General features: G+C 37.5%; 1 protein-coding gene across 1 annotated transcript; it reads left to right on the forward strand.

The window, feature by feature from the left end:
* Positions 1–23,196: 23,196 nt before the first annotated feature.
* ANKEF1 (ankyrin repeat and EF-hand domain containing 1) lies at positions 23,197–40,839 on the forward strand. The gene is made up of 9 exons (XM_060124224.1): positions 23,197–23,542; positions 28,672–28,871; positions 29,648–29,797; positions 30,815–30,938; positions 34,236–35,058; positions 36,945–37,171; positions 38,359–38,522; positions 39,706–39,843; positions 40,681–40,839. The coding sequence occupies exons 1-9, from the start codon at positions 23,197–23,199 to the stop codon at positions 40,837–40,839; spliced, it is 2,331 nt and encodes a 776-aa protein (XP_059980207.1).
* Positions 40,840–60,948: the final 20,109 nt, after the last annotated feature.

The following is a 60,948-nucleotide window of genomic DNA, read 5'->3' on the forward strand; positions in this document are numbered from 1 at the left end:
CCATGATCAAGTGGGGTTTATTCCAGGAATGCAAGGATTCTTCAATATACGCAAATCTATCAATGTGATAAACCATATTAACAAACTGAAGGAGAAAAACCATATGATCATCTCAATAGATGCAGAGAAAGCTTTTGACAAAATTCAACACCCATTTATGATAAAAACCCTGCAGAAAGTAGGCATAGAGGGAACTTTCCTCAACATAATAAAGGCCATATATGACAAGCCCACAGCAAACATCATCCTCAATGGTGAAAAACTGAAAGCATTTCCACTAAGATCAGGAACAAGACAAGGTTGCCCACTCTCACCACTCTTATTCAACATAGTTTTGGAAGTTTTAGCCACAGCAATCAGAGAAGAAAAGGAAATAAAAGGAATCCAAATCGGAAAAGAAGAAGTAAAGCTATCACTGTTTGCAGATGACATGATCCTATACATAGAGAACCCTAAAGATGCTACCAGAAAACTACTAGAGCTAATCAATGAATTTGGTAAAGTGGCAGGATACAAAATTAATGCACAGAAATCTCTGGCATTCCTATATACTAATGATGAAAAATCTGAAAGTGAAATCAAGAAAACACTCCCATTTACCATTGCAACAAAAAGAATAAAATATCTAGGAATAAACCTACCTAAGGAGACAAAAGATCTGTATGCAGAAAATTATAAGACACTGATGAAAGAAATTAAAGAGGATACAAATAGATGGAGAGATATACCATGTTCTTGGATTGGAAGAATCAACATTGTGAAAATGACTCTACTACCCAAAGCAATCTATAGATTCAATGCAATCCCTATCAAACTACCACTGGCATTTTTCACAGAACTAGAACAAAAAATTTCACAATTTGTATGGAAACACAAAAGACCCCGAATAGCCAAAGCAATCTTGAGAACGAAAGAAGGAACTGGAGGAATCAGGCTCCCAGACTTCAGACTATACTACAAAGCTACAGTTATCAAGACGGTATGGTACTGGCACAAAAACAGAAAGATAGATCAATGGAACAGGATAGAAAGCCCAGAGATAAACCCACGCACATATGGTCACCTTATCTTTGACAAAGGAGGCAGAAATGTACAGTGGAGAAAGGACAGCCTATTCAATAAGTGGTGCTGGGAAAACTGGACAGCTACATGTAAAAGTATGAGATTAGATCACTCCCTAACACCATACACAAAAATAAGCTCAAAATGGATTAAAGACCTAAATGTAAGGCCAGAAACTATCAAACTCTTAGAGGAAAACATAGGCAGAACACTCTATGACATAAATCACAGCAAGGTCCTTTTTGACCCACCTCCTAGAGAAATGGAAATAAAAACAAAAGTAAACAAATGGGACCTAATGAAACTTAAAAGCTTTTGCACAACAAAGGAAACCATAAAGAAGACCAAAAGACAACCCTCAGAATGGGAGAAAATATTTGCAAATGAAGCAACGGACAAAGGATTAATCTCCAAAATTTATAAGCAGCTCATGCAGCTTAATAACAAAAAAACAAACAACCCAATCCAAAAATGGGCAGAAGACCTAAATAGACATTTCTCCAAAGAAGATATACAGAGTGCCAACAAACACATGAAAGAATGCTCAACATCACTAATCATTAGAGAAATGCAAATCAAAACTACAATGAGATATCATCTCACACCAGTCAGAATGGCCATCATCAAAAAATCTAGAAACAATAAATGCTGGAGAGGGTGTGGAGAAAAGGGAACCCTCTTACACTGTTGGTGGGAATGTAAATTGATACAGCCACTGTGGAGAACAGTATGGAGGTTCCTTAAAAAACTACAAATAGAACTACCATATGACCCAGCAATCCCACTACTGGGCATATACCCTGAGAACACCATAATTCAAAAAGAGTCATGTACCAAAATGTTCATTGCAGCTCTATTTACAATAGCCCAGAGATGGAAACAACCTAAGTGTCCATCATCGGATGAATGGATAAAGAAGATGTGGCACATGTATACAATGGAATATTACTCAGCCATAAAAAGAGACGAAATTGAGCTATTTGTAATGAGGTGGATAGACCTAGAGTCTGTCATATAGAGTGAAGTAAGTCAGAAAGAGAGAGACAAATACCGTATGCTAACACATATATATGGAATTTAAAAAAAAATGTCATGAAAAACCTAGGGGTGAAACAGGAATAAAGACACAGACCTACTAGAGAATGGGCTTGAGGCTATGGGGAGGGGGAAGGGTAAACGGTGACAAAGCGATAAAGAGGCATGGACATATATACACTACCAAAAGTAAGGTAGTTAGCTAGTGGGAAGCAGCCGCATAGCACAGAGAGATCAGCTCGGTGCTTTGTGACCGCCTGGAGGGGTGGGATAGGCAGGGTGGGAGGGAGGGAGACGCAAGCGGGAAGAGATATGGGAATATATGTATATATATAACTGATTCATTTTGTTGTGAAGCTGAAACTAACATACCATTGTAAAGCAATTATACTCCAATAAAGATGTTAAAAAAAAAAAGTATCATACGCCATGATCAAGTGGGATTATTCCCAGGGATGCAAGGATTCTTCAATATACGCAAATCAATCAATGTGATTCACCATATTAACAAATTGAAGAAGAAAAACCATATGATCATCTTAATAGATTCAGGAAAAGCTTTTGACAAAATTCAACACCCATTTACGAAAAAAGTATCCAGAAAGTGGGCATAGCGGGAACCTACCTCAACATAATAAAGGCGTTATATGACAAACCCACAGCAAACATCATTTTCAATGGTGAAAAACTGAAAGTATTTCCTCTAAGATCAGGAACAATACAAGGATGTCCACTCTCGCCACTCTTACTCAACATAGTTTTGGAAGTCCTAGTCATGGAAATCAGAGAAGAAAAAGAAATAAAAGGGATACAAATTGGAAAAGAAGAAGTAAACTGTCACTGTTTGCAGATGACATTATACTGTACATAGAGAATCCTAAAGATGCCACTAGAAAACTACTAGAGCTAATCAATGAATTTGGTAAAGTTGCAGGATACAAAATTAATGCAAAGAAATCTCTTACATTCCTATACACTAATGATGAAAAATTTGAAAGAGAAATTAAGGAACCACTCCCATTTACCATTGCAACAAAAATAATAAAATACCTAGGAATAAACCTACCTAGGGAGACAAAAGACGTGTATGCAGAAAATTATAAGACACTGATGAAAGAAATTAAAAATGATGCAAACAGATGGAGAGATATATCATGTTCTTGGATTGGAAGAATCAATATTGTGATAATGACTGTAGTACCCAAAGCAATCTACAGATTCAATGCAATCCCTATTAAATTACCAATGGCATTTTTTACAGAACTAGAACAAAAAAATATTAAAATTTGTATGCAGATACAGAAGACCCTGAATACTTAAAGCACTCTTGAGGGTAAAAAACAGAGCTGGAGGAACCAGACTTCCTGACTCCAGACTATACTACGAAGCTACATTAATAAAGACAGTATGGTACTCACACAAAAACAGAACTATTGTTCAATGGAACAGGATAGAAAGCCCAGAGATAAACCCATGAACCTGTGGTCAACGGATATACAACGGAGAAAAGACAGTCTCTTCAATAAGTGGTGCTGGGAAAACTGGACAGCTACATGCAAAAGAATAAAAATAGAACACTCCCTAACACCATACACAAAAATAAACTCAAACTGGACTAGAGACCTAAATGTAAGACTGGACACTATAAAACTCTTAGAGGAAAACATAGGAAGAACACTCTTTGACATAAATCACAGCAAGATATTTTTTGATCCACCTCCTAGAGTAATGGAAATAAAAACAAAAATAAACAAATGGGACCTAATGAAACTTAAAAGCTTTTGCAAAGCAAAGGAAACTATGAACAAGACGAAAAGACAACCCTCAGAATGGGAGAAAATATTTACAAATGAATCAACGGACAAAGGATTAATCTCCAAAATATATAAACAGCTCATGCAGCTCAATATTTAACAAACAAACAACTCAATCCGAAAATAGACAGAAGACCTAAATAGACATTTCTTCAAAGAAGACATACAGTTGGCCAAGAAGCACATGAAAAGCTGCTCAACATCACTAATTATTAGAGAAATGCAAATCAAAACTACAATGAGGTGTCCCCTCACACCAGTTAGAGTGGACATTATCAGAAAATCTACAAACAACAAATGCTGGAGAGGGTGTGGAGAAAAGGGAATCCTCTTGCACTGTTGATGGGAATGTAAATTGATACAGCCACTATGAAGAATAGTATGGAGGTTCCTTAAAAAACTAAAAATAGAATTACCATATGATCCAGCAATCCCACTACTGGGCACATACCCAGAGAATACCATAATTCAAAAAGACACATGCACCCCAATGTTCATTGCAACACTATTTACAATAGCCAGGTCATGGAAGCAACCTAAATGCCCATCAACAGACGAATGGATAAAGAAGATATGGTACATATATACAATGGAATATTACTCAGCCATAAAACGGAATGAAATTTGGTCATTTGTAGAGACGTGGATGGATCTAGAGACTGTCATACAGAGTGAAGTAAGTCAGAAAGAGAAAAACAAATATTGTATATTAACTCATATATGTGGAACCTAGAAAAATTCTACAGAGGTACCTGTTTGCAGGGCAGAAATAGAGACACAGATGTAGAGAACAAACATAAGGACACCAAGGGGGGAAAGTGGTGGGGTGCTGGTGGTTGTGAGATGAATTGGGAGTTTGGGATTGACATGTATACACTAATATGTATAAAATAGATAACTAATAAGAACATGCGTAAAAAAAAATAAATTAAATAAAATTCAAAATAAAAGACCCAGCACAGACAAAATTAAAATAATAAAATAAATAAATATTTTAAAAAAGTAGAAAAGTGAAGCTCTCTATTATAATTTCTAATAGTAATCTACATAAAACATTACCTGTCCAATCCCTTTTCGTAAAGTAATAGTTCTTAACCTTGGCTGTATATTGAAATCTCCTAATTAAAAAAAAAAAATCACTGATGCTTCAGTCTCACCCTTAGAGTTTCTGATGTAATTAGTCTGAGGTGCAGCCTGGCAGAGGATTTTAGAAACCTTCGTGGTGATTCTAATGTTCAGGCATGTTGGGAAGCAAAAAGGGTAATAGCTTTTCAACCAGGCTTTCCTGGTTTTGTTATTTTTGTTATTCCTTGGCACGTATGATGATAAATTACAAATTTACACTTCCCTTATGGTCTCATGTCAGTCTTGGGTCTATTTTCCCACAACTCCGTTTCTCTCCTTCCCCTGTTCTAAGCTGCGCATTTCAGAGGGCTGATACTCATAGACTCTTTCCTGGGCTCCTGTGACAGGTAAAACTTTTGCTAAAAGTTTTGTAGTTTTACCTCTTATATTTAGTTCTTTGATCCATTTTGAATTAACTTTATGTGTAAGATGTGAGGTAGAAGACATTCTTTTGTATATAGATATCCAGCTGTCCCAGTATCATTTATTGAAAAGACTATTCTGTCTCCCCTTGAATTGTCGTGGCAACCTTGTTAAAAATCATTTGACCATAAATGTATTGGTTTATTTCTGGACTTTCAGTTTTATTCTGTTTATCTATTTGTCTATCCTTATGCCAGTACCATACTCTTTCATTTACTGTAGCTTTGCAGTAAGTTTTGAAACAGTTCTCCAACTCTGTTCTTTTTCAGTATTATTTTGGCTGATCCATGTCCCTTGCATTTCCATATGCATTTACGGATGAGTAGTCAATTTCTGGGAAAAACGTGGCTGGGATTTTGATAAGGATCGTGTTGAACCTCTAAATCAGTTTGTGGAGTGCTGCTGTCTTAATGATGTTAAATCTTCCAATCCATGAACATGGGCTTTCTTATCATTTATTTAGGTTTTTAATTTCTGTTGACAATGCTTTGTACTTTTCAGTTACAAACCTTGCACTTTTTTGGTTAAATTTTTCCCAAATGTATTATTCTTTCTGATGCTATTATAGATTGAATTGTTAATTTCATTTTGTGGCCTTGCATTATAAAATCTGCCTTTTTCACAAGGTCTCCAGATGATTCTTACGTACTCTGACAGTTTGAGAAGTGCTACTCTATTCAATAAACTCAACCCAAATAATATTCCATACAACACTGCCAAATTCTGTCCCCCAAAGCTGCCAGCTCTCCAATAAGAAGTGACTTCAAGAGCATAGTTTACAGGAAACAGAGGCAGGTCCATAGATACTACTTAACTGAGTGAATTAAATCTTTTAAATAAGAGGAAGCAACTAGTTAATATAAATAGAGTTTTGTTTTAATTTCTATGCAATGAAAAACTCATATTAAATATCCATTTAATTTAGGAGGAAACTACAGTGTTGACTTTTCCCTGAATTACGTGAATTATTATATGTGATTATAATATAATTATGTGAAAGAATTATATTGATAATTATTAATTCTTCATTTCATTTCTATTGTATTTTTCATTCTTTTTTTCCAATAATAGCAACAATTACAACAGTTATACCTTATAGTGAATATGTTTACTACACCCTGTTCTGCCTTCTGGTTTTAGATATGAACACCAATTACCTCCATGACTTTCAATAACTCACTTTATCTTTCTAACTTGCAATTTCCTCAACTGAGTAATGTAGAAAATGGACTAGATTTCTCTAGCATCTCACTCTTTTAGCTCTACATTAGATAATTCTGAATTTCTCTCATGTCCAAATATACCATTTAATTTTATGAACAATGTATTACAGAATTAGTCACTTATGAATAGTATAAAGCATGATTCAGAATGAAGGTGCTGAGGTCTGACATTTTTATACATAAATACAGTTACAGATCAAATTCAACACAGCACTTATAGTCATAATATATTCTCTCTGCTTGCAATGTCCTTTTAGCAAACAATAGTTAATGAAACAAATTAAACAAAATGCAATTTAAAAAATAATACTGAGAGTCCTTTGAAGTTAGTTAAAAGGGTATTTATTTACATATGTCTTCCCCAAATTAACACTTTTCTGTATATTTACTAGTCATTTTCTTTTCCCCCAATTTCACACTAATAATTTTATAAAAATCAATGTGTAAATTACTGTATTAGCATGTAAAACTACTAACATGATGCTTTTCAAAGATGAAGTGAATATTCTGGTAAAAAGCCTTCAAACTGGAGGCATTTAATAATACTTATCTTTCCTTCCTATCAATTCAGGTTAGCTTTCTCTCTCAGTCCAAGTTACTAACAATTAACCATACAGCAAACATTTCAAGATTTTTGCTAACAATTCTTGCCTTTGAAAAATAAAATCTATTTTCAGAAAACTGTAAAGATGATTTCTTTCTCTGATATCATTCTATCATGGAAGAGATTCTATTGCTTGCTTTTCTCAATGTACCTATAGGATTGATGATATACCCATGACACATTAGTTATATGATAAATGAAGTTAGTTAACTGAATACATAAATAATAATAACAATAATAATAATACTTGTCTTCCTATGGTATCATTGACCTAGGAGTACTTAGCAATTTGACTGATGCCTTATGTCTTACTTCAGGTTTCCTAGAAACAGAGCATTAGCCAGGGATTCTCGTTCAAGTAATTTATTGAGGGAGTGCTCTCAGAGGACACTTGTAAGAGACTGAGGAAAGGAGAAGAGTGCCAGGGAAGGACGCAAAGCATGAGAATGCAGCTGAAATCTAGTCTCAGCCTGATCACAGGAGCAGCTCTGGAGTGTGAAGAGCACCACAGAGTTGTTCACGTCTACGCCCGTTTGATGGGTGAGTGGTGGATTATAACCTCCCAGGAATCTCCTGGTATATGGGATCCACTGGCTCAGGGCAGTCTCAGGAGAAGGGGCAGCTGTGAACTATTAGCAAGAGCAATCACAACATCTAGAACAGTGGCATATAACAAGTATGTGCTTGCTAATGACTTGTTAAATGAGTCAGTAAAATATCCCTTTCAGTAGAAATATCCCTTTCAGTAGAAATTATGTTTAAAATTGTTCAATTATTCAAAACTCCCTGGAAAAAAAGTGAATGAAGAATGAATTGCTGTGATGCCAATGAAAGTTAAATGAATTTGGGTTCAATATCCACCTCCGTTACCCATATTCATTCTTCTAATTGCCCAGGGCAAAATGAAGACCGAGATCTAAATCTTATTATTGTCTATCATCACCCTTTATCTGCTGTTTTGGTTTTGTATCATGGCTGGATCTCTTCTAAATGTGATTCAAACAAAGATGCAATTGACAGGAACTAGAACACAAATTCATATGGCCCCATTATATTACTCTATTGGATTCTTTCTGTATCGTAGATGCACAAGGACATTTCAAAGGGAATTCGAGAAAAAAAATGTTCACAGTTTAACACAATATGAATTTATTATTTGTGCTTTATTTCCTAAATAATCTTCCTAAATTGTCTCAAGGGCACTCTAAAATCATTAAACTATTGAGAATAGCAAGATAAAAAGCAGTAAGTTTTCTTTCCAAACTGTTTTATAAAAAGTCTTCCTTCACTGTTTTGAACATGAGTTATTTTAAGAACTTAGCACAGGAAAACAAAAATTCTCAATGCAGTAATCATTTTACTGCTTGGTCATATGAAAGGAAAACAACATCATGGATCTTCCTTGCAAAGCTGGGCAGGTAGAAAATATGAAAGTATGCAAAACCAATCAGACTGTGTCTCTGGAGAATTTCTCATCTCAAGTATAGTTAACAAACTCCCAGTTCGTGGTCATATCTAGATACAGCCTGTAACCCATGTATATGAGCCTGTGAATAGTGTAAAATAAACTCAAAATAAAATCTTCTTATAGTACAAGACATGGCAGTCATTAAATTAAGATACAGCAAGTGTTATGAAGCATGAAAATATGGTACGTGAATTCTATTTATTCAAAAGTCTTCACTGAGCTGAGGGTGTAACTAATTCAATTACTGATTTGAATATGTATTATATTTTAATTGTTGCAGCTGTGAAAAGAAGCATTGGCTAAGGATGCAATTAATAAAAATATCTAATCAGCTTGAAGTTAATCATTTAACTTTTTTATTTAATGAAGATCTAATTTCTAGAACAATTGTGCCTATATATCTTGGAGATACATACCTATACTCTGATCTATCTAGTGCACAAATTACTTTAGAATCATACTAGTTTACTTCAACTGCTTATCTAGGGAATGTTAAATAGGAGAGAAAGGTTTGGTTTTTTTCCATAAGTGAAATAAAGGTACAATTAACAGTAACTTCCTGATGTTTTGTCTAATCAACATAACAATGTAGATTTACTCTGCCTATACATGGAACTGTAGAAGAAAGTTGAGAAAGAATAACTATTAATAAATATAGGTCATACAATATTTATATGTTGAGACCAGCTATAATTTCTGGATGGATATTCAGACTATATTTACATTGCATAGAAGGATAGACATCAAGATTTATTTGATAAATGTGTCAAATATTGATGAAATTTGAATATCAAAAGGTTGCTGTCAGGATGCTATGTTAGCATGTTTTTGTCATCTCAAAATAGCTTAAAAATACAGAAAATTATTTTCTCACTTAGTTTGAAGTCAGAAGTAGGGCAAGTCCAAGTTAGTTCAAGTTTATTAAAGCTCCAAGTTTTTGGAATTTGCTCTGCTAGACTTAGCTAGTTGGCTTTTGTCCTAAAGCTTGCTCCCTCATGGCCAGAATATAGTTGCAGCATCTCCTAACAATGAAGCCTGAACACAAGGTGTAAACCAAACCACTACACATGGTAACCCTTTCCATAACCAATCATATTCTTGGCAAAGCCCTCATTCTTGCTTGGTGATGGATAAATTAAATGTTTTCTTATTCAATAATCTAGTCTAATCTGGAATTTTCTACCTAATCCTGTTATGATAGCAGTCATAAGTAGTCAGAAATCCAAGTATTATCAGTATTGGCACATTGTCCATCACTGGGGTGTGCTGATGGGAAGAAGAGAGGAAAGGGAGGAAAGAAAAGCTGCTTGGATAAGTGATGGTGACTGATGGTTCCCTGGTGGAAAAAACTGTCTTCCATTGGGATTATCAGCTGCTGGGCAGGTCGGGAGAATTTGACTTTTTAATAATTATTGATGTGATGGTTTCAACATAGCTGGTGGACATATTTTTCTAGACACACCCCTACTTTTTTGCCATATCTCAATTGTGTTTCTCTTCAGAGCCCACAATTTATGCACACTCCCTTTAGGAGGTGTGTCCCACTGTTCCATTGCTCTACCGCCAGGCTGGCTCACAACTGCTCCTCAGCTAACCTCAGAGATCTCTCCTTTGGAAATAGAGAAACTTGTGGGGTCTTACTTGCTGTCCTCTGAGAGCTTAGGGAATGAAGGGAGGGTGGATGATTTTGCTTACATTTTTATCCCACCATGTCCTGTTGGCTCAGATCCGTCAAGGATCCTCTTGCCTTTAGAAATGCCCAAATAAGAAGCAGGTATCATTCATATGGTTCGGCATACAACTTCAAAAGTTTTATGTTCAGGCCTCTGTCCACCCTGTCTGACCTGCTTGAATGTAGGAAATATTCAGGCACCAAACTCTGATTTGCCCAAACTCTGCCAACTTTAGTACATTTTTCTCTCCACTATCTCTTGTTTATACTTCCTGTGGCATTTTGGCGGGTGGGAGAGGAACACATCAAGCATGTTATGGCAAAGTCTCCATTAAGCCTGGCCATTGGTCACCTAGGCTGGGGGATGATCTTGACACAGGAAAAAGCCTGATATCTGCTGCCAGGGCTTCAGACATCTGAAGTTTTGACTGGAACTGAAGGATCCACTTTCTAGATGACTTACTCACAAGGCTGTTGGCTGGAGGCCTCAAGTCTTTGCCACATGGGCCTTGCCCCGGGACTGCCCGAGTATCCTTGTAACATAGCAGCTGACTTGCTCTAGAGTGAACATTCTGAAGAGGAGAGATTCAGAAACCACAATGTCTTTTATGACCTTATCTGATGTCACACGCTGTCACAGTCACTTTATTCTAGTCATTAGAAGTAAGACCAAATCCTGGATCCATGAAAGGGGAAGGGAAGTAAGCTCTACTATTTTGAAGGGAGGGTCAAAGAATGTGTGGACACTTTAAACCACCACAATGCTATTATTCTTTTCACTGAGGCACAAAAAAGAAATTTAACTTGACCAAGCTTACACGGTAAAGGTTCTGACTCCATTGTGTGTGTGTGGCGGGGCGTTGATTTTCCCACACCACCAAGCAGTTCTCAGAATCCAGCTGGGTGTCCTACAATTCAACTCAATTCTGACACTATCTACTCAAGTTAGCATCAGGGTAGAGGGCTCATTCCCAAAAGATTGCCCTCCACTTCAGATGCCAATAGCAAGTCCAGTTTGTCATCTGGCCTTCTAACCAACCTGCTATACATTGGAGGTTCCCATAATCCCTTCCTTGGGTTTGATTAATTTGCTAGAATGGCTCAAAAGACTCAGGAAAACTGTCTGCTCACTAGACTACTGGTTTATTACAAATGATATTAAAGGACATTTATCAATAGCCAGATGAAGAAATACATAGGGTTAAGTCCCAAGGTCCTGACAAAGGAGTTTTTGTTTTTGTGGAGTTTGGGGCCCTGCACAATGGCACATGGAAATTTTCTGGTTCAACTTGGAAGCTCTCTAAATCCCATCTTTTGGGGGTTTTACGGAGGCTTTATTACATAGTCATAATTGATTAACTAATTGGCCATTGGTGATTGATTCACCCTCCAACCCCTCTTCCCTCCCTGGAGGTAGGAGGTTGGGACTAGAATTTCCAACCTGCTAATCACAAGGTTGGTCCTCCTGGAAACCAGCAACCATCCTTAGGTGGGGTCCAAAAGTCACCTCATAAATATAACAAAAGACATCTTTGTTGCTCTCATCTCTTAGGAATTCCAAGAGTTTCAGGAGCTCTGTGCCAGAAATGGGGATGAAGACCAAAGATATTTCATACTATAAATCACAATATCACACATAGTTAGCAGCCAGGGGAGCTGAGACACAAGCTCAGATAATCTGACTCCAGTGCCCAAACTCATAACCACAACATGAAACTGGCCTTTCCATGAAAAAAAAGATTGATTTCTTAGGATTGTGTTATATGCATTGACATAGAATATTCATACTTCCAGTATAGTATAATAATTGTCTGGAATTAGAAATTCTAAATTATCTTGGCCAAACACAAGAGTTGCCATTGGGCTTGGAGGGATGTAAGATCCCTCCAAGAAGGTTGGAGGGATATAAGATCATGCCCAAGATGTCATCTAGGGGTGGAAAAGTAGAATGGGGAAGTGAAAGTGTTCTTTTTAGATTGGGGAAAACATTGGGAGAACAGAGCATCTGGAGATAGGTGGAGAAAAGTTATTTTTATAAAATAAAAAAAAAAAATAGATTATTAGTGCCTGAAAATGGAAGGTGATTATTAATGGGATAGAAAAGTTCATCAGATTTCCCAAGTTAGCAAGGAGGAATTTGAGCAAACCAGAAAAATAAAGAAAAAAGAGGTCATAGCAGAATAAACAAAATAAATTTATAATGAAAGTTTAAAAATAAGAGATTGAGGTATAGCAAACAAAAAGAAATGATTACTGGACCAGGAGGAAAGAAAGGTTATGAACACTACCTAAGAAAAGGAGAGACACTATTTAACAATAAAAGGCAAAAGTTAGGAATCACTTATGTCATAAATTTATATGCACAAACAGTATGGCAGCTAAATACATAAAGCAAAAATTACTAGAAATATAAGACAAACGATAAAAATACAATTATACAAGAAATTTAATATATTATAAAAATTAGACTGATACAGTAAATTTAAAAATAACCAAATTCATGATGTAGGGGTTCAGAATGAACCTCCCCTAAAATGTGTCACTTTTGCATGAGGATTATTTTGAGCTAAAAGGAATCAAGATCCTGAGGGTTTAAGAGAAACTACTACCCCTCTTTTAACCACCTAGAAGAATTTAAGCAGGGTATTTTTCCTAGGAAAGATTCATTACAGATACATTTTACCTAAGTGGCCCCATCTATATGGCAGGGCAAACGTCTAATTACCAAACATCTGCTCTTCTTCTTATCATCCTGTGAAACAACCTTCTGTCCTTAGAAGCCCCAGACCCCTATCCCATTCCTTACCTCTGGATGGTATATAGACCATTTTATGCTTCTGTTTCTGACCCTCTGATATATGTGGGGTCTCTGACCCTCTCATGTATGTGCGATTCCTCTATGTATTAAATTAAATTTGATATTCTCCTGTTAATCTATATCATGTCAATTTAATTCTTAGACCAGCTAGAAGAACTTAGAAAGTTAGAGGAAAGTTTTCTTTCCCTCCAACAATAGGATCTAAATAATATAACAGTAGCCTACAAATAATGAAAATATGCTGATGTCAAAGTAAAATGCACAACATAAGAGTTGTGAGTTTAAGTTTTACTCAGGGTCTTACTGAGGACTATAGCCTAGGAGACAGACACTCAGTCCTGAAGAAACTGCTCAGAAGAAGCAGGGGAAAAGCCAATTTATATATGATTTGTGACTAGGGAATACGTGCAGTCAAGCATACATCTTGGTGAAAGATTACTGCTAATCACAAAGAAAAGATATCTTGAGTTAATGATTTTAGTGCTTTTCTATGTATGGGAAGATGCAAGAATCTGAGTTCATCATAATTCTTCCTGAGATATACATTGAACTATCTAAGAGGACTGCTTGTCCAAAGCACAGAGTGACTCGTCCTGTTTTTCATCCTGAATTCCTCCCAGCGTGCACTGTTGGTGGGCAACTGTTAGTGGGTTACCACTTAACCCTTATAGAACTGAGGGGTAAGTAATACCCTTTGTTCTTCTTTTTTCACCCTGGATCAAGAGAATTTCTGAGGTGTTTATTTCAGATTCACTATCATTTCCTTACATGATCTTAGACTTTAACCCAGAGAAAAGTGCAGACTCTGATATATTTAAACACATTTATCCACAAACTGCTTGTATTCTAAAGGAAGACTTGCTCAACATTCCTTCAATTCAGGGATTGTTTTCTAACTGCTATGATATAAATGAGTCAATCTAAGTCCTTAATGGAAGCATTACCAGGCCAAAGTTGAGTCCATTTGTCTGCCTCACAGCAAGGCCAATCTACTGACACCAGATTGTGGTGAAGGAAAGTACAGTGTTTATTTGCAGGGTCCCAAGAAAGGAGAATGGGCAGTTCATGATCAAAAGATCCAAACTCCCCAGTAGCTTTCAGGGAAAGGTTTTTAAAGGCAACATTTGGGGTAAAGGTGGCAGTTCATGGACCTTCTTCTGATTGGTTGGTGGTGAGGTAACAGTGTGATGTTCAGGAACCTTAATCATCAACCTTCTGGTTCCAACCAGTCTGGGATCTACGTGCTTGTGGTCAGCATGAGGTCACCATTCTCCATCTGGGTGGGGGGGTGGTCTTTTCATTATGAAAAAATCCACAATGATTCAATGAATTTTATTTCCAATTAAATGTACCATCACCCTCTAGCATGCCATACAGGTTACTAATTCATTCATATTTCAATTAATTTCACACTTAATTTAATTAATATAGTTGCTGCTATGGAACAACTACTCTATGGCCTGCTTTTCAGGGCAGTAAATAAGAATTTAAGCACTCTGGTAGCTAATGCAATATGATTGGATTTTAATGACAGTTTTAATAAAGATGTGTGATGTAATTCAGTAGAATCACTTTTATTTACCAAGCATTTTGCAGAAAGCCTGAGACTGTGTAAGAAGTGCTAAATATATAATCCCTTTGCATAGTTGTAATTTAGAGATAAAATTTTATTTAATATGAGCTATAGATGGGAGCACAAGTTAGATTTTTGGTAGAGTATTTAGCCCATGCATCAGTCTGTCTCCTAGTTTGTACTGGGAATGTAGGTGTGTTACCAAACCAGGTCTCTTTGCTAGATGCACAGCAAGCCAAAGGCTGAGACATGGAGGTTTGTGACCGAGAAAGAGTTTATTCACAAGGCAGCCAAACGAGGAGACCGGAGAGCTAGTCTCAGATCCGTCTCCTCAAAGCCCAGGGGTTTGGGATATTTATGAGATAAGTAGGGTGGTCTTAGGCATAGGGAAAGGTGCTTGGAAGTAGAGAAAAAGGTGAGGTAATTGGTCTGGGTTACCTGTTTCTGTATATTCAAAATGAAGGCATTTGGCATGGTCAGAGGGTGGAGATTTCCCACCGTCTGATGTCAATAAGCCATCATCAGACACCTGCCCAGGGCCAGTTTTAGGGATCCTGACTAGCCCCAGCTCGCACTGGGCAAGATCCAAGCTCCAGTAAAACACCTGGGTGGTGTGAAACTGGGAAAGTATGCAATTAAAGAGAAAAAAAGAAAGAAAGTAACCACAGAGAGCTTAATTAAGCAAAGAGTTTTTAACAAGTTGTTCCCTTATCTGTTGTTTTGTAAGACAAGCTAAGGAATGTCTATTAGTTACCAGCTTCTGTTAACTCTGTGGGGTATGGGGGAGTAAATTTTGCCACCCCAAAATGTCTTTCTGTCATGCAGATTATTTTGAGCTGAAAACAATCAAGGCCCGAAAGAGTCAGGACATCTTTCTTTTGACCTCCCGCTTCGCTACCTGAAGAATTTCAATGAAGGGCCTGTTCTTGGAATAGAGCTATCACCAGGGAATATGGGCTGGGTGTAGCGAGGGAAACTCAACAAGGCCTAGAGATCAGAGTCCACTATGTGTCCACTCTCTTTGCATGGCCCAGTGTTTTGGTAAACATTTGTTTACCAAATATTTGCTTTTTCATCTCCATGTGAACTGCCTTCCTCCCCTGTGAAGTTCCAAGCCACTACCCCCAACACCTCTTTTGTCTTCAGCTGAAGATGGCATTTAAGGTGAGGGCTCCTGCCTTCTTGACAAGTTATTAAGTTCTCCTGGGTCTCTCTCCGGTATACATGTTATTAAATTTTGTTTGATTTTCTCCTGATAATTAGTCTCAGTCAATTTAATTTTTAGGCCAACCAGGAGAACCCAAAAGGGTGGAGGAAAATCTCTTCCTCCCCAACAGTAAAAACTCTATAAACTTTTCTGTCATGTCTCCATTAGCTTTATTTTAAGCAGTAGGACTATTAATGCCCTTTCCTCCCATTTTTTTCTTTATGTTGCCCAAGTTCTGACAACTCTACTGCCAAATGCTAAAGGCAAGAAATAAAGTTCAAGTTAAGAACTTTTCTGTTTTTAAGACCTCTCGTGAAACAGGGGAAAGGTTGTGTCTATTTACTAATCTGTGGGATTTATAAAATTTTACCCTTGTTACGCCTGTCCCCTCATTAGAGGAAGATGGTATTTATGTTGTTGCTCAGTGTAACTAGCCTCCCAAAGCTACAAAATGGTTAAAATCACGCATGATTTTCTATTGCCAACTACTTTTCAGCTACCTACTCATAAAATCAAAGAGAATTTTTATGAAACTCAGACATTACCCTTTCAGGGGAAAATTTTCCCTAAAACATGTTAGGAGTGTGAGTCAGACTGCTTTGTCTATCTCCAAGGTCTCAATCAACTAACAAATGTTTACCAACTTCTACTCAAAGTATTTGTACCAATAGTTCTGATAAATTCAAGCATAGTTTATACATAATCAATCTATTCCCTTGGTCTTCTAGGTGTGTTTCTTCCCAAATCTACCAGATCCTCAAATAACTTTAGGAACCTTCTCCAGAGTTAAAGAATGCTGCCATCAACATCAACTTTGTCTCCAGAATGAGGAAGACTATCACTGTAAAAATCCATTGATGACCTCTAATACAGAGTTTGAACTATTCATCTATAGAAGCATTCCCCAAGAATCAATCACATTTGTCCACCAGAGCAAAGATGAGATCTTTTTTTTTTTTTTTTTTTTTTTAAATGTTTGGCCATGCCTCACAGGTTGCGGGATCTTAGTTCCCTGGCCAGGGATTGAACCCACGCCCTTGGCTGTGAAAGAGTCCTAACTACTGAACTGCCAGGAAATTCCCAAGATTATTCATTGTTACACCTAGTTCCTTTATGGCTTGTAAGGGTAGTTTATTTTATTCTAGTATTACAAACTGAGACCCAAGTAACCTGAGTGACTTCCTCTTCTTTGCCAAACCCCACTAGGTCAACAAGCTAAACCCAAATGTGAGGCTTTCCCTACACTGAAAAGCAGTAGTTCAAGAAGTGTTGCCCTGAATCTATTAAAATAATCTGAGTTGTGTGGTGAGTACTTGAGGGTGAACAGTGTAGCTTTCCGATAATGTTACATTCAAATATCTACATGCAATCAAGCTTTTAGACTAACAATTAGTAATCGGAGCATACAAAATAAAATCAGGAAATAGATTGGCAAAATTTTTAAAGTGTGACAAAACCAAGTTTTGGCTAAGACACATACTGCTAACGGGAGTCTAAATTGCTATACATACTTGGAAAACAAGTTGACTTTACCCTGACATCATAAATAACCTATGACCCAGAAATTTCACTCCTAGGTTTATACCTTAGAGAAGCTCTTGAACTTGTGAATCTAAAGACATGTACAAACATGATAATAACAGCATTGTTTTTTAATTTTATTTATTTTTGGCTGTGTTGGGTCTTTGTTGCTGCCTGTTGCGGCGAGTGGGGGCTACTCTTCGTAGCAGTGTGTGTACTTCTCATTGCGGTGGCTTCTCTTGTTGTGGAGCACAGACCCTCCGCGCACGGGCTTCAGTACTTGTGGCTCGCGAGCTTAGTTGCTCTGTGGCATGTGGGATCTTCCTGGACCAGGGATCAAAACCGTGAGCCCTGCATTTGACGGGCAGATTCTTAATCACTGTGCCACCAAGGAAGTCCAAACAACATAGTTTTTAATAACAAATATTGGAGACAGCCTAAATGCCCATCAATAGTAGAATTGATTTAAAAGGGAAATAGAATGGTGGTACAATGGAATAGTTTACAACTGTTAAGATAAAGGAGCTATAATTAAGTATATCAACAAATACACATTTCGAAAATAAGATGTTGAAATAAAAAAGTCATCAAAACAATAACACACAGTTCTATACCATTTTTATAAACTCTGAAAACATGCAATACTAAATACATATTATTTGGGGAAGATTTCATATAAAGCAACACATTTTTAAAAGGCAGGGGGATGATAAGTACAAAATTCACAATAGTGGTTATCTCTGAGCGCAGGAAAGGAAAGATGCAGTATAGGGAAGAAAACCCAGGCTGTAGAGGCAGACTTCTTTTTCCTTAGCCATGGTACGCTTTGTTTCTTCATACTTTCCAAGTGTTATATAGTTTACTCTTTTGTGTTCATGGAATAGTCCTTAAACATATTTTTAAATGAAGTGTAAAATATAGGACAGATGGGGTAAGGAACTACTGCTTTTAATTAGAAGCTATTACATATTATTTTTAAAAGCATACATATTTTATACTCACATAAACAGATAAAAGCTTTCAGAATTTGCCTCCAAAAAAGTGTGCATGTGTTTGGGGATAGGGATGTTAGGGCATCTTTGTAGGCCCTGAAATAAAGCTATCTCCATGATATATTTGGTCCCATTTGTGTATAAATCTTTTCAAGTATATATACATCCTAGAGTATGCAAAGAAAATTTCTGGGATCTATGAGAAATAAAGTTTACAAGAATCTACTGCAGTTGTCTCTGACAAGTAGATTTACTTTGCATTTTATTGTATTTTCATTTAACCTTACTGCTTACTTAATTAATTAACACTATATGAGGTTTACCTTTTTGATCAAGTTATTTTTTGAATGAGGGCAGGAGGTAGGAGAAGAGGATGAAGGAAGGGAGGACTCCTGGAGACCCCAGCAATGGGCGCAGCGGCCCTGCCATCCGTTCTGAGAGTGCTGAGCCCTCCTCCAGCATCCTAGCCCGGCCGGCGACCGGGCCGAGACCAGGCCACCTGGCGGGAGGGGCGGTGGGTGGCGGACGGTGGGCGGAGACGGGCCTCGCCCCGCCCCACCAGCTGAGCACCTGGGCCGTTGCCCTGGCAGCGGGGCCTTGCTGGCGTGGCCAAAACTCACAATCGGCGGGCGTCGCCGGCTCCCTCCCCGCCCCCTGCGCTCACCTGGCCGCTCGATCGCCCTCGGCGGATCCGCGGCCCATGGACACACACACCACCTTTCCTGCTGCCCCGCGCGCCTGCTCGCCTGCTCTGCCCAAGGGGACACCATTCACGTCCGGGCGCCCAAGCCGGGCTCTGGGAGCCCGAGGTCGTGGCTGGGACCCGCGCCAGGCGGCAGAGAACCAGAACCGGCCCCCTCAGGCGCGTCTGTGCCCGGACGTCCTCGGCTCTGATCGTCCTGGCGACTAAGAGGTGAGCTTGGCACCATGGTCCCGGCCACCTGGACTTTCCCTTGAAGTGACATTTTACCCACCTTCCCTTCCCGATTTTTCTGAGCCTTAAAATTGAACGGAACAGTAAAGAATCCCCGACATCTAAAGCTTGGCTTATGGATGAGCTGAAACCCATAGATGTTTGATTTATTCATGGCGAGCCTGTGTTGAGAGACTTGTCTAAATACTTTACAAAGCTGAACTCATTTCTGCTTCACACAGCCCCATGAAGGGTGCACTCTTCTTATCCCCATTTCACAGGTGAAGAGACTGAGGCATGAACTAGGTAGATGATCTGTCCAGGTTTATCTAACTCCTTTGTATAAATAATGATGCAGAGGAGGGAAAACAATGGGTGGCAACAGATCTCCCCACTTCCAATCCTGCACTCTTTCCGCTGTACCTTTCCTCTTTCTGACCAACCACCATTGCCTCACAGGCTCCTTTGAAAAGTTAATGAGCTCTATGGATCTCTCCCTACAATGGAAAAATGCATCTGGACACACACACCCTGTAGATTTTCATATAATTTCAGAGTATCCAGACTCCAAACATGAACTTCAATTCAAGGAATCCTGTTCTATTCCACTATCTTTTGAGATTGTGCTCATGGATGGTTACGTGGGGTATGCCAAGGTGCCCCAGGGCTACGCATGCATACTGAGATGTGTGTATATGTGGTGACCCTCCTGAGCATCAGAGAGGCCGTACAGTTTACAAGGAACCCAGGACTGGAGGGCAGAACTTCTGTCATTTCCTCCAACGGGGTCAGTCTTGGCAGTTGGTCGTGAAGGACACTGCACAAGGCCTTGCTCTCTCCTCAGCAACTCGAAGCGTTAGCCAAGAGGAACACAAGCTGTAAAACTGACCTATGGGCTACTGAATTCATCCTTGTAGCTGAATGGGACAATGCCATATGTTGCTGGTTCTTTGTAGGGGTGGGTGCTCTCAGAGGCAACATTGAAGCCTCTGATTAGGAAGTCTGTCCTCACAAATGAGTTTGCATCAACTCAGTATAAGCAATAAGCTTTTGGGGTGCATCTTATCCTATTCTGTATATGATGTATGTATGCGGTAAGACAACCCAGCATCTAACCAGAATAAGGCTAATAATAATACAACAAACCATAATCTCCAGCTAAAATGAATGTCACCAAGCCAAGCTGCAAAGGCCAACTGGATAAGTTCTGAGGCAGCTCAGGACTTACTGGGAGCCTATTTTACACACATGGTTCTAACAAGTTGCCTTATCCAGTTCCCAGTCCATCACCCATTGTAAACAGATTAGAAGGGAAGAGAGGGGCTACAGCAAACAGAACATTGAAGCCAGGAGCCACGTGATGGCTGATGCTCCGCAGCAAAGGAGGAGGCACAAAGAATAAACAGTCCTCACCCAGTCTGGGGCTTACTGAAACTGCCAAAAACCTCGTAACTCCCCACCCACCAGGCTCAGATCTTTCCCTGAATAATGTACACCATTGCCTTGTGAATTCTCACTCTGCATGCTCAAAGCTTAGCTCACTCCCTGACAAATCTGGATCCCATCCTGGGCTCACCATTTCAGACACAGGTTGCTCAAGACAGAAACTTAGGTGTTTTCTTTGATTTCTTCCATTCCTCAATCTTTTAACTTTCAGTCATCATTTATTGAGCAAATATTTATTGAATGCCACATAGGAGTCAGGTTCTGGGTGATGGAGAGATAATAGTAATTAAAATATAAAGCTTCTATTCCATGAAGACCATATACTAGTGAGGGAGACACACAATACATAAATCGAATATATCTGTATTTACAGATTTCTAGAAATTTTATATATAGAATGTTTCACTTCATCGTGAAAAAAATAAAACAAAGGGATGATGTAACATGGTGACTGCAATTTGAGTTGTGAGAATGCCAACCAACAGAAATTCTGAGCAAAGAGCACTCCAGGCAGAGGGAACAAGAAGTTCCAGAGTCAGGAATGAACCATAACCAGAAAGAAGGCCAGTGTGTGTGGCTGGAGATCACTAAATCGAGGGAGACTGGAGTGAAGTGAGGTCAGAGGGGCAGAGAAAGTGTCCTTAAGAGATCACCCTGAGGGGTTTGGATTTTTTCTAATTACAATGGAAAGCTACTGAAATACTTTTAAAAGATAGTTTGGAAAGAACTTTCAGGTGTGAAGGTAATGCTCTGTATCTTGATAGGGGTTTAGTTTACAAAGTTGTATGCATTTATCAATGGCTATATACAGAAATAGTACACATAATTCTTGTATATTATATTATATGTTCAGAAGACCAGGAAGAGAAAAAGAACTGTAGACAAATATTGAACTACAGTTAAGGATATGTATGCTGGAATATGTCTGCAATTTACTTTGAAATGGATCAAAAAATAAGATAGATTGATGGAAAGATAGAGGGATGGATAGATGTGTGATAATGCAAATAAAGCATGAATGGAAAAAAAAAGCATGAATGGTAGAATCTCAGTGGTGGGGATATATGGGTGTTCAACTTTCTTTATGTTTAAAAATAGTAATACTAAAATGTTGGGGGTGGAAGCTGGTCTGATCTTATCTAACCTACATTTTACAAAGATTTTTCTGGGGACTGAATAGAGAATGGGCTGTAGAGGGTTTTTGTGGAAGCAGTGAGACAAATTACAAGGCAATGGCAATGATTTGGCCTAGGATAGCACCTCTGTACTCTCTGGAATGGATTTCCAATATGTTAATGAAGTTCTGTTCCCAGAAAACGTGAAGAAACACGAGCTGGGCGTACCTAACATGGTCTACTACTTGACTCAAAATATTGTTTTTCTGAACTGAATAAACAATGAGATAAAATTACGTATTAGAATGCTCATTGCAACATAGTGGGATTATTTATGAAAATTTACAGTTATCTCTGAACCATTTACCTACATAGTTCCCACATTAAGATGGCACAGGAATCATCCATCACATCTTTGGTATTTCCCAGGGCTCAATAGATTCCTGTTTATAAGCACCTCAAAATTCTACACATTCTTTATAACATGTTTAAGCTACTGAAATCTGTGTGGTCTCTACATTGTGAGGAACATGCTGGTACAGATCATTATAGTGGGGAGCTTGGCAATTTAATTAGCTTCACCTTCTTCATGGGTAAATGGTAAAGCTGTGTCAAGGAGGGAAGATTAAATGGAATAATAAGAAAACTGCATAGCAAGTCTAGTGTTAATTATGATGGAAGATTTGTTTTGAAATATTTTAACGTTATGCTAGCTGAATATTTTTGTATTTATATGTAATTTCTGCTTTCATGAATTAGTTGCAATAAATTATGGTAATAACGTTTCATAAGAAACAGCATCTCTTCTTAGGGAAGGCTTAAAATATTATTATCGGGCTTCCCTGGTGGTGCAGTGGTTGAGAGTCTGCCTGCCAATGCAGGGGACACGGGTTCATGCCCTGGTCTGGGAAGATCCCACATGCCGTGGAGCGGCTAGGCCCGTGAGCCATGGCCGCTGAGCCTGCGCGTCCGGAGCCTGTGCTCCGCAACAGGAGAGGCCACAACAGTGAGAGGCCCGCGTACCGCAAAAAAAAAAATATATATATATATATATACATTTATTATTATTATTTAGTCAAAGTAAAGAAGACAAAATTAACTTTGAGTTATATGTTTTTGCTTTGATTTTTGTTGCTGTAATTTTTGTTTTGGTCCACAAAGGCATTTTCAAGAAGCTGGTCAAATATGGCTTTAGCAGATAAAAGACTTGAGAACCTGCAGATCTACAAAGTTCTCCAGTGTGTTCGGAACAAAGACAAGAAGCAGATAGAGAAGCTGACTAGGCTCGGATACCCTGAACTCATCAATTTCACAGACCCCGTCAATGGAAACAGTGCTCTGCACTTAGCCTCAGTTTCCAATGACATCGATATGGTCAGCTTTCTCCTGAGCCTCGGTGCTCACCCTGATGTGCAAGATAAAATGGGCTGTACTCCGACTATGAGGGCTGCAGAACTGGGCCACGAATTGTCAATGGAAATATTAGCCAAGGCAGAGGCCGATATGACTATTGTCGATAATGAAGGAAAAGGTAAGAACTCCCAGCATTTTATCCAGCAATTCACTTTGTAGCCAGAAATCAATAAAATGCATTTTTTGCTTTCCAGCTTTAGAAATGAGTTATTTATGGTACATGGTAGTGAAAGTCTAGATTCTCACTCTTATACCAAAGGACACTATCTCCCCATGATTTGAAAATGATGCAGGTATTTCTTAGGGAAGCCAGTTCTGAGAATTTTCTCATTGAAAAATAATATTAGAATTAGTCAATCTGCTTTTTTTTTTAACATGGAGAACTTTCAACATGACACATGTTAATATTTCCATAATCACAATCACCCATTGTAAAATATAAAGTCTCATTTAGAGCTAAAGATGAAGGAGAGCATCTCTTCTTTTTTACATTTTAGAACCTCGAGTAATACTAGATATAGGTTTTGCTCTCAAGAGCAATCTAATGTAGAAAGTAGTTGCATTTAGGAATTTGAGGGACAAAGGTGGATTCTGACATAAACTCCAACTTTCTAGTGTCATTTAAAAATGTATTTGAAAATATGGCTTAAAATTTGAGATATGGCATTTCCATGATTATTCAGGTGAGATAGCCCCACTTTCTCACTCCTCCCCTCCCAAATCCCATTTCAAGACCACGATCTGGGAGCTTCTTGTCCAAATAACTCAAGGTTCTGACAGGAGGTGACACAGCCTCATGAAAATCACTAAGAAAATTACCTCCAGGCTTAATATAAATTGGTAGATTTAATCAGTTGTTCCAAAGAGTTGCTTCAAGTACAAAGCCATTAACATCAGTCCCACATTAGAGAAATGAGTCCCATTTTATAATGTTAATTAATGTTTTCTGACAGGAGCAGAGTCTGCTTTTTAACTCTCTGTGGACATGGTATTTGAAAAGTGACTTGCTTATAACAAGAGGAGAGGACAAAGAAAAGGAAGAGTTATTTAATTACTTAATGGCACCATGTAACAAAATACACTTCAGATGCACTCAGGAGTCAAATGTGTTTTAAAATGTTTTATTCTGAAAAAAAACCTCTCAACGCTCTATAGAATATCATTTCCCAAAGTGTGTGTCACGGGCCACTGAATCAGTGGGATATTGATAAGTGCTACATGCAAAATTGGTTCATTCCGCTGCCAAATTTATTAGAGAAACATTGGATAAAACAAATTTAGACATGTTTATTTTACATTTGTCATACCGACCAAAACCAGTGACATTTTCCATATTTATTTGACCATGAGATAGTTTTTTAATTGGCATCTTGTATACCTGGAGTTTCATGGAAACTTCAGTACATTCAGAAGAACGGTAACAAAGAAAAGTTTACCTTCTTGAGTTTGAAACAGAGATACAAATCACAAAGAAAGCAGTCTGAGACATTTTATAGCATAAAAAACTAAAATTATAAAATGTAAGCAATCAAGGTAAAATTGGAAACGAGGTCAAATGAGTATCTGTAGCAAATGCAACAGCCATGAGGTTATCTATACTCATTCAAATTAATATTAAACCTACCAAGGTTCTGGAAGACCAAAGTATGATAAAAACAACCTGACAAATCAAATAGAAAGAATTAAAAATATAAAATGAGGGGCTTCCCTGGTGGCGCAGTGGTTGGGAGTCCGCCTGCCGATGCAGGGGACACAGGTTTGTGCCCCTGTCCGGGAAGATCCCACATGCCGCGGAGTGGCTGGGCCTGTGAGCCATGGCCGCTGAGCCTGCGCGTCAGGAGCCTGTGCTCCGCAAAGGGAGAGGCCACAACAGTGAGAGGCCCGTGTACTGCAAAAAAAAAAAAATAAATATATATATATATATATATATATAAAATGAAACTTGAAATAAATACAAAATCTTGTTTCACACGTGACCTTGTTAGTACTGCTCCCTCCAGCCTTGATTGTGGTTCATGGTATGCCTACTGCACAGAGGGCCTTGTCTTCCCATCAGTGAACCTAGCTTACCTTGCACATCCCTCAGCTCAAGGGCTGCCACTGGCCAAACTCCTTGGTTTATTCCACTGTAGTCTCTCTGCCCTTAACATCCTATTTTCCGGTGATTGACATTTGACTCACTGCACATTGTTTCAAAAGGATGAGCAAACATTTAAATGGTTAAAATAATGGAGCTTTAGAAGGATGAGGGATGTACTCTAGGTCTAACCTGTACTTTCTATTTGAACAATTTTGCAGAATATGGAGAAGGTAACACTCTAAGCCAAAAAATTATTTGTTGTCTTAGGAAATTAGTTACAGTGTCTGGAATTATTTTCTTTAAGGGTAAAGCTGGAATAGTTCCTTGTAACACCCATTCCATTGGTTCTCCCATTTATAGGAATGCATCCCCAGTCCTCAATTCAATATGCTAGTTCTATTGTGTATACATGTTTTTCTCTTTTGTTTTTGCTTCGATCTTGGAATGTTGATTTGTGTCCTTTGTGGCTTAAATAGTCAGCATGGATAGACTTTCACTGTGTGTTGCACATGCCATCATTATAAAGTAGCCATTTCATAAGTTCCTTAAGGTCTTTGTAATGAATTCAACCTCAACTGGCACTATTTTCTAGATTTTGCTGTTGTTATTGTTTATTGCTGTTTTGGTTCACTCTTACCTACTATGACTTCTCTGTCTTTGATTTTATATTTTCAACCATGTCCTTGACCATCTTTCTATTTTTAACTGTTTGAGTAACTCTATTTTAGATGCATGTTTATAAGAGATATATTTTGGTTTCTATTTTCACATACATTGTATTTTTATTTTAATGGTAGAGTTTATCCAATTTACATTTATCTAGATGCTCCATAGGTTTGGCATCAGAACTGTCACTTATTTTATATTATGAAAACATAATATATTTAATTTATATAAATACACAAATATGTATAAAAATATTTTCCTCTATGGTCCATGTGTTCTGTGTTTTGTTTTGCTGTGTGTATATATTTTCCTTCTCACATTTTCTAAAATTAATGGTATGTTTTTAGTTCTTTTAATGGCTAACTGGACAGCGTTACATATACTTAATACTCTGTTTATTGAATTAGCACTTTAAACAGTATTCATTAATATTTCTCTATGAAAGATGAGATTGGTACAAGAACCCTTCCTCTCACCTCCTTTACCTCCCTTCCAGTACCTAATTTTAGTACATTAAAATCATTTTAGTTCTTTCAGTGATTCTTTTCATACCTTTAAATAATAAGCATCTATCTCTTTATCTGTTTTAAATAATATCTCAAACTCCAGCAGTAAAAGATAAAGAAAATCAAATGATTACACTGTCTCTCCTTCCCTCTCTTCCCTCCAAGTTTTGTTAAATTACATTATTATTTCTACATTACTGTGAATTACAATATTATTTTCTGTATCTAGAATTCCTAAGGTGATTGAACTTTGGTTCAATGGTTGAAGGGATTCAACATCTATCAAGGGTCTTTTAGTCACATATTCTCTGTTGATCCCCTGTTAGACTCATTTTTGTCATCAAGTAGTTTAGCTCACTCCTTTGGGCTTATATCTTTTGATTTCTTGCATCTTTAAACTTATTGTCCATCACTTTTATATATGAACAATACCTTGACTGAGTATTAAAAATTCCCTGTTTTCTATTCCAAGTGACATTGTAAAGCTCTTTTGGTTATTTTCTAGCACTGAATGTTGCTGTACCAAAGTCTTGCAGCCAGCTTGACTTTTTCTCTTTAGAAATGACTTGAATTTTTAACTGGATGCTCACAGGACACTTTCTTACCTAGCTTTACCTAGGCACCATCTTATGGATTGTTCTTAATCAATTTTTCCTGAGACTCAGTATACTCTGTCAGATCTAGGTTTTTCCTTCAAGAGAGTTTTCTTCTATTATATCTCTCCATTTCTTTCTGTTCCATTTGTTCTTTTATTTTTGAATACCAATTACATACATGTTAAATATTCTTTGCCTCTCTAGAACATTTAAACTCTTGCATCATTTCAGTTACATTTTTCTTTCAAGTTCTTTCAAGTTTTTCTTCCATGTCCCTGACCATGGTTTTGGCGATGTCTGCTCTCCTTTTTCCTGCTTCCAACATGAACCACTTTCATTTCCTTAGTGGTTTTACAATATTTTTCTCTACCATTTCTTTTTTTAAGCTTTGCTTGCTCAAATTCAACTTTTCCTTCTATTTATCTTTTATTGTCCTAGAAGTATTTATTATAGGTTCAGTCTAGCTTTGCACTTTTGTTTCAGAAAAAAATGTATTTGATTTCTTTGTTGTCATGGAAATGGGTCAGTCAATAATTTTCATGTCGTATAGTTTTTGAGTATATAATTTTTGCCTATGTTTGTCATCAAGTTTCTTTCCTTACCTTTCTTTCAGTATATTTTTTCATAGGGCACATGCTGGTTTCTTGTTGATTATTGTTCCTCTTTGAATGAAGCCTCTTTTTAGAGTCAAGTCATTACAAAGTCAGTCTGAAGTTTGACTGCTGTTTACCTGACTTTCTTACCAGGGGAATATAAACAATACCCCAGGTCGGTAGTACATTTTTGACATGGGTTATGTTGAGGGTCTGTATGTCACAGGTGCTGGGTATGAAGATTTAGCATTTTTCTCTCTTCAGTAAACAAAATGATTTGCCAAAATGTCAGAGCCCCTTGCCATCTAGTTTTTCTTCTCACTGCTACTGTACAGACAGCCTGCTTCCTATAAACATGGCTGGTCTGCACATTTCATCATTATGTACCATCTCCTTTGCCACTCTGCAGTTTCAGAGGGGATCCAGGGATCCACCAATAGTCCTCTGGCACACACACCCCTGTATATTCCAAGAAGGGACACTGGGGTATAGACTGCAGGATGCCAAATACCCAGGGTCAACCGGAGCTCACATCCCAGCACTCAAATTCTTCCCAAACAAAGTCTTATCACATTTTGGTTATGATTGTTTTCTGGCTCTTATATGAGGTTGGGTTTCTTTTCTGGTATCTCTGTCTTGGTGTTTCAGTTGATTTCAGAGGGAAAACCAAGGCATGAACATCTTTGCTCTATCACCTTCAGCTAGCTAATTATGAATTTGTAAATTATTGTTTGTTCCTTCCTATGTGATCCAAATATAGAGAGACTACTAATTAAGTATTCTTTGGGGATTCTATTTTTCTACAGGTATTTTGTTTTACTGCATTTTACCTACTAAGAGGCATTATCGCTGTGCACTGATTGCCTTGGAACATGGTGCAGATGTCAACAATTGTACCTATGAAGGAAAGCCAATATTCCTCAGAGCTTGTGAAGAAGCACATGATGTTAAAGATGTGTGCCTGACATTTTTGGAAAAAGGAGCCAATCCAAATGCTGTCAACTCAGTATGACTATTCCTGTGATTATAAATATTCCTTTTTTCAATTATAGAAAAAAATTTCAATACACTAATAATCTCTATTAGTGTATTTTTTCATTTGAATATGATAAAATTATCCTGTTAGTTTAGACTGTTCATTTCTGTTCAAAATACTTTAAGATGATATACTTTCATCATCTTTATATGGCATGGCCATGATTCTACAATCTATTTCCTAATTATGTTTGGAAAATTGGTATTTATTATGTATAATGTTAAAAGATCATTACAGGAAATAGAAAAGATATTACTGATGCCTAATAAAAATTTATCTTCTTCAAAAGAAAATATGTAGTTCTGCTGTTCCCCTTAATCATTTTGCTCCCTCTCCTCATTTGGCTAATTTTATTCAGTTTTCTTATCTTTTAATTGTCATTTCCCAACAATAAAAATAGATTTTCTTCTCATTGGAAAACACCTATAGCCTAATTTTAGCATGTGTTTTACCCTCTTTTCTCCCTTAATGCTCTACTTTCTTTACAAGAAACTGCATTTTTCAGCATGATGTTCTTACAGGGACTTTTGGTGTGACCTTGACTCTGATTTTAGAATTCTACATTTTGGACACTGACCCATTTTACTGGCTTCATTTTTCCTATTTGTTACGTGAAACCAATAAAAGTGTACAGAACTGAACGTGTCAGTGTGACTCTAAGGCCAAATGGATTTAGACCATATTTATACGGAATATGTTATTTAATATGACAGGGATAAACAGCATCTGATCTGTTTCACGTCCAGTCGACAGGTCGCACGGCTTTAATGGAAGCATCAAGAGAAGGAGTGGTAGAACTAGTTCGAGGGATATTGGAAAGAGGAGGTGACGTGAATGCATTTGACAATGACAGACATCACGCCGCACACTTTGCTGCCAAAGGAGGCTTTTTTGATGTAATAATCTACTCTTTGCTTTAAATTTTGTTGCTAAAAATATTCTCTTCTTTTTCTCAACATCTTAAAATATCATGTAGGTTACACTGATAGAATTTTTTCTGAGTTATCATCTTGATTTTCTGAAATAATTCTAAAACTATATTTTAAACCAAATATTAACCTTCAAAATATATTTTAGCTCTTTATTCAGTTTTATCTGCTTGCTAACTTATTCTTTTAATATTGCTAATAATGTTTTTCTATATTTTTAATTATGACAGCTTAAAGGTTTTGCCAACTGGGATTACTCCATTTTATGACTCCATTACACATTAGAATTTTCACAGTGGGGAGAACAATGCCAATATACTCATCTCCCTGATGTTTGAGGCATCTAATGACTCATCTAAATTTTTAACTCTAAGTATTCTTATTATCTGGATATATCAGCAAAGGATATCTCATAGGTACAGTGATATTGCAGAAACAAAATAGAAATCGATGCTATCCTATTTTTTTAAATTCTGAATTATATCTAAAATTTCTTTACTGAGTTTTTCTGAGTTTTAACATAATTATCTTTACTTTTGTCATAGCATCTCTTCCCTGCAATAAAAGTATATATCACAGTAGAAGTCACATCTGTTTGGTAAAGAATTTGCTCCCCTGATGATGCTTGCCATAGTCTGATGCTTTCTAAAATTGCCTAAATTTACTTCAAAACAGTAGTTCCCCAGCTGAGTATAGAGTTTTCTATACTCTAGATCAATGTTGTTTGATAGAACTTCTGGCAGTGATGGAATTGTTCTGTATCTGTGCTGTACAATGTGGTACAATACACTACACTTGTGGTTTTTGAGTACTTGAACTGTGGCTAGTGGAAGTAAGGAACTGAATTTTTAAAATTTGTTTTCTATTTAATTCATTTTAATTTAATTCAAATTGACACTCTGGATAGCACAGGTCTAGGTCCCAGTTTTCATTCAGTAAATGTACATTCCTATTCCTCTACAATATCCACTATTTATTTTGCAGATATTGAAGCTTCTCTTTGCCTACGACGGAGACATGGGGCTGATTGCAATGAATGGCAACACACCACTTCATTATGCTGCTATGGGTGGTTTTGCAGATTGCTGTAAATATATATCTCAGCGAGGTAAAATGGTCTACCAATTTCATGCCTAAAGAATTTATAATTTTCCCTCACTGTAGATGAGCAGAGAATTTCAGCCTGTCAAATGTCAGTTGCTTATCTCACACATATATGTAGAAAGAAAATTAAACTTTTTTTCTTATTTACCTTCTGTTAAATCATGAATCTGGCCTTGAAGGTGATAAAAATTCATTTCTCAAGTATTTTTAGGTTATTATTAAAAATCTAAAAAGAATTGTTTATGAGTCAACCAATTATTAAGATGCTTATAGTTATTAAATTCCTATTTAAAAATGTAAATATCAATCTAAAAAAAGACAAACACTAGACACCATGTCTTTTAGTTTGCATTCTTAATTATTTTATTTTTAAAAAGGTACTATCATGTCAAGTGCATAGATAACATTTCTGGGTAATTTTAAATTATAGAGGAAATATTTTGGGGAGAAACACATGAAATAAAATGAAAAATTTCATGGAACATTTGGAATATAAGTAATATTTATTATTTTAGATTTTTCTGTAGCTTTCAAATAATTATTAACTTAGGAATATAAACTATGTTTTGTATAGCTTAATGTATTCCTTAAAATAGTAATATTAGCCAATTAAGTTTAAAGATTTGGATCTATTTGGTGTTAATTACATGCTAATTAAATGTACATTCAAAGTTATTAACTCTTTGTTAGAGAGGGAGCTGCATTCTGCTGAATGTTACGGTAGTGGTTTTTTTTTTTTCCAGTTTATGAGAAATGGGCAGAAACTTAAAGTTCAACAACTTTATAATAGAGCAGAGAAAGTGCTTTTATTTTCCTGTCTTCTACAGAGGAACAGAAATTTTGAAGTCACTGGGATCTGAGAGAACCTATACTGTAACCACTAACGTTATAAATAAGACTAACGTGCCTGCATAACTAATGGTGTAATAACTGGTCCACTTTGACTTTTTTCACGTTATACAAAGCTCACATTCTTTCCCCATTCCCCTAAAATACAAAGCAGATAAAGGAAAATATATCAACTGCAATTTTTGCTGTCATCAACTGTCTCATCAGTCTTATTTTCAAAGCTGTTACCATCAGCAGATTATTCTGACACTTCATTTTTAACATTGTGTATTTCTAGAAACTAAAGATCTGCCCAGATTGAGACAAGCTTCTTCAACTTTAACATGCTGATTCCTTTCTTATTGGGACAAACATCGCCCAATATATACTCTACCATTTATGTACTCCTGGGATAAAATCAGAGAAAGCAAATTGAGAAGTAAAGAGCCAGAGCCTGCCAAAGGCCTTGCCTGGTGATGCAGAAAAGTTTCATCCTCCTGGCTGGCTCACAAGACTAGGCTGTGTTTCTGAAATAAATGTCTGAAAATGTTCTGAGTTCTGTAGCATGTTTGGAAGTACAACCACCAGATCCTATGTGGGTGACCTATTTCCATACCAGGCAATTGCTTATCTAAGGCAATCAGAGCAGCAAGAAACCATTGGTCACGAAATGCTCATTTTTGAGTAAACTCCCTGAGTGTAGCCTCTTTTATTCTTAAATGTGAGGGCTGGATTCCTTTCCCACATTAAACTACCTTCCTCAGTATGCTCCTCTTTTGTCCCTGATCTTGTCCCTAGAGTAATTTACAACTCCTTGTAGGCAGTGTGAGGCCAGATCCAGGGGAGAGGAGGGGAGTTTGGAATAGTTCTCCTGAAGCCCCTGTTCAGGGTTCTCCTTCTCTTGGGCCTTTTGCCAGCAGTCAGCTCAAAGTTGAGTATCTCAGCCACAGAGGCACATAAATCACAAAGGGAATGAATGAATCTTTATTTACTAATGATAAAAGAGGAGACAAAATCAAAGAGAGAAGAAAATGCCTTCATATCTTTAAGCTGGGATGTTGGCGTCTTTTATCCACACAAAATTTCTAACAGGGAGGAAACTGGGAGTAGAAGAAGGCAAGATAAAGCCGCTTTAAAACCCTTTGATCCTTAGTGCTGGGCTGAATATAGGAGTGGATTGGGAGATGGTAGATAAACCCCCAGACACCCTGAATAAGCGAAAAAGCTAAATAAAAACAGCATACTCAAGATGACTATGGAATTATACTATGTAATTATTATGCTGTGGAATTATACTGTTGAGACCAGTCTCAGGTCCCTTTCCCAATAAATCACTATTCTTCAAACTGTCCAATATAAAAATTTTAGAATCTTTATTGCTCCAATGCTCTTTTTGAGTTTTTCTATCACTAGTAAAATTATCAGCCTTCACATAAAATTTTAATTTTTGACAATGCCATAGGAAGTGCTAATGTTGAAAAACACTGGTAATTAATTTTCTTTTTGATAAGGAATAAAACTATAAAGTGTTGGAGGGACGGGTTTTATTTTTGCATTCGGCGACCTTTACATTTTGGATGCTAGAGATACTGAGGTTAGAGAATCTTTTTTGATTATGTGATGCTTGCAAAGCAACAGAAGAGCCTTCTAGATTCAAAACACTAGAAAGAGCATCTTCATAGTCTGACTTATAATGGGTTTTTAGTGTCTCCAGACATTTATTACAGACAACACAGCCTTCTTGACAGCATTAAGTAGACTCCTTGATGCATTCAGAAAAGTTTATTTCTTTGGAGAATGCTTACATATAATGTTGGTCCCATCATTTTAAGTAAGGGTCCAAAAAGGAAAACGAATTTTAATGCCTAATTGCACAGTTCTTATTCTTTCACGTTTGATGAACAAATTACTTTTTCTTCTGTTAGGCTGTTCACATGACCTTACTGCAAAACAGCAGGTCAATATAAATTACACTAACTTCATGTAGAATACAGTTAAAGCATAGTTTAAGATTTTACACAGATTTAGTCATAATCGTTCAAAAGAAGCAGGTGTCAGTTAGCATCCTGAGTTCCTAAGGTCCTATTTAAGCTGTTTGAATCCAGCTTCCTTCCAAATTCAAATGTCACCCTTACTCTTTCCCGCTAGTCAGGAAGCCTCCTTAGCAAGTATCCCAATATGATATTTGTTTCAAATATCTATAGGGATTAATGTCCTAATCCTTTGGGAAAAGATACTATCAATAGGAAACATATCTCCCTCAGAATTCACCAAAGTAAAGCTCACGGAAAAAAAAAATCATAGCTTAATTTTGTAGTTATAAGAGCTAAATGTGCTTACCTCTATATACAAGTAATTTGGGGAGCAACTTTTGATTAATCACTAGAAAATTTAAAAACTGTGGGATGCATGTCATTTGTGGAGTCATGCAGATGCCTTGGCACCATTATAATCATGATGCTTCCTGTTTTAGGATGTGATCTGAAATGGAAGAATTTGGAGCATAAAACGCCCAGGGCCTTGGCTAAGGAAGGCGGCTTTAAAGCAGCCACCAAAGAAATACGGCGGGCGGAGCAAATCGCTAATAAACTGGCCCGGCCAGGAGCCCAAAATCCGAATCCACAATTGTACCTGAAACTTCACGATTGGTCCATAGAACATGAGACTTTCCTTCGGGAAGCCCTTTCGTTTGTGGACAGGGGCGATGGGACAGTCACCAAGGAAGACTTTGTGCTGGCGCTGGAGGAGAGGCAAGATTTTATGAGCTCAGAACAGATAGCTACCATAGCTCAACTTCACGAAAAAGTCCGGGGCGGAGGGGTCAACATTAACGATTTCTTTAAAGGAACCAAATACTTAAGCAAGTCTTATGTCCTGGGATCCTATGGACCTAAGAAAATTAAAAAAGGGATGGCCAAAAAAGCCAAAAAAGGCAAGTTTGTTTTACCCTTCCCAATCTGCATCATCCCTGACCACGTGTTTCCACGCCAGAGCGAAGGTGGGCTGCCTTGTTACATGATTGAAACCTACAAACATGTAACTGATTGCAATCGCTTTAACCGAGATCATCCACCCGAACATCCCATTCAGGATGACTCTGCTTGGTACATTGACGATCCAGGGAAGGTCTTTTCAAACATTAATTTTATCACCAAGGCGGGAGACCTGGCATCTCTGAAAAAGGCGTTTGAATCAGGAATACCTGTGGATATGAAGGATAATTATTACAAGACACCCCTAATGACTGCATGTGCCAGTGGAAACATAGATGCGGTCAAGTTTCTTCTTGAAAAAGGGTATGACTTTTGGTTGAGTGAAATTTAGATTTTTGGGAGCCTTCACATTTCAAGGAAGGCTAAGACACATTCAGCTCCAGAATTTAAGTAGTGCAAGAAAGGGCTTCATTCCTGAAGTCCAGATCACAAATAGATCCTATACTGGGAACCAGGCTAACGGAACATAGGAGTGTGTGTACACAAAGACCGTTTGCCAATAACAGCTATGCACAAAGTGAAGGCCAAGAAGTTTTCTCTCTGAGGGAAAACAGAGCCTTCTGATTAGGTATCCCTGGCCTCCCAAGACAATTTAATTTGGTCTCAGAGCTTTACCTACATGATGTGGAGTTGCTTTTTATTTTATTTTAAATTAAAAACAATCTTTTTATTGTGGTAAGAACAGACAGCATGAGATCTACCCTCTTAAATTTTAAGTGTAGGGTACAATATTGCTAACTATAATCACTATAGTGATTATAATATTGTAGAGCAGATCTCTAGAACGTACTTACTTTACATGGAGTCATTTTTAAATCTGTCTCTTTTTTCTTTCTTTCTTTCTTTTTTTTTGGAGGGGATCCCAACAAATTCAAGCAATTTGTTGGTAGCCATAATGACTAAGCACCATTTCATTCCCCTTTCCTTGGTTCATTTGTAAATATCTTTAAAATAACAAAGCATGACATTTAGTTTAACTTTTAAATCTAAAGCAATTTCTCAGGCTTAAGTCCTTCTTTTTACCATTGCTGAATAACCTGGGGTAACTTTCTTAACCTTTTTGTGCCTCAGTTTTCTCATTTTTATAATGGGGTTCTAATGGAACTCAGCTCACAGGATTTGTTGAAGATTAAATGAGTTAAAATATGTAAAGCACTTAGTAGCCCAGTAATTGCAGACTTGATAAAAGGTATTATTGTTATTATTACTATAATGTTTAACTTCAAAGAAGGATTTAAATGTGTTTATTATAGAGAGGGAGTATAAAGCAACTAATGACAATGTGAAGTGTTGGGCAGAGAATTTTTAAATAGGACTAAAATTTGATTTTATCTTTTCATAGTTTCTGGATGATATATTGCTTTCAATAAAATCAAAAGAATTAATTTTCTTTTTTCATTTAATATTGGAGTATAGTTGATTTAAAATGTTGCTCTAGTTTCAGGTGTATAGCAAAGTGATTCAGTTATACATATACATATCCATTCTTTTTCAGATTCTTTTCATATATAGATTATTACAGAATATTGAGTAGAGTTCCCTGTGCTATACAGTAGGTTCTTGTTCATTATTTATTTTAAATATAGTAGTGTGTATATGTTAATCACAAACTCCCAATTTATCCCACCCCCTCACCTTTCCCCTTTGGCAACCACAAGTTTGTTTTGGAAGTCTATGAGTCTGTTTCTGTTTTGTAAATAAGTTCATTTGTATCATTTTTTGATACAAAATTTTGATACATTATAATGCTTAAAATTTTAATAATGAAGGTGCATTTAAAAATTCATAACATACAGAGAAAGTAGATACAAAATGAAATAATATAACTTTTCTGTTTCCTGTTAGCTTTGATCTTTCATCGGATCCAGTTTTTCCCTGATTTTAATGATGCAAAATTGTAGCCCTTAGGTTACAATTGTAACCTAAGGATCTAAGGGTTAAAATTGTAACCCTTAGGGTCTAAGCACCTTTTAAACTAAACAAATGTATATATACACAAAGTTAAGACTGTTATAAAATGAAGGACACAGGTCAAGAAAAATTATGGCACAGAATTTAACTTGACCCAAACCTTCCTTGGTTTTCAGTTGAAAAACCTGATAAAACTATGATATCTTCCTTAGCATTTTTATCCTCTAGTGCTTGGAATAACCCATATTTTTAGCTCATGCATCTACCTCATTTTACAGGGCTAACGTCAATGCAACAGATAATTTTCTGTGGACTCCGCTTCATTTTGCATGCCATGCCGGCCAACAGGATATTGTTGAGCTTCTTGTTAAATCTGGAGCCGTGGTAGATGCCCTTTCAATCAACAACTCAACTCCCTTAAGTAGAGCCATTGAGAGCTGTAGACTGGATACTGTAAAATACCTACTTGATATTGGTGCTAAATTCCAGCTGGAGAATAGAAAAGGCATGTGTTCTCATTATGGGTGATTAGGGTTAGAAAAGGAGGATTTATGTTAGATTCCAAACCCGTTTAAATCTATTCTTGTAGGACCACATTTTCCCTTGAGTCACTGCTGCAAAAACAAACCTGAGTAAATGTTATGGAACTTTATCGTATACACAGTGCTTCTCAAATCATTGGTGTGAAAGAACCAGTTCTTTATGTTGGTGATCCATTGTGGATGGAGACTTTTGCAAAATACAATGAAAATGATTTAGAAAAATGAAGAGGAAAAAGCCCATAAAATACAAGTCCAAACTTTTTTTTTATCATTGGATTCAAATGACATAAAATTGCTATAAAAATTTCTAAATGTAAAAAAACATTTACTCTTAATCCCTGTATTTATTTCACTGTGGCTGTGTAACCATTAGTTTGTAGACTGACACCAGTCTGCAGATCACATCATGAGTCATCACTTTGTCTTAACAGTCAATTCCTAATAATCGGCATAGTTTGAAGCCTCTGTAGACTTTGGATTCCTTCTAAAGTTGGACAAATCATTCCTGAATTGAGGCTCTTTCTAGGAAGTAAATGGGAAGCCTACCTATGTCATAAATATCCCATGTAAATACGTGGAGGTGTTATTTTCTTAGAGTGGAACCCATTGCTTCCTTTGGATCTGAAGGAACTTTAGTATCTCTGACTGCTTCAGGCTGCCTCTGAGTCACAGGTAATATTGTTAGGCCTGCCTGAGGACATTACAGGTGTCATAATACCCAGCAATCTGCATAGAGCACTTGAGACCTCCAGTTTCCCAGGCCTTTTTGAATACACCTCCTTCCATCATGGGAAGGGGAGGACAATGTAAAATTGTCACACACAAAGGAATGTGTGCACTGCGGGGAGAGAACCAGCACTCAGATATTCAAAATGTAATCTACCACTATCTCCTATCAACTTTTTAAGAAACATGCTCAAAATAATTAACAAGAATAAATGGTTTTGCTGGTAAATGGCACTCTAAATGATGAGATTGTAGAGCTGGTGCCACCTTAGAGAGTATCTGATCCAGCTCTGTGACTTTATACATACCATTCACTGCAGTAATCACCCTTGGTACTGCATGCTTAGAGCTGATGTGCTGAGATTTTGCTACATGGTTTATTATTAATCTGTTTAATGAAACTCTGAATTTATGCTTTGTGCAGGGCATAGTGCCATGGATGTTGCAAAGGCTTATGCTGACTATAGAATAATTGGTTTGATTAAGGAAAAGCTGGATAACTTGCCAAAACCAGCAGAAACTCAAAAAACAAAAGGCAAGCCACTGCTTAAAGTGAAGACTGAAGGCCCTGAGATTAAGAAAGAAGAGGTATGAAAAGCAGTTGACCTCCCATTAGTAACTGGTGGGGCTGCGGCACCATTTACATATTGTTACAGGACATGGGCAAATAATACGCAGTCCATGTTTTCAGCACCATTATGCAATAGTATTAAAGAAATATCTAGCAAGAAAGTTCCTGTTACTGAAAAGCCTAAAAAGTACTCATTGCAAACAGAACCCACACAAAAACCAGTTGGTTCAACTAAATACCATTAGAATGTTGGAAAAAATAACTGGTATTGGATATGTATACACTCAGACCTGAATTATACAGATTTGATGGGATGGCCCCAAAAGGGGAAGAAGAGTAACCCTTATGAGAAATGAAGTAAAACGTGATTTTCCTTCATTTTGGTTTCATAATCTTTCACTACCCACCTTACCACCCCACTCCCAAAGAATTTTAATGATTACTATGAACCCAGGGATATGTAACTTGGATATCCTGCAAAATAACTCTAGAAGGTTTTAAAGGTGTCAAATTGTCCCTGGTAATCTGGAATGGTTTGGGTGCCTCTAAATTAGCAGCAGAAGATCGAGGTTGTTTTTTATGGGGATTTCTGAGACACCAAGAATTTGTCATTCATTAGCAGGAAGCTTTAAGTACATTTCTAGACTGAAAGCTTCTTTTAGGGAAGCAGATGGATCCCTAGAGATCCTTGGCTGACATAGGATAGGGGATGAAATTCAGGAAGGAAAAGCTTTAATGCTATCAAATTAGAAAGGGTTAGAGAAATGTAGGTGGTAGGAAGTAGATAGAGTTGAAGGGATGATAGGCAGACAATAGAGAGTAGTAAGCATAGAGGAAGAGAGTAAGGATGGCCAGAGGTGAAGGAGGATTGATCAGCTAAAGCTCCTGATACATGCACCATTATCATTTTGGTAGGAATACACCCTTCTGATTAATAATGTCCACAGGTCAAGGATGGATATCTGAAAAACTTTTGTGATCTGTCACTAATACTAATTAAATAAAGTTAAACGAGGCAAACGAATGATCTCTCCTCACTCAAAATTATAATAATATTCTATTTCATTTCAAATTATAATTTGTATAGTAGCATTTTTAGTTTTTTCTGGCTTCAGAGTAAGATGCGGAACAGCAAATAATGTTAGGAAGTATAATATAGGTTTTTGCAATTGACAGGTTTTTTTTTGGTCTTGTTTCCAGGAGCCACTTTCATCAATGTATACTGTACCAACCATAGTGGAGAAAAAGAAGGTGCATAAGGATAATGTGGCTTACCTCAATTCATTGATTACCAGTGGTTATACCAAGAAAGTGGATATCACATTTATTCCACAGAGGGTAAGTACTTTAGAAAGATCATAACATGGTATAAACTCATGATGTCATTTTTCAAATACTTTTTATGCAGAGCACCCAAATGTCCTTATCTTTTCTAGTTATTATTTGGAGGTGTCCTTTTTCTAGGTCCTACTACTTCTGACTAAGTAAGTCCAACTTGTATAGCTTCCAATATCTGGTATTACTCTTTTCTGTATTAACATTTTAATTTTCCTTGAACAATTGAAATCTTCTTCAGTTAGTGCCATTCCTTATAGCCATGTAGTCACCGAGTTCTATAGATACTTTCTCTGGGTACACCTTAGAGCCCAACCCTTCCTCTTTTTACACACTATCACCATCTCACTTGGGAGTTTCATACTAATCAAGACTGGATTTATTCAGTGGCTTCCTTAAACATCTACAATTAAAAAGGTGAAGATGTCTTTGGAGAATAAGAGTGGTCTTGACAATGTGCATCAAGCCATGCTGAATAAGAGACCACCAGCTCCTTCTGCCCTCTACTGTGAAAATAATTTTGACTTCCCCATGAGACATAAAGGCAGTAGACCCAAACTATCTATTAACTCCATTGCTTCCTGGTTTTGACATCCTAAAAATGATCAGCAGCTGGCCTAAGGGTCATCAGAGAGGTAACTGAAGAGCATTTCAGTTGTCCAAATAGTCACCATCAGAAACAGCGATGCCCACATAACCAAAAATGTTGTGTAAGAGATAAAAGAGATTTAGAAATAAATTTGATAGTTTTAAATTAACCATCTTGAAGATTGTCTGGATATTGGCATGTTTATTGGCCATCATATTCACACTTGCTCTGGATGTGGTTGTTTATTTAAGATCTGGAGTCCCAAAGCCACCACAGCAGAGCTGATCAGGAAGAGAGAACTGCGCCGGGAGCGGTTCTCCTACGAGGTAGATTTTGATGACTTCATGATGCCCTTTCAGAAGCACATCACAGAGAAAGCGCAAGCATTGAAAGCTGCCTTCAAGACCTAAATCACAGCAGTTGCTTCTTGGGATAAACATTTTGAGGCCCAGGGACCAAATGTTGGAGAAAGTAGATATTTCCATTAAAGCCAAAACAATCCACAAGTAACCAAATATTTGTTTTTGCTTTAACAGCTATAAATATTCTGAGCTGTCTAGAGAAGGTGTGTTTTATTTTGCAATGAATTGCATGTTATTCTGCATAAATCTCCCAATTTCCCTCAAGAATGTAGTAGAATAAATGGCATTTTTTGTTATAAGCATAGTGTCATCGTCAAAGAATTTACAAGATTTACACCATTATGTTTGTTAAAGATATCATTTTAGTGGAAATGGATGAAAACAATTTGATATTAGGGAGGAGAAGTCGTTTTTAATCCATTAAGAAAGCAGTTTTGTTCTCACACATCATAAGTGATATGGATTAGATTTTGTTTTTTTATGGCATTGGTATATTAGAAGACAGGCTAGTTATTTTGTAAAATGGTTGTTAATTGGGTCTGATTTGTCTTACATTTCCTCAAGAATAGATTCAGGTGATGCATCTTAGGCAGGAAGACCACTGACATGATGGTGTGCCCTTTTCAGTACATCATATCAGGAGGCACATGATGTTGCTATGGGATGTAAACTTTGTCACCTTTCATCCCTTGATTAAAAGTGGTATGTACTTGGTTTCTCCTCTGTAAAGTTACTCTTTTTCCTTTTGTACTTAATAAAAATCTCATGGATACATCCTTTGAAACTACGTAAATTTCCTGTTACTCCCATGACTTTCACCCTCTAATTTTAACACTCATGGATGACTTTTGCCTGAAAAAATTATTACAGTGATGGTTGCCATAAAATTATGTTCTAATCTCATCATTCTTTCTACATTTCTTAGTTGGTTTTGTATTGTTGGTCAGAGCTTTCTCTTCTTCACCATTAATTTGTGTATTGGTTATGTAATCAGTATGGACTCACGGTTTTCTTTTTCGCTTAATGGGTTACAATCATTTACTACCATTATTTATTTTGGTGCTCAAATTGTTCCTGATTTGGCCAGTGGAAGCTCCTTCAAGCTAGCTCCTGAGGACAAGACATTTTGTTTCCTTAAGTAACTAGAGGACTCTTTATTTCTTGAATGTGAGGGAAGATGACTATCCATGGTTTCATTCGGGAGCAAGGAAAATGAGTCTGCAATGGGAGATTTTCAGAGTCTACAATTCTCTGCTATCACCTGGTGAATACAACACATTCTCAATGCCAGTTTCATAGATAGTGCTGTTCTGTGATCACCCTCAACCATCTGCAAACATAAACTGAGAGAAAGTGTTAATGTCAAATCCTATTCTCTCTCATATATATCAAGTGTTTATATTCATTTGAATGACTCAACAACATGCTTGAATGAGAATTGTGTGAGGAGACATTCAAGTGACTAACTTTATTTTGGGTTTAACTCTAAACTCAAACAGAGCAAAGCCAAAGTTCTTTGATGCCCCATAAGGCCATTAGTGCTATTCAAAGAGTGGTCCATCAATCAAAAGCATCAACATCACCTGGGAGCTTGGCTCCCTCCCACAAAATTATTGTACAGAATCCTATATAAGAATAAAAAATATTTTGTAGAGGGCATTTTACTGGCATAAAAAGACAGTCTGTCAAACTTAAAAATGTTAAGTTAAAAAATATTATAAATAGTATGAATAGTAATTTCAGACTTGTAGATATGCAACACACATAAATAGTAATTTTTCTGGATTTTAGAATTATGAATTGACTGTTATCTTATTTTGCTCATCTGTTTTATTTTTTACATTGAATATTAATTTACAATAAAAAACAAACAACAGAAGACAAAAAATACAAGTCAACCCAGAAGTCCAGCATACCAAAGTGATTTTATTAGTATTTGCCTCTTTTATTCCCTTATATATATTGACTTAGTTAAGATTCTCTCAGAAGGAGACGCTGAGCCAAGAAGTCAGGTGCAAGTGATGTGTTAAGGAAATGGTCCCAGGGAGACCAGGTGAGGGAAGCAGGCCAGGGAAGGGAAAAGAAGCCAAGCACAGGGGAGCTTTCTGGTGAAACCCCAGCTTCCATCCAACCTGTGGGGAGCTGTGGAGCACCAGGCAAAGGCTCTGGGCTTCTGGATTCCCAGGTCAATCAGTTACAGACTACAGGCTAGAGAGGGTACCAGTAAGGCTATTCCAGTGCTCAAGGGCAATTCAGTGAATTGGGTCACGTTGGGAACTACTGGCTGGAAAGCATTCAGCAGCTTGCTGCATGGGTGGGTGCGCCTTATGGGAAAAGGAACCCCAGGGCTCTGGATGGGCACCAACGGTGTGTGCTATAAGAATGTATATACAGGAGCTGAACTTGAGAAGGAAATACTCTTCTCTATACCCTCCTCTATACTGATCTTTACATGAACACTTGGGTGAGCGGGTTAAAAGTGTGGTTTTGTAGTCAGTAGATTTGAATCCTCACTCTGCCATTTACCAGCTGCACATCTATGGATCAAGTTACAAACTGTCTCTGAGTCTCAATTTCATCATCTATAAAGTAGGGGTAATAATATGCCCCTTAATAAACTGCCGTGAAAATCAAATGGAATAACATCTATAAGGTTTCTAGTTTTGTGCCTTTGCATAGTCCGTGCTCCATAAGTGATTTGTTTTTAAACTTCTTTCAGTCTCGGGCTGCAAAGTAAGCCAAAAGGAGGCACAGGGATGAGGACCCAGACCTAGACAATCAGAAGAGTATAAAGGATTCACTTTCAGACTGTCAGTTGAAGTGATTTAAACCTGTAAACATTTTATGTAGCTTTTGATCATCAGAGAAAGATGAACAGTATGCATTTGCTATGGAAAGTTACTAATCCTTAGTCATAGTCATTCTGGTGGATAGTGAAACAAATGTTTAATTTTTTTTTTTTTTTTTTGGTCTGCAGAGCCTAACCAATTTCTTATAGAGTCTAAATAGTTAGGTAATGAAAATAGTGTCTTAGGGTGAGCTCCCTAGAAATAGGGAGATGGAGACTCTTGTGTAAGTATTTTTTTGAAGGAGTGTTCCCAGGAGAAACTTGTAAGGGATGATGGAAGCAGAATAAAGCAGGAGGAGGACCTAAGAAAGAGAAAGTTAGCCCCAGCCTGATTCCATGGGGAATCGGCTCTGGAAGATGAATTGTAGCACAGAGGTTGCCCTGCTCAGAAGGAAGGAGGTTGGCTGTTAGAAACTTCAAGTTTTTCACCTTGCTCACTGACAAGGTGACTCCAGTCAGCCAAGGGCAATCCTCCAGAGGAGAAGGTAACTCTGAGCCCAAAGCAACCACCAACCTCAGCAGCTGAGCAGTGGCTACTCCGGCTGTTAATGGAAATGTGTAGCACTGTAGCATCTGGTACAAATGACATGTTTTGTGTGCAAAGTTTTAGGTGGTAATGCCTTGAGGTTCATTTTGTATAACATGCTTTCTTCTTAAAAAGAATGTAACTTTTACAAACTTCCAAACTTGTCTAAATTATTCTTAATTACAAAGAACAAGAAAGAACAGCAATGAGAACCAATTCAGCAGCTACTTAAAAAGAGAAAGCAATTCACAAATCCCACTGGCAGCATCTGTTTCTTCAAGCGTGAATTGAGCATTATCAATCACTGAAAATTTTAAACAGGAGAGACATGTTCAACCTCATGCTCAGGATAAGGTCATGTCTAATTGGTACAAATGAATCAGCACCAGTGCAGTTAGCTTAGCAATTTTTATTAAATTCACAACTTAGCAAATTCACTCTGTAGCATGAAGGTGCCCAAGAGAACCACTCAGCCTATAGTCTGTTTTTAAGGAAGGTAGTATGAAAAGAGAGAAGGGAGAATTCAGATGGCTTCTACAAACAGGCATAAATTTGAAGTAAATAGTCAACTGTACTGCATTATTATTTTCCAATATTTGTAGAGGGTATATTTTTTCCTGAAATTGTGTTTATTTAACAATGGATCCTGGGGGAAATTTACAAATGAAGGTAGATTGGGTATTTGTGCAGATCAAATGAACTCATGCCAACATTCTTGGGTCCTTAGGTAATTGTTACTATATCATGAATTTTATCTGGGCAATAAGGAATAACTGAATATTCTGTTAACATTCTGGGAGTCACTGGAGATTTTTTTATCCTAGATAAATAGTTGAGTATTGTGTGGTGTATGTGTTTTATTCAGAATTTAGAATAATGGCCTTTCCTTTTTATCTTCAGCAAATAGTAAGACTTTGAAGAAGAAGTAATACACAAAAGATGATTTAATTTCCATAGGTTTAGTTTTTTACAAGATGATTTGAAATATCCATGTATTTCTTTACATTTGGGAGATTATTATGCTCTTTGTTATTGGGACACGCAGGCTCCAGTGTGGTCTCCTCCTAAGAGAGTTGGAAGTAAAGTAAGTATTCCCTCACCTCATAAAAAGTAAATACTGAAATCAACACAGAACAAATGAAATGACCAATAGGCAAAGGATTACTGAAAAATATTTATCAGTAATTCATCCCAAGCTAAAGCTATAATATATTGTGAGGTAGGAGACAGATGGGCCCCTGGGCCGGACAGCTGGTGTTTGTCAAGTGGAGTGAAATTGAAGCTTTGTTCTCACCCAGACACTCCAAGGACAAAGCTAGTGGCAGAAGCTGAGCTCTGCTAAAGTAAAGAGATAAGGTGTCCGCTCCTGAGATCAAGGAAGACTTCCCTGTCTGCACATGCGTAGGAAGGCTACTTGGGGGTCAAAAAGGAAGGGGACCCCACCTAATAATCAGTGTGTCCATGCACCCACAGCCCTCTATGGTGGGATCCATGTTAGCAAAAAGTTGCACATGCATCTTGGGGAGGGTTCTAGGACCAGTCAGGTGCGAAAAAAGAAATGAGATAATTGACCAAACGTAAACAAAGACCCAGAAGGACTGTCCTATATAAGAGATTTAAATCACCTCTTTACTGCACTCCTCCTCATTAGGGAGGATGCCCACACCCTTTATCTCTGGGTGTGTATTTCTGCCTCGCTTCTGTCTTAAATAAAATGCTTCTCTGTGTGCTCTCCCATATGTTGTGCTGCATCTCATAATAAACTTTGTGCCTGTTTTTACAGTTTTTGCCTCCTTGACACATTCTTCCTTTCAAACGGGAGAAAGAGCCAGGGCCACTTTGCTCCTAGCCTCTAGCCCCTGGTGGTCTGGCGGCTAGAATTCCTGGTTTTCATCCAGGCTACCCAGGTTCAATTCCTGGGCAGGGAACTAAGATCTGTCTTCAGAACTGCTCACTGCTGTGTCTCCGAGATCAGTTGCACAGCTAAAGAAAGAGTCAGCCAGGAGGAGGATTGATCAGCAACAGACTCATCACTAAGTGACAACAGCCAGGCCGACTGACTGTGTCTCTCCAGATTCTCCCCTGGGTAGGGACCTCTGGTCTATGTCACCCATGCATTTTTGTTATAAATTTAGACCCCTCAAGGCTGGTAGCACTAGAATTTTGAATCAACCAGCAATGCTTGTTCTGCACACAGTTTGGTTTTATTCATTCATTCAGTGTATATTTATTGAGCACTGATAATGATAATCCTGGAGCTGTTCCTTTCTCTTCCCCTGTGGTGCCCCCCCCTCCACCCCGGAGCGTGACCTAGACAGATTGTTTCGGTGTCATCTGACTTCCAGCTGTATTGGGACAATGGCAGACACTGGTAAGAGAAAGGAGTGGAAAGGAAGGAGAAGAGAAGCCAGGCTAGTTCTCCTTTTCCCTCTTTGCCTCAGGCTGCATCCCAGGCAGTAGCTGTGTCTGTCTCCCCCATAGCTCCAGTTCCCACCTGAATATCCTGCCCTGGTTCCAACTTCCACTGTGTGACCCTGGCCTCTGAGCTCTGGTGGAACCACCTCCTCCTTCTGTCCCTCTAGCCTAGGGATGGTACCAGCTTCCTTTTTTTTTGTAAATATCTGGGCCACCTCACAGTGTCCTGGTTGACTCCTCGGCCTCTTCTATCACCTGTGCCACCAAATCTTTGCATTAACTTCCCTTCTGTGAGAATGCAGAATGGTTTCTGCTTCCCTGGTTGGATCTTAATTTACCATGTATCAAGCACTACGGCATGTCAGGAGAAGATGAAATGCAAAATGAGGCATGACCCCTGCCTTCCTGGAGCTTTCAGTTTGTAGGAGAGACATATTTTAATAGAATAATCACAAAATACATAAGTGACAATTACACAAGTTTGGATAATTGGAGATTATCACAAGACTCACACAATTCCACAGGATATACTTAAGGAAGTTTCTCATATAAGCAAAGGATATGGCAGGACAGAGTGCACAGGCTATCATATTTTGGTCTAAGACTTCTAGGCATAACTCTCTATGTCCTGTCCTAGTTGCTCAGGACAGGGCACACTTCATCTTCAGATTATACACTAACAAGATAACGGTGAGCCCAGGCACACATTTATTGAGGGCTTTTTTATACCACTGGCTATATAAAAACCCAGGCTGTGTAACCTGTTAAATCAGGTACAAACTATCAATCTACACATCCCTAAAAAGTGTAGACAAACTAATACATGTTGCCTCTAGGGGAGTTTTGAACTTTAAACAGAACATTATGAAGTTGGAGTTAGTATATTTCAACCTTCCCTTGACCAGACTTCTAGACATCCCAGGAGGTAAGCACAGTGCTACCCAGTATAGCTGCAAGGTTAACACTTTCCTTACACAATATGTAAATTTACAGTATGTGCTCTGGAATCAGAAAAATCACACTGATGAAACAGTATTTTATGTGAGATCTGAAGGATGAGGAAGAAATTAAGTTGGCCCTTACGGAAGGAAAGAGTCTGGTAGAAAGAACAGCATTTTGCAGGAAAGACCCAATTCAGCAAAGACTGAAAAAAGGCAGTGTGACTAGAACCTTAAATAGAAATTTTGGCAGGGGAAGAGGCCAAAGCCAGTTTCATTGAGAGATCAAGTAGGGTTTTTACCGGACCAACTGGAAAAGAGATTCACTTTTTACTTGGGATTCCAGCAGGATGTAAGCCTGGAGCTGCTGGTGGACAGTTTCGCTACCTTGTGGGGACATTCCAGCTGAGGTTGTGTTACCAAGTCCAAGCTCGCTCTGCTCACCACACGACAGGCCAATGAATTGGAGACGAGGTGTTGAGGCAAGGAATATGACTTTATTTGGAAAGCCGGCAGACTGAGAAGATGGCAGACTAATGTCTCTAAATAACCATCTTATCAGGGTTTGGATGCCAGTTTCTTTTATAGCACAGAGAGGGGGAGGAGATGAGGAAGTAAAGTAAAAAGGCCATAAGTTTTACCAATATCCCCTGGAATGGCCAGCCTCAGGGAGGGGATGTGTTAATTTCTTCTTTTTTGTAGCCATCTACAGGTGGACAGGGTCCAGATGTTTCCCTGAACAAAGGCACTTTGGTTTAACATTCAGACTGAGGGGCAGGGCTCCCTGAGGCAGGCCATTATGTACAGGCAGTATCTTTTAGTGAACAAAAGCAACCAGGAAGCAAAGGTTAAAGTAAAAGAAACAGATCCAACATGTAGTCAGAGTTGGCTCTTCCCTGTTACAGTTGGAGTTCACACAAACGAAAGCAGAGCTGAGAGAGCAAAGAGCCAGAGGAGAGTGCCAGCAAGCACAGCAGAGGGAGAGAGAACTGTTCTTGCGTCTCAGATCCAGGCTTGCTCAGTCTACCCCTTGAAATTCTAAGTTTTAGGACCTGTCACATTCTCTTTTTATTAAATTGGTTTGTGTTAATGTTACTGAATGCATGTTCCTGTGCCCTGACACACAGTGAGGCCAAACAATATTAAAGATTGGAGTCTGGAGCAGAGAAAGGTTCACTGCAGGTCCGTGAGAGGAGAGGAGGTGGCTCATGCCCCAGAAACCCCCAAACTTCCCAAAGGGTTTCAGCAAGGCATTTTTAAAGGCAAGGCGAGAGACGAGCATGATTGCCTTTTGCAAACTTCTTGGTGTAGGAATCCTTTATTCTTGCAGCTGTCCACATAGGTAAGGTCATGATGTCCCTGTAAACCTCCAACAAGACAAATGTTACTTTCTGTTCTGCAACTTTTTAATCTCTACTTGGACAGAAAAGTGTTACAGCCTTAAAGGTCAGAGCCTTGAGAATGGGCTCTCCTTTATATTTTAGGCTATAGGCAACATTCTTAACTTGTAGCAAAAGCAGTGGAATACAAAGGTTAAAGTAAAAGAAACAGATCTAATATAGAGTCAGATTTATTCTTCCCTATTACATCAAGAGTCCTAATACTAAAAGGAAAGCCCTGCAAAGGATGTTGAGAAGTACCAGGAACTGTCGTGTTACCAAAGTCAAGGAAATTCCTAGGATGGTGGAGGAATCAACAGAATCAAATAGAAGACCATCACTTCCACAAATCCATATGATTGCTTTACCAACCCCTCCAGGGATTTTCCTGCTATGTTGAAAATATAACATCATCTAAACTTAAATTATTTAAAAATTAGTCATTATACAGATTAAAAATTATGCATGTGCTCTTTTAGTGCCTAGTCACATGTAAAGAGAAGTTTGCTCTTGTGCTAATTCATCCCTGACTCTTATACCCCTGAGTTGCTGCATCTGTTCTTTAGAGTGTTTCTTTGTTTCTTTTTACTGAACTATATTAGCTTTCCGTTTTGCCACTCAAAACATAGCTAGTTGTGTGAAGCTTCTAATCAGTGCCCACCCATAGAGGGGCTCCCTTACCCCATTGCTCTCCTAGTTGAGTCTCAACTCCACTCCAGACCCCAAGATGTATAAAAATCACAATCCCTTCACTTCTTCTGAATGACTGGTAAATAAACAAGAAGGAAGTAGTCTCAAAAAGCTCTTTGCAAATGACCTTACAAGAGTTTTTCTTTTCAGAGGGTAAGATGGGATGTACAGCTGACAAAATAAAATAAATTTGAAATGGATTAAAGACCTAAATGTAAGGCCAGACACTATAAAACTCTTAGAGGAAAACATAGGAAGAACACTCTATGACATAAATCAAAGCAAGATCCTTTTGACCCACCTCCTAGAGAAATGAAAATAAACAAATGGGACCTAATGAAACTTCAAAGATTTTGTACAGCAAAGGAAACCATAAACAAGATGAAAAGACAACCCTCAGAATAGGAGAAAATATTTGCAAATGAAGCAACTGACAAAGGATTAATCTCGAAAATATACAAGCAGCTCATGCAGCTCATTATCAAAAAACACAAACAACCCAATCCAAAAATGGGCAGAAGACCTAAATAGATATTTCTCCAAAGAAGATATACAGATTGCTAACAAACACATGAAAGGATGCTTAACATCACTAACCATTAGAGAAATGCAAATCAAAACTACAATGAGGTATCACCCCACACCGGTCAGAATGGTCATCATCAAAAAAATCTACAAACGATAAGTCCTGGAGAGGGTGTGGAGAAAAGGGAACCCTCCTGCACCGTTGGTGGGAATGTAAATTGATACAGCCACTGTAGAGAACAGTATGGAGGTTCCTTAAAAAAACTAAAAATAGAACTACCATATGACTCAGCAATCCCACTACTGGGCATATACCCTGAGAAAACCATAATTCAAAATGAGACATGTACCACATTTTTCATTGCAACACTATTTACAATAGCCAGGACATGGAAGCAACCTAAGTGTCCATCGACAGATGAAAGGATAAAGATGATGTGGCACATATATACAATGGAATATTACTCAGCCATAAAAAGAAACGAAACTGAATAATTTGTAGTGAAGTGGATGGACCTAGAGTCTGTCATACTGAGTGAAGTAAGTCAGAAAGAAAAAAACAAATACTGTATGCTAACATATATATGGAATCCAAAAAAAAAAGAAATTGGTTCTGATTAACCTAGGGGCAGGACAGTAATAAAGACGCAGATGTAAGGAATAGACTTGAGGACACAGGCAGGGGGAAGGATAAGCTGGGATAAAGTGAGAGAGTAGTATTGACATATATATACCACCAAATGTAAAATAGATAGCTAGTGTGAAGCAGCTGCATAGCACAGGGAGATCAGCTCGGTCTTTGTGTCCACCTAGAGGGGTGGGATAGGGAGGGTAGGAGGGAGGCAAAAGAGGGCTGGGCTATGGGGATATATGTATACAATATAGCTGATTCACTTTGTTATACAGCAGAAACTAACACAACATTGTAAAGCAATTATATTCCAATAAATTTGTTTAAAAAATCTATATGAGATATTAACAGTTCATCATTGTTTTAAGACACTAAGTTTTAGGACCATGTATGATGCAAAAAGAAATGACTAATTTAATTGTGTACACATAGAGGAGAAGGTGTATTTGAAGTATATTTGGAGGTACACTTGATGAGATGTGATAAAGGTCTGGATTTGTGGGTGGGGTTTGAGGAGAGCAGAATTGAGAACACCTCCCAGATTTCTGGCCTGTAAAAATGGGGAGATCACATTTTATAGTGAAATTAAGGAAGGTATTAAAGAGGAACACATCCGAGGTCAAGAGTCCACTTTTGAAAACGTTTAGTTAAAGATGCCTGTAAAACATCCAAGAGGATAAATAAGCTGAAAAAAATTAATCTGGGTTACAGATTTAAACTGGGGAGATTTTGGCTTAATGATGGTATTTAGAATCATAGGAATAAATTATATCAACTAGACCAGGATGATGACTCTGCCTCAAGAGCTGAAGTCTGAAGATTTTCATAATGTAGAAATCTAGAAGAGAAGCTGACACATAAGAATGAGGTGGGGGGAATGGTTAGAGAAGTTGGAAGAAAGAGGAAAATGGGAATGTGGAGTCACAGAAGCCAAGATAATAGTTTCCCAAGGAGGAGGAAGAAGCTGGTGTCAAGAGTTGCTGAGAAGTTTAGTACAATAGTGACTGAAAAGAAAGTAATACAATCATTCTTAACCTTGGTGGCATTTTGGAATCAACTGGCGAATGTCTAAAAAAACGAATTTTTTTATTTATTGGATTTTTTGGTGTCCACCCAAAAAGATTCTGATTTAATTGGGCTGGCGTATGGGTGGGTGTCTAGATTTTAAAAGATTTCCAGAGTATTCCTGTGTACAATATTGAGAACCAGTGATAGGATGGATTTGGCAATGTGGCAGTACTTGTAGACCTTGGTAAAATTGTGGGCCAGAAACCAAATTTGGTAGGTTGAGGAATCAAATGCTCTATTACAATTTATCTTTTTTTGTTCTTTTTGATAGAGCAATGTTACAGTTTTCCCATTTTCCTAATCTAATAAATTGAACTTTTCAGTAATAACCTTGTCTTGGGACACTTTTGAACTATTTCCTAGGTCTGTGGTTCTCAACCTAGGCTACTATTAGAACCATCTGAGGAGCTTTGTAAAATATTCTCAGACAGTCCCTACCCCAGGTTAATTAAATCAGATCCTAACAGTGGGAAATGTGCAAGGGGATTTTTTTTTTAATTTTATGTTACTTTATTTTTAGATTATTTTGATATGGACTGTTTTTTTAAGTCTTCATTGAATTTTTTAGAATACTGCTTCTGTGTATATATATATATATATATATATATATATATATATATATACCAGGTTCTTATTAATCATCAATTTTATACACATCAGTGTATACATGTTAATCATAATTGCCCAATTCATCACACCACCACCGTCACTCCCCCACTGCTTTCCCCCCTTGGTGTCCATATGTTTGTTCTCTACATCTGTGTCTCAATTTCCACCCTGCAAACCGGTTCATATGTACCATTTTTCTAGGTTCCACATATATGAATTAATATACGATATTAGTTTTTCTCTTTCTGATTTACTTCACTCTGTATGACAGTCTCTAGATCCATCCACATCTCTACAAATGACCCAATTTTGTTCCTTTTTATGGCTGAGTAATATTCCATTGTATATATGTACCACATCTCCTTTATCTCTTCGTCTGTCAATGGACATTTAGGTTGCTTCCATGACCTGGCTATTGTAAATAGTGCTGCAATGAACATTAGGGTGCATGTGTCTTTTTGAATTATGGTTTTCTCTGGGTATGTGCCCAGTAGTGGGATTGCTGGATCATATGGTAATTCTATTTTTAGTTTTTTTAAGGAACCTCCATACTGTTCTCCATAGTGGCTATATCAATTTACATTCCCACCAAAAGTGCAAGAGGGTTCCTTTTTCTCCACACCCACTCCAGCATTTGTTGTTTGTAGAATTTCTGATGATGCCCATTCTAACTGGTGTGAGGTGACACCTCATTGTAGTTTTGATTTGCATTTCTCTAATAATTAGTGATGTTGAGCAGCTTTACATGTGCTTCTTGGCCAACTGTATGTCTTCTTTGGATAAATGTCTATTTAGGTCTTCTGCCCATTTTTGGGTTGGGTTGTTTGTTTCTTTAATATTGAGCTGCATGAGCTGTTTATATATTTTGGAGATTAATCCTTTGTCCGTTGATTCATTTGCAAATATTTTCTCCCATTCTGAGGGTTGTCTTTTCGTCTTTTTTATGGTTCCCTTTGCTGTGCAAAAGCTTTTAAGTTTCATTAGGTCCCATTTGTTTATTTTTGTTTTTATTTCCATTACTCTAGGAGGTGGATCAAAACAGAGCTTGCCGTGATTTATGTCAAAGAGTGCTCTTCCTATGTTTTCCTCTAAGAGTTCTATAGTGTCCAGTCTTACATTTAGGTCTCTAATACATTATGAGTTTATTATTGTGTATGGTGTTAGGGAGTGTTCTAATTTCATTCTTTTGCATGTAGCTGTCCAGTTTTCCCAGCACCATTTATTGAAGAGACTGTCTTTTCTCCATTGTATATCCTTGCCTCCTTTGTCATAGATTAATTAACCATAGGTGTGTGGTTTTATCTCTGGGCTTTCTATCTTGTTCCATTGATCTATGTTTCTGTTTTTGTGCCAGTACCATATTGTCTTGATTACTGTAGCTTTGTAGTATAGTCTGAAGTCAGGGAGTCTGTTTCCTCCAGCTCCACTTTTTTCCCTCAAGACTGCTTTGGCTATTGGGGTCTTTTGTGTCTCCTTACAAGATTTAAGATTTTTTGTTCTAGTTCTGTAAAAAATGCCATTGGTAATTTGATAGGGATTGCATTGAACCTGTAGATTGCTTTGGGTAGTATAGTCATTTTCACAAAATTGATTCTCTGATTCCAAGAACATGGTATATCTCTCCATCTGTTGGTATCATCTTTAATTTCTCTCATCAGTGTCTTATAGTTTTCTGCATACAGGACTTTGGTCTCCCTAGGTAGGTTTATTCCTAAGTATTTCATTCTTTTTATTGCAGTGGTAAATGGGAGTGTATCCTTAATTTCTCTTTCAGATTTTTCATCATTCGTGTATAGGAATGCAGGAGATTTCTGTGCATTAATTTTGTATCCTGCTACTTTACCAGATTCGTTGATTAGCTCTAGAAGTTTTCTGGTGGCATCTTTAGGATTCTCTATGTATCATATCATGTCATCTGCAAAGAGTGACAGTTTTACTTCTTCTTTTCCAATTTGTATTCCTTTTATTTCTTTTTCTTCTCTGGTTTCTGTGGCTAGGACTTCCAAAACTATGTTGAATAATAGTGGTGAGAGTGGACATCCTTGTCTTGTGCCTGATCTTAGAGGAAATGCTTTCAGTTTTTCACCATTGAGAATGATGTTGGCTGTGGGTTTGTCATATATGGCCTTTACTGTGTTGAGGTAGATTCCCTCTATGCCCACTTTCTGGATAGTTTTTATCATAAATGGGTGTTGAATTTTGTCAAAAGATTTTTCTGCACCTATTGAGATGATCATACGGTTTTTATTCCTCAATTTGTTAATACGGTGAATCACATTGACTTATTTGTGTATATTGAAGAATCCTTGCATCCCTGAGATAAATCCCACTTGATCATGGTGTATGATACTTTTAATGTGTTGTTGGATTCTGTTTGCTAGTATTTTGTTGAGGATTTTTGCATCTATATTCATCAGTGATATTGGCCTGTAATTTTCTTTTTTTGTAGTATCTTTTTCTGGTTTTGGTATCGGGGGATGGTGGCCTCATAGAATGAGTTTGGGAGTGTTCCTTCATCTGCAATTTTTTGGAAGAGTTTGAGAAGGATGGGTGTTAGCTCTTCTCTAAATGTTTGATAGAATTCACCTGTGAAGCCATCTGGTCCTGGACTTTTGTTTGTTGGAAGATTTTTCATCACAGTTTCAATTTCATTACTTGTGATTGGTCTGTTCATATTTTCTATTTCTTCCTGGTTCAGTCTTGGAAGCTTATACCTTTCTAGGAATTTGTCCATTTCTTCCAGGTTGTCCATTTTATTGGCATAGGGTTGCTTGCTGTAGTCTCTTAGGATGCTTTATATTTCTGCAGTGTCTGTTGTAACTTCTCCTTTTTCATTTCTAATTTTATTGATTTTAGTCTTCTGCCTCTTTTTCTTGATGAATCTGGCTAATAGTTTATCAATTTTGTTTATCTTCTCAAAGAACCAGCTTTTAGTTTTATTGATCTTTGCTATTGTTTTCTTTGTTCGTATTTCATTTATTTCTGCTCTGATTTTATGATTTCTTTCCTTCTGCTAACTTTGGGTTTTGTTTGTTCTTCTTTCTCTAATTCCTTTAGGTGTAATGTTAGATTGCTTATTTGAGATTTTTCTTGTTTCTTGAGGTAGGTTGTATAGCTATAAACTTCCCTCTTAGAACTGCTTTTGCTGCATCCCATAGGTTTTAGATCGTTGTGTTTTCATTGTCATTTGTCTCTGGTATATTTTGATTTCCTCTTTTATTTCTTCAGTGATCTCTTGGTTTTTTAGTAATGTATTGTTTAGCCTCCATGTGTTTGTGTTTTTTACATCTTTTTCCCTGTAATTCATTTCTAATCTCATATTTTTGTGGTCAGATAAGATGCTTGATATGATTTCAATTTTCTTAAATTTACTGAGGCTTGATTTGTGACCCAAGATGTGATGTATCCTGGAGAATGTTCTGTGTGCACTGGAGAAGAAAGTGTAATCTGCTGTTTTTGGATGGAATGTCCTTTAAATATCAATTAAATCTATCTGGTCTATTGTGTCATTTAAAGCTTCCATTTCCATATTTCTTTTCATTTTGGATGATCTGTCCATTGGTCTAAGTGAGGTGTTAAAGTCCCCCACTATTATTGTGTTACTGTCGATTTCCTCTTTTTTAGCTGTTAGCAGTTGCCTTATGTACTGAAGTGCTCCTATGTTGGGTGCATATATATTTATAATTGTTATATCTTCTTCTTGGATTTATCCTTTGATCATTATGTAGTGTCCCTCCTTATCTCTAGTAACAGTCTTTATTTTAAAGTCTATTTTATCTGATACGAGTATTGCTACTCCAGCTTTCTTTTGATTTCCATTTGAATGGAATATCTTTTTCCAACCCCTTACTTTCAGTCTGTATGTGTCCCTAGGTCTTAAGTGGGTCTCTTTTAGACAGTATATATATGGGTCTTGTTTTTGTATCCATTCAGCAAGCCTGTGTCTTTTGGTTGGAGCATTTAATCCATTCACACTTAAGGTAATTATCAATATGTATGTTCCTATGAACATTTTCTTAATCGTTTTAGGTTTGTTTATGTGGGTCCTTTTCTTCTCTTGTCTTTCCCACTTAGAGAAGTTCCTTTAGCATTTGTTGTAGAGCTGATTTGGTGATGCTGAATTCTGTTAGGTTTTGCTTGTCTCTAAAGCTTTTGATTTCTCCATTGAATCTGAATGAGATCCTTGCAGGGTACAGTAATCTTGGTTGTAGGTTCTTCCCTTTTATCACTTTAAATATATGTTGCCACCCCCTTCTGGCTTGTAGAATTTCTGCTGAGAAATCAGCTGTTAACCTTATGGGAGTTCCCCTGTATGTTATTTGTCATTTTTCCCTTGCTGCTTTCAATAATTTTTCTTTGTTTTATTTTTTGCCAGTTTGATTACTATATGTCTTGGCATGTTTCTCCTTGGGTTTATCCTGTATGGGACTCTCTGCACTTCCTGGACTTGTATGGCTATTTCCTTTCCCATGTTAGGGAAGTTTTTGACTCTAATCTCTTCAAATATTTTCTCGGGTCCTTTCTGTCTCTCTTCTCACCCCTATAATGTGAATGTTGTTGCTTTTAACATTGTCCCAGAGGTCTCTTAGGCTGTCTTCATTTCTTTTTAATCTTTCTTCTTTCTTCTGTTCTGCAGCAGTGAATTCCACCATTCTGTCTTCCAGGTCACTTATCTGTTCTTCTACCTCAGCTATTCTGCTATTGATTCCTTCTAGTGTAGTTTTCATTTCAGTTATTGTATTGTTCATCTCCGTTTGTTTGTTCTTAATTCTTCTATGTCTTTGTTAAACATTTCTTGCATCTTCTCGATCTTTGCCTCCATTCTTCTTCTGAGGTCCTGGATCATCTTCACTCTCATTATTCTGAATTCTTTTTCTGGAAGGTTGCCTATCTCCACTTCATTTAGTTGTTTTTCTGGGGTTTTATCTTGTTCCTTCATCTGGTATGTAGCCCTCTGCCTTTTCATCTTGTCTATCTTTCTGTGAATGTTTTTTTTGTTCCACAGGCTGCAGGTTTGTAGTTCTTGCTTCTGCTGTCTGCCCTCTGGTGGATCACGGCTTCTGTTTTGTGTTTTGGTTTTCTGGCCCCAAGGCTTGTGGGATCTTAGCTCCCTGACCAGGGATTGAACTCATACCCCCTACATTAGAAGGTGAAGTCCTAACCACTGGAATCCCAGGGAAGTCCCAAGGGGATTTTTTGAAAACACCCCAGGGCATTAATGTACAGCAAGGCAGAGACCATCTCTGGGTGTTATGTAGAAGCAATGTAAATTTGCTGTTTATTTGGTGCTGGAATATAGGGAAGTAGAGATTCTTTAGTACCTACAAGCAAGGGTTGTAGATCACAAGATGTCAAATGCTAAAAGGAAAATGATAGGAAGAGTTTCCATTGGCTGAACCCTCAGTGGAAGCTCAAACTTTGTAGACTCCTCAAGAATTCGCTGATAATGTATTGTCTCCCAACAGCTACTCATAAGTAGTGAAATACTACTGAGGAGAGGAGCTGAAATGGAGGAAAAGTATGACATTTGTCTCCTAGAAGGAAAGATTTTCTTTGACCAATGCATTTCATAAGTCCAGGAGGCAGCATCAACATAGAATACTATGTGAGCAGTGCCCCCTGCAGTTGTGCATGCACCAGCCCTGTCTATAATTCATCTTCATGAAGAATTCACACAACTGAGGCAGGTTGGATTGACAGTACTGCCTCTTCCTGAAGGTTATTTGGCTTCACATTGCTAACATCTTCCAAGGGATTGCAAGTCACATTTCTCTTTATCTTCAATAAGTTATCTGATGAACTCCAAGGGCCATAACATTTCATAAGGAACTCAGCTCTGGTAATGGAAAGGCAATATTTTTGATCTCTAGCTTTTGAGGTAGGCAGCTGGAAATATAGCCAAAGGATTTCAAGTTCACAAAAGTGAAAGCAAGGGAAATCTGCTAATCCCTGTTCACTCTCTAATATTCCTGTGTCTTTCTATGTGATATAGAATTGGTAGGCTCAGAATTTGCCATAAAAATACTGTTCACTTCATGCTTGGTTCTTTAATAACTTCTTAACTCTTTCACTTACTGGCTATGTGACTTGACAAGTTGTTTGACTTCCCCCTGTTTCTTTGTGTGTAAAATAGGGGCACGCAGTTACTATAGTAGTGATTAGTACTATTCACCAAATATTGCCTGTTCCCTCCACTTCTGAATACACTGTGGGGTTGCACTCCCTGCCCTGCCCCCTTGTGTTTGGGTGGTTCCAGGTGATTAGCTGTGAACAATGAGTTGGGAACAGAAGTGATGTTTGCCATTTCCAGGCTCTAGCTTTGAGTTGCAGGTTTGAGACTCCCCAGGTCTCTTTCTCTCTCTCTGCTGCTGGCTACGCTGTCAGCCAAGGAGAGATGGAACAGGGCCCAGAGCTGCCTATCAGTGGATATGGTGGTTTATAAACAGCTGAGATTACAGACTGTTGACTACCCTGACTAATAGACTTATCTGTAGGTTTGTGGTGAGGACTCAATGGGATAATATATTGTAGGCAATTGCTCTACTTACTGTCTATCACACTGTAAAATGCTAAATACATATATGTTTCCATCTTTCAGTTAAGCATTACTGGCCTTCTCTGTCTAAATGTTTGCATTTGTGTAGCTTTCAGGATTTAATTTTCAGGCCAGGATTGAATGATACAAGCTACCTTTAGAAGTATCGACACTGACATTTACTTATACATGAAAATTATTAATCAGCAAGTTAGTAAATCATATTTTCATCTCGTGATAATTGATGATATAAAAGAACCTCTAAGAACTTAACATTACTTTGCTCACAAAAATGAAATAGTGATGACAAAAACTGTATCTAATCTTCTTTTTAATAAATAACCACATGTAACTGATTTACTCAGCTCTTACCACATCAAGTGAGGGAAAGCTAAACTGGTTTATAAATATTGGAGGAGTGTTTAGTTTTAACACATAATAAATGCAAAGCATACGGATTTAAAGAAGAAACTCAAAAGAAATAATATTCTAAAATAATGTTGGTTCTTCCTTTCTCTCATTGCCATTTTTTCAAACATTTATGTTCTACCTATAAATATGCACCTGTATAAATTATGACTAAATCTATTTACACTGCTTCACAGTAAGTATTTTGCTGAATGTGTGGGATTTTAATCTCTGGTGTATTGTGCACTAAAGGATAATAGATTTGGCAACAGAAATGGATAGTTATGTTCCATTAAAAACTACCTCTATAATTCATAACTGGACTGAGGTTCTGCTCCCAAACCAATGACATGCTTAACTTCCAAAAGGTCTAAAACAAATTTTCCAGTTATGGTTTCCAGAGTCATATTTTCCTCCATTTTAAAAGACTGCAATATTTATATTATTTTCCATGGGTTCTCTAAATAATAGCTAAATGCCTTGACAATAAGTATGATTTGTTAAATTCAGTGATCTCTTGATAAGCGGTAGTTTGATTATTTGCTCATATTATCAATCATCATGTCATTTATTTAATTTTTATATTTATTTTTAATATTTTTTTTCTTATAAAAGGAATACATAATCATACAGGAAAAAAAACCTGCAAATTAGGAGAAAAAGAAAAAATGTCATCCATTATTCCAGCCCTAGAGAAAACCAGTTACCCTCTTGAGGACTTTTTATTCCAGTTCTTTTGCTCTGCATACATTTGCCATAAAGATATAATACAAATACAAAGTAATATATACTGTTTTTTTTGGATAAACAACAAGGTCCTACTGTATAGCACAGGGAACTATATTCAATATCTTGTGATAAACCATAATGGAAAAGAATATGAAAAAGAATATATATGTATAACTGATTCACTTTGCTGTACAGCAGAAATTAACACAACATTGTAAATCAACTATACTTAAATAAAATTAAATAATAATAGTAATATATACTGTTTTTTAGCCTTCATTCTTGATTATAAATGTAACCTATATGGCTCCCTATAGAGAATTCTGAAAATATAAAAATTAAGGCAAAAACATAAACCAGGGAAAACCCATCAGATTACCATTATTCATATTTTAGTGCTTCCATTAAAAGCAGTCATTACTCAGCTACTTCAGAGTTCACTCAAAGAAATATTCCCTAAAATGGTCCTCAGCAGCACGATTATGTTTTCCAAATTTTTATTCACTTCTGAGTTGGATCACTGTCATTCATCACAAATTTGCAGTAGGAGACAACTACCTGTTACATCCTGATGTTATAGATACAAAAGACCCAGCCTCTTGTCACCAAGACCTCCATGTTTGGGGAGGATATAGACTAGAAAACAATGACAATACAGAGTGATTAGGTCTAGCATTTGAGATAAGCTCAGTCTGCAACAGAACTGGTTGGACAGAACAAAAACCTATCCTGCTGTGGGAGAAAGAGTCAGGAAAACAAGCTTCCTGGAGGCTACGCAGTAGGGCTTCACTCTGAAGTAGGGGTGCAGCCAAAGACGGGGAGGAGGAGAGTCAGCAGGGAGCATCCACTATCCAGG

Source organism: Lagenorhynchus albirostris, chromosome 15 (assembly GCF_949774975.1).
Source record: "Lagenorhynchus albirostris chromosome 15, mLagAlb1.1, whole genome shotgun sequence".
Classification (NCBI taxonomy): domain Eukaryota; kingdom Metazoa; phylum Chordata; class Mammalia; order Artiodactyla; family Delphinidae; genus Lagenorhynchus; species Lagenorhynchus albirostris.

Bases quoted from the DNA above. Each gene is read 5' to 3' on its own strand.
- ANKEF1 (XM_060124224.1), top strand. From the start codon at position 23,197: ATGGCTTTAGCAGATAAAAGACTTGAGAACCTGCAGATCTACAAAGTT. The intron at 28,872-29,647 runs GTATGACTATTC...TTTCACGTCCAG, and splicing joins ATCCAAATGCTGTCAACTCA to TCGACAGGTCGCACGGCTTT. The intron at 37,172-38,358 runs GCATGTGTTCTC...TGCTTTGTGCAG, and splicing joins CCAGCTGGAGAATAGAAAAG to GGCATAGTGCCATGGATGTT.